The sequence below is a fragment of the Humulus lupulus genome, chromosome 1, assembly GCF_963169125.1.
Source record: "Humulus lupulus chromosome 1, drHumLupu1.1, whole genome shotgun sequence".
NCBI lineage: Eukaryota > Viridiplantae > Streptophyta > Magnoliopsida > Rosales > Cannabaceae > Humulus > Humulus lupulus.
In genome coordinates, this window is record NC_084793.1 from 248,951,431 (window position 1) to 249,022,629 (window position 71,199).

At 35.6% G+C, this 71,199-nt stretch overlaps 7 protein-coding genes and 1 long non-coding RNA gene across 10 annotated transcripts in view; 2 read left to right on the forward strand and 6 right to left on the reverse strand.

The window, feature by feature from the left end:
• The window catches only part of LOC133805320 (uncharacterized), a 5,858-nt gene extending 3,310 nt beyond the window's left edge, over positions 1-2,548 (reverse strand). Inside the window, exons 1-2 of one of the 3 annotated variants that reach the window (XM_062243480.1) lie at positions 2,269-2,548; positions 2,108-2,178 (exon numbers count right to left, since the gene is read on the reverse strand). The gene's annotated coding sequence lies outside the window, so the exon portion shown is untranslated. Of the gene's footprint in view, positions 1-2,107 lie in introns of all 3 variants that reach the window. The other 2 variants (XM_062243461.1, XM_062243472.1) reach the window with 2 other exon arrangements.
• Positions 2,549-6,214: 3,666 nt separating this feature from the next.
• Positions 6,215-7,069, forward strand: LOC133805337 (uncharacterized). The gene has a single exon (XM_062243498.1). The coding sequence runs from the start codon at positions 6,316-6,318 to the stop codon at positions 6,868-6,870; it is 555 nt and encodes a 184-aa protein (XP_062099482.1). The 5' UTR covers positions 6,215-6,315; the 3' UTR covers positions 6,871-7,069.
• Positions 7,070-7,899: 830 nt separating this feature from the next.
• On the reverse strand, positions 7,900-12,177 carry LOC133805329 (BTB/POZ domain-containing protein DOT3). Its single transcript, XM_062243488.1, has 6 exons — positions 11,782-12,177; positions 11,558-11,627; positions 10,002-10,912; positions 9,612-9,879; positions 9,368-9,496; positions 7,900-8,486 (listed from the first exon to the last, which is right to left on the reverse strand). The coding sequence occupies exons 1-6, from the start codon at positions 11,922-11,924 to the stop codon at positions 8,106-8,108; spliced, it is 1,902 nt and encodes a 633-aa protein (XP_062099472.1). The 5' UTR covers positions 11,925-12,177; the 3' UTR covers positions 7,900-8,105.
• Positions 12,178-36,853: 24,676 nt separating this feature from the next.
• Positions 36,854-37,624, reverse strand: LOC133805344 (ubiquitin carboxyl-terminal hydrolase 9-like). Its single transcript, XM_062243506.1, has 2 exons — positions 37,537-37,624; positions 36,854-37,172 (listed from the first exon to the last, which is right to left on the reverse strand). Exons 1-2 carry the CDS (start codon positions 37,608-37,610, stop codon positions 36,887-36,889), a joined length of 360 nt encoding a protein of 119 aa, XP_062099490.1. The 5' UTR covers positions 37,611-37,624; the 3' UTR covers positions 36,854-36,886.
• A 3,425-nt stretch (positions 37,625-41,049) lies between these two features.
• On the forward strand, positions 41,050-42,735 carry LOC133832168 (conserved oligomeric Golgi complex subunit 7-like). The gene is made up of 5 exons (XM_062262548.1): positions 41,050-41,067; positions 41,225-41,502; positions 41,607-41,752; positions 41,901-42,099; positions 42,255-42,735. The coding sequence occupies exons 1-5, from the start codon at positions 41,050-41,052 to the stop codon at positions 42,682-42,684; spliced, it is 1,071 nt and encodes a 356-aa protein (XP_062118532.1). The 3' UTR covers positions 42,685-42,735.
• Positions 42,736-47,780: 5,045 nt separating this feature from the next.
• LOC133805353 (probable alpha-mannosidase At5g13980) lies at positions 47,781-50,066 on the reverse strand. Its single transcript, XM_062243516.1, has 7 exons — positions 49,990-50,066; positions 49,430-49,542; positions 49,226-49,310; positions 48,766-48,858; positions 48,216-48,286; positions 48,000-48,128; positions 47,781-47,913 (listed from the first exon to the last, which is right to left on the reverse strand). Exons 2-6 carry the CDS (start codon positions 49,522-49,524, stop codon positions 48,026-48,028), a joined length of 447 nt encoding a protein of 148 aa, XP_062099500.1. The 5' UTR covers positions 49,525-49,542; positions 49,990-50,066; the 3' UTR covers positions 47,781-47,913; positions 48,000-48,025.
• A 520-nt stretch (positions 50,067-50,586) lies between these two features.
• LOC133831139 (uncharacterized) lies at positions 50,587-52,243 on the reverse strand. Its single transcript, XR_009892411.1, has 4 exons — positions 52,058-52,243; positions 51,726-51,956; positions 51,433-51,518; positions 50,587-51,304 (listed from the first exon to the last, which is right to left on the reverse strand). It is a non-coding gene; the product is annotated as an uncharacterized LOC133831139 (long non-coding RNA).
• A 281-nt stretch (positions 52,244-52,524) lies between these two features.
• On the reverse strand, positions 52,525-54,326 carry LOC133831140 (isopentenyl-diphosphate Delta-isomerase I, chloroplastic-like). Its single transcript, XM_062261342.1, has 3 exons — positions 53,807-54,326; positions 52,933-52,988; positions 52,525-52,661 (listed from the first exon to the last, which is right to left on the reverse strand). Exons 1-3 carry the CDS (start codon positions 53,866-53,868, stop codon positions 52,540-52,542), a joined length of 240 nt encoding a protein of 79 aa, XP_062117326.1. The 5' UTR covers positions 53,869-54,326; the 3' UTR covers positions 52,525-52,539.
• Positions 54,327-71,199: the final 16,873 nt, after the last annotated feature.

Here is a 71,199-nt window from a genome sequence, read left to right on the forward strand (position 1 = left end):
TAAAAGAGAACCGAGTCTCCACACTAAGATCTAGCCAATAAATATCCTCAACAATGGTAACTATCGTGTTACCTAGGGCATCGCTACATATTCAAGAGTGTAATCCAATTTACACGGTTTTACGGAGACTTCTATGTTAATCAGTGGTGCTGGTGAGCAGCTGCCCCTAGGGTGTTCAACCTCACTCAATCTTGGCAACCCCTAGTATCTCTAGGCACTCTCACGGAATGGCCAATATTCACGGCTGCTATCCGGGAATAACTTATCAGAGCACTTGCTCGGATTCTAACCGTCCAATGATTAAGTAAGCATGAGGGCCCCTAGGTCCCATTTATCTTGGCGCCCCTAGGTTTAACCAGCTTATCCTCATCTCATGGCCACTCGTCGCGGTAATGAACCGGACATAAATAAAATCAAGCAGTGTGACGGGGATCAACCGTCTAGGATATGACGGACTTCTACCGTTCATATTTTCTAAATCAGCACCCACTAGACTAACGTCTCTAAGCAACTTTCTATGACAGCCTATATATATGCATATATCCCTATACTAACATACAAGAGAATAATCATTTCATGTTGCAGCCATACAATATAAGTTGACTTACTTGGAGTCCTTAGCGCTCAGCAGGTTTTCACCCTCCAACGTTCAGTCCAGTTACGCTTAGCCAATACTGTAGTTATCCATACAGTATACTCGGATTAATTATGGCACTCATAATTCATTATTATTATTTTGGGCAGTTTGGTCATTTTAATAAAAGTCATTTGTAAGGATTTATAATCCTTATTTGGTTTTAAACCTATTAAGGAAAGTCATACAAAATATTCGAGACTAAACCCTAAGTCTCGGGGAGACCTATCCTAAGGTCTCGATACCTAGGCTCGGGTATCACAATGGTATTTCCCACAATCCGCTAAAAATCTTATTCTTTCAAGGTATCGCTATTAACCCGCACTTTCGACTAGTCGGTTAAAATATGTAAGATTTTAACTGGTATTATATCCAGAAAATACAAATAAATTCCTTAATTATTTTTAAAGAAAATAAACTCTTTAAATTTTCCTTTTATTTTTCTTAAGGTTTTAATATCTAAAAACCGTTTTAAGAAAATTGCCTAATTTGTCTTAATTAGGAAAACCGTTATAAATTTCTCATCTTGACTAATTAATTTTCCAAAAGCAATTAATCAATTTTACTTACTAGGAAAAATAATTCATTTAAACTCAAAGAGGTAATTTTAGTGAAAATATGATTTCAAGACTTACCAATTTATATCTTGAAATAAACAAAATTTTACTTTTTACCTTATGTTCCAAAATCTCATTTTTACACTAAGTGTGAAAAACTTAATTTTCACATTTTTAACTACATACTTCGTTAGTTCATAACTTGAAATTTACTTACCCAATTGTTACCAAAATTTCCCAATTCCATTTTTGTTATGCCATTTAGGTCTTTGTAAAATCTTAGGTCAAAATGAGCATTTTTGATTGGTGAAATCATTTTCCAACAATGAGGTAAAAATGACCTTATTTTCAAGTCCTTATTTTTTCCCAAACTTTGACAGTTAATAACTTTCAAACCGTTCAATATTTTCTTACCAAATTTTACAGTGGAATAATAGGTTATGCCAGTAATATGTCCACAAAATTTTAGAAAAAACTGGGTTCATTTGCCCTATACAGTGGCTGTCCAAACTTGGTTCCGAAAATAAGAATACGAAAAAACAGTTTTTTACCTAAACTTTGAAATAGCATAACTTACTCATTTCTAAACATTTTTTAGTGTTTCAAAGGCTCAATTTTATGTACTCAATCTCAACAACATCACAGTACAATTTAATTTTACAAAAACAATATACAGTGGCTGCTTGACCCTTTGGAAGTCACAGCTCAAAACATGTTTTATTTTAGGGTATCCTACAAAACCCTTGGGGGTTTTGGTTCCCATTTTCAAAAATCAATACACATGCATCATAAAAATTATTAAACAACTACCATAACCTTATTACATCACCAACAAGAAACTTTAAGCATTAGATATACAAAATAATGCTTAAAACTAAAAACCCTACAACAAAATCATCAAAAGTAAACTTTTTACCTCTTTGGTGTTCTTGCTTAAGGTTTGGACCTTCCTATAAGCTTTGACTCCTTCAAAACCTTTCAAAAACCCTAACAAACTTCCCCCAACAACATAGTCAATTAGCTATTTGAAACTCTATGCTTAAAACTTTACAAAAGCCTAGATTAGTGAAAGTTTACCTTAGGGAAAATACTTCCTAGACCAAGACTTAGCCTCAAAGTTTCCTTGGTGTTCTTGGGCTTGAAAAATGGAGAGAACACTTTGAGAGGTCTTCAAAAAAGATGATAGTGAATGAGAGATGGAGAGTGATCGGTTCTTAGTGTGGGAATTGCTCACAATACTCTTCAAAATATCACAAGGTACTTGAGTGCTTTTCTACCCACTTGCCCACTTGACCTCTTAATTAAATGGCATTTAAATTTTATAAAATTTGGGTTCACACCACTCTAAAACACCACATGGCCGGCCACCCTTTGCCATATATGATCATTTCATTTTTATTTTATTTTTATTTTTTTAATAAAGGTTTCATAAGAAGAAAAGTCCAAATTGGCTTTTGACACCTTTTTTCACTCTTATTAAGTTTTAATCACCAAACTTAACATTAATTAATTAAATTAAATGTCTCTCACATTTAATTTAATTAATCACATAGTAAAATTTAACCTAAGTTCCATTCATGGAATAAAATTCCCCATTTCGGCAAAATTAGGCATTTAACACAAAATGCCTTAAAATTTCCATTTTCTTTTAGGTTTATTATTTTTGACCAAACTTTAACTTTTATGAATGTATTTTATGCCCAAAATATAATTGCCATGATTTTTCGTTTTATTTTTCGAGATTTTTACCCGATCAGGGTTTTTGTGTCGGTCCAGGACCGAAAGTCTTATCTTGACTTTTAAAATCACAAAATTCATATTTTGGATTGCAATAACTCATGGAATACTTACAAACAAAATATAATATTATTTAAAATAATATTCTTAACCCGGGGGAAAAAATCCCGACCCGAGTCGTTTAAAGGTACCCAAAAACGTAGGACGTTACAAGAAGGCTCCCCCATCAGTGAGAATTGGAGCTCTCCCGGACTGTACGCAACGATCACTTTTAACCTAGGGTCGAGGGGGATCGGCCTGGGCCCTGAATTAGATTTTGGATAAAGAGCCTCTCGAAGGGTTCTCCTATTCTTTTCTATGACCTCGACGATTTGGCGGCGATAGTGAGCTCGGGTTTCCTCCTGTTCGCGCGCGAGATCGTATTCACGAATCAGACGTTGATTCCGAGCAAACAACGACTCTGGGCTCGGGGATTTTGGCGAATACGGAATTGCCAGCAACGACCCCCACCGTCTTTCCAGATTTTGTGACATCTAGCGAGAAAGAAAAAATGGTGAGGGCCATGCATGCAAGAACTCAAGATTTACGAGCTTGACAAGACAAACTTGGAGAGTGCTCGGGTATGAAACGAGCTCGATACTAAAAGCCCGGTTAAGAGTTGGAACGTGTATTCTACAAAGAAAAGGAGGGGAGTGGATAAATTTTTTTGAAATCCCGAAATATCAGGGAAAAAGGGTGACGGTTATTTAGAAATGGTAATCTTGGGTATCGTGCGTTCTTTAAAACCAAGATTTTGTACCCGATATCTTGGTGTGCAAGATATGTCTTTTAAATTTTGAAAACCCAGAATAAAGAGACCTTGTCCTACATCAAAACTGGATTTGGAACCAGTGATTTAAACCTAAGCGTGGAGACTTAAAAGTGAAAGCCTATTGGTCAGAACTTCCTAGCGTATCATACTAAGAAAATAAACTGGTGCATTCCCAGAAATAAAAGAACTACACAAACAGAAACCAGCATAAAGGAAAACAAAAAGATCATCAGATACTTACATAATGATGGCGATTGCAGAGAAATCGTTGATTGAAGGAGAGGCTACAGGTATGACCTTACGGTCTCGAGCAAACTGGTGGTCCTTTGTTTCTTCGGCTGGGAGAACATGCACAAGCAAAAAGTTCTCTGGGATGGTTTCTGGTTTTGCCTATTTTCTTCTTTCTTCTGATGAGTGTAAAATAAGAGGAAGGCGATGACTGGGGTCTTATATATAGATGGTAAAAAAGGATTAATCTGAGCCATTGACCAGAATCCTTATAAAATCCAACGGACAGGGATTGATGACATGATGGTACCGGAAAGGTGGCAGGTGAACGATCGTGGGCGGATTTCGAAGGTACTCGAGTACCTTGAATGAGCAATGCCCAACTGACACGTGTCCATTTTCAAGTGTATGACGGTGCGGTTCCCGAAGAAAGTAGTTCAAAAGTTTCCTTCTCATGGGATTCGAACAAATACTTTTGAGGGGGCAAAATGTTACACCCAGATTTCGAGCCTTAAGAATTGTGATCTCGAAAGCTGGATTCGTAAGGAATGGACTCATAATGTCTAGAACGTGTCCGCAACCTAGGCACCGAGCCTGCAAAGCAGAGACAACTTCGAAGATGGTAGCCTCGAAACCATTACAAGCTCGAAAGACAGATATCAAAGCACGTCTGTTCTCAGATGGCCTCGGATCAAGGGCTCCGAGCCTGAAATAAGTATGAGCTCGAAGTAGCGTGATCTCCGGGAGATGTCATAGCTCGAAAGTCAATAAGAGACCTAGGTGGGAACAGAACTGACAATGTAGATTGATAACTTGGGATATTCCAGTGAGTCATTTTGGAGAGACGCGGTCTGCATTGATTGTTGTAAATCCCCTATAATAAAGGGATATTTATTATGCAGTTATACGCCCCCTGATCTTCAGGGGACGTTTCCTTGTATATAGGATTACAAGCTTTTAACGCCATTAAATTTATTTGCATATAAAGAATAACTTCCCGAAATATGTGGGATAGTATTCTTAAATCTCCTCTATAAATAGAGTGGTCATGCACCATTGTAAATGACCGAATTTTGGTGATCTTGAGAGAAACTCTGGAGAATTCATTCTTAAAGAATTTTCAGAAATCATCTTAAGTTTTAATAACAAAGACTCGTGGACTAGGCAGAGTTAACTGCTGAACCATGTAAAAAATCTCATTTGTTTGATCATATTTTTCTTGGCCATAACCAATTATTGTTTTTTGTGCTCTTATTTCACTGTTGAAGAAAAACGGCGTCAACATTTTCATATGAGTTTTTTTTCTTCCAAATCTCACTAAGTAACCAGTTACAATTCAGTTGATATTTTGATAATGATACATTACTTAAAAAAATATAAATTATTTTTATAGTTGTAACTAGTTACTACAACACAACTTAAATAATAAATCTGATTTTTATAGTTATAACCGATTACCACACATCATTAAAAAAAATGGACAGTGGCATACAATTATTATCACAAAAAAATTCAAAATTGTTTTGATAGTGGTAACCAGTTACTGTGGATAAAATGTTAATTGAAGAAGATAATGGCGTCACCTCCACCTATAATGGAACTATACCTCATTTGATTGGGGAGATTTCGTCATTGCAAGTGATATTCCATCACGATTGTGTTATCTCAATGCCCTGCAAATCATGGACCTTGTTGGGAATAAATTAACAAGAGGGATTCCACGTTGGTTTTGGCTTCTCCCCAGTATTACAGAATATCCGAGAAAGCATATCAGATTGCGAGTGAAATTATGGATTTCGAAAAATTCAGGAGCGAGGAAATGATTTTGGCATCCATTACCAGAGAAATATTTTATCAAATATAAATAATAAAAATTAACACAAATAGATTAAAATTATTAAAATAATCTCAAAATATATAAAAATAGGTACTAAAAAAGTATAAAAGATAAAATATGATATACAAATAAAGTTTTACAAATATATGGGGAAAAAACTCCCATAAAAATGTAAACAAAAAAAATATGCCATAAAAAACTTAAAAAAAAAAACTGCCATATTTTTCAAAATTTATAAAAAAATCCCATATTTAGTGTAATTTCCTCTTTTTTTTTTTTTTAATTTTCTTTAATTTCGTGGTGAAAAAACCTACTTCCCAACCCCTCTTGATCGAAAGGCCCATCACACAAGGAAAGTGGGTTTGATTTAGGATCGTCCGGCCCATTCGATTTCCAATTCATTAGGGAAAACAAAGCTTGTGTTCCGTCTTCCTTGTACTCCCGCAGAGAGGCTCAGCTCAACTCAGAGAGCAATCTGGATTCTGAACAGAGAGGACGAAGACGAAGAAAAATGGGAAGCAGACTCGGAAGAAGAGTAGTTCACTTCGCTAACCTTCCCATCAAGCTTCTCATGCCCACTACTTTCAACAACATCAGAGAAATCGCTCTCAAGACCATTCCTTCCGCTTCCAAGATCGAAATCAAGCGCGTTCTCGAATCCCTCTACGGATTCGAGGTCGAGAAAGTCCAAACCCTAAACATGGAGGGAAAGAAGAAGAAGCGTGGTGGCTTGTTGATCGCGAAGCCCGACTACAAGAAGGCCTACGTTACTCTCAAGAACCCGCTTTCTATCTCGCCGGACCTTTACCCGATTCGGATTATCGAGGAGGAGAAGCGGCAGATGAGTAAGCAGTCGAAATCCAGTGTGGTAGAGGAAGGAGAGACCAAGAGGCATTGGCTTGATGGGAAGGAGGACCAAACTCAGACTCAGACTCAGAGATACAGGCTCGGGAGGTTTAGGCCCGAGAGGGTTAGGCCCGAAAGGGCTTCTTCCGTCAGTCGCGGAGAGAGTGAGGCTAAGTTCCCATGGAGCAGCATGAGGTCTTCTGGTGCTGGCGCTAGGTAGTTTTTTTTTCTTTCTTTTTTATGGAAATTTAAAGAAACGGTTCTTATAGTTTTCAGAGGTTCTGAAGTCGTTTATGTTATCTGAGTTGAGATAATGAATTATTGCTATGTAATAACCTTTCTTGGTGGATTTTTGTTTTGTAAGAACACAGAGCATTTGTTGGCTCTTTATGAATGATAGTTTTCCTTGATTGATTTTATGCAAATTTGTTATTGTTTTTACTCAGAAAACTTTATGCTTAGTACTATTAACTTGGAATGTTGAAGAAGTTGGGAGTGGAAGGAAGTTACACGAATTGCAAAAGGTAGAGAAAAGACATTTTGTGTGCTTTTTTAATCAATGTTATTTGTGGTGCTGGGGATCCTTTCTGATTGGGAATTCGTAGTTGTTATTATATTTAGTTTATGGATATTCTACTCTTTCTTTTTTCGTTTAATCTAAACATTTAGATATAGATTACTTTGTGTGTGATTGTGAAGAGTGGCCATTGAAAACTTACCAGAATTGTGACAAGAGTGAAGAAATAAAGGCAGAGGGTGTGTTGGATTTTGGGTAGAGAGATTGAGAGAGTATGTCCCGTTTATTGATAGTATTTGTTCTTAATTTTAAGAACAAGTAAAGGGTTTGAATATTTTTAAGTTACTGTTTGTTAAAATGACTTAAGATTATGAAACATTTTATTGTATTAAATTTATTTTCTTTGATTTGAACAATGAGAAATAGGAAATTGATGGAATGTGAAACGTTAAAGTCATAAACCACTTTTATAGATTCATTCAAAGGCCAAACACTCAAAAATAGTTTCTAAAAAAAGTTTCAAAATAGCAAACGGGCTCTTTGTGTGTAATGTTGGAAGTTATTACTTATTAGTGAATTAGTCTCTCCCCAATTATTTCCACTCTCATTCGATCATGGCGAGGAGCAAGTATTTGCCAACAACTATAGTCTATTTATTGTGGTAAATTCTTGTGTCTTGTTTCTTTATTTTTATTTTTATTCTAGTATACCTAGGAGTTGTGCTTTTCTCAGTAATTGTAATATGTTGATATCATACATTGTGCTTCCATTGAAATACTACATTCAGTCAAGGCGAATTCCATATCAGCTTATACTCAAACAACAAAAAAATTTGAAAATTGGTTTGATCAAACTAACCAAATAAGTAAACACAATATATGAACGTTTATCTTGAAGACTGGCCTTTGTACTGCAAAGATATTTGATGTTCAGATAATTTATGCAATGGATGATCTACGCTTAGAGCTGATTTTGTAGCGCATTGAATTAGTTCTTTGTTTTCCTTCCTCCGGCTCATCTCCACTCTCGTCGCCTTCAATTTTTGTATGAAAAGAATTCTTGATCTTTCGCCAACCAAAGCTCCAACGAGGTGCATGTATTGGCTTGTTGCCTACCTTATCATACTCTTGTTGCAGCTCAGAGTAGTCACTCTGCAGCTCTGACATCTTCCTTTTTATATTCTCAAGCTCTACTTTAAGGGTCTTGATTTCCATGTCTGTTGTGGGCTGGTTTCCATCTTGTTCAGAGATATTGTCACTTGGTGCTGGATCTTTTTCTTGTATTGTTGTCCTCATTTTTACTTGTTCAGAGAAAAGAACCTGCACATGTTTCTTCCTGTGGTGAGAAATGCATTTTAGTGGACAACAGATGGGTTATCACCAGGAAATTGGCTTTGTTTCTGGTGTTTACATCTTCTGGGAAGTAACATAATTCGTGAACTCTGCTTTTTTTTTTTATTTACAATGGGTCTGCCTATTTGACGAATTTCTTTCCCATATGCATTTTGTTCTCTGCATTCCATGTCTCTAAGGATTGGCTTACGATGCTATCTATGCAGTTCAAGGGAATTTCCTGAGGTATCTGCATTTTTCTTTTCATTTTTTTTTAAATTTTTTATGTTATTGTGACTATCATCATAGTTTCTGGAGATTCATTTCATAGTTATTTTAGTATTTTTTTTCCTTGAATATTTTATACAATGTTTATAGTGCTCAAGTGCTCTGATTTTTGTCACAATAGGCATTGAGTGCGTGTTTAAAAAGGAGGTAATGTTGGATTTCATTTTCTGGTAGGTGATGAACATTAATATTACAATTTCCCTGATATAGGTTTGTAATGGATATTATTCAATAATTATTGGATTGTGGCACTGATTTATTTGCTATTATCACCAGGAGAATTCCTTGTTTTTCCTGTGCTCTTTTAATGGATCTATATAACATTAACGATTGCTTTTTGTTGTACTCTCTATTCTATTAGGGATTGTAGCTGGTTGCTGAATCTTAAGCTCTATTCTCAGTGTAAGTAGTATAAGAGAGACTAGGTTTGCTATTGCCATGTTTATTACTAATTTCCATATGCTTCAAAACAGTTGCCATCATGAGAAGCTTTGTCAAAATTATGGTAGACTCTCAAGGGACACAGATGCTGATATAATTGAGAAGGGGGATATTATATGTTACTTTTTGGAAAAGCTTACCTGGACAATGGTTCTGAGAGGCAAGCGGTCATTTTGTGCTGCGTGGGTGCATGCATCAAGTGACAGTTTGTTGCAGTTCATTATTTTGCATAGCCTTCTTCTGTCATGCTCAGGTAGTAAAGGGTGAGTCTGGAAAGAAGATTATACTTTGTTAAGTTTCGAAATATATTTTGTGAAAATTCTCTTTGCCGAAACTTCCCTTAGTAAAAAACAGAAGCTGTGATAACTAGAAGGTAGAAATAACCTTGAGGTAGATGTCAATGGCTCTATAAAGGCCATCATGACATGCTCGCGCGTTTTCTGGAAGTAGTTCGGCTAGAACTTGAAACTTGGTTATTGAGAGATTTGGGTCTCGGGCAATCTCTGCTAGGTAGTTGTCCAACAACTTACTTACATTGATATTCTCTGTCCTCTGTAGATGTAGGTTTAACTGTGTCTGTTCTTGCATCAAGAAATATTCCACAACTCGTTGTACCAGATCAGTGTCATACATAGTGTGCTCTTGAGAAGAACTGTTTCAATTAACATTATTATTAACAAGGGGCGCAAAGGGGGGAGTTGATCATTGTCATGCAACCTCCTCAAATTTTCAAATTTTGGAGTATCAAGTCAATTAGAGAAGGTAAATACTTACTTCATTACTGATGTCTGATCTGCATTTTTGTATCTAGGAATAAGAAGATCGTTTGCGTTGGCGTCTTCCAACAGCATCCCCACTCTTTTTTCAAGCTCAGAAATTAAAGCTGGTGTTACAGAGTACACATTGGCCATCTTTAACATCTGCAGCAAGAACTTACAGGAAACAGCTTCATGTTGAGGTGGAAGTAAGCTAACTAGGTTTTCAATAATCATTTTTTGCTTCTTGCCATGTGCAATACCCTCTTCCTCTTCCCCTTCTTCTTTACTCCGGCTCAAAATACTGAACTGCAGATCACTCTTTCCATGCCCATATCCTCTTAGTCCTTCTAATTCCTCATCCATTCCTGGCAACCATCGACGTGAATAGTGCATGATACACTTGCCTATGATCTCAGGGCTTGAACCTTTTGCCTTGATTGTCGTCATAATCCTCATAAAATGATCGATTCTTAGGATAGCAATCTCATCAAACCACCAGCCTTCTATGTTACTTGAATTTGCCGTTGTGTTTTCTCTTGATGCCTTCCAAGCAATTGAATCACAGCATCTTCTAACAATTTGGAGATTCTCAACCCATGGAGATAGATCTTCACAAGATTTTATTACAGTAATGGTATCTTTCCATGAAGAAAGGACCACAAATGTGAGGAATGCTTCAGTCTTGGTAACTAGATTTCCATCATCAAGTTCCTCAGTCATGTCTAGGTACTCTGCGGCACATCTTAGTGGAGCTATGTTCTTAGAGCTAAAATCTATTGGGAAACCATAACAGAACTTCAGAATTGTTTCAAAGGTCTCTGATCCACCTGGGAAATTTTCTAGTTTGACTTTGCAGTTGAAACTTGAGTTTGGGTGCTGTTGAATATCTTCTCGACTGAAGTAGCCACATTTTGCTACCAATGGATACTGTTACACGTGAAGCCTTGTATTAGGAATTTTTTTTTTTTCATGAACTTAAGATAATATGTGAACTACCTATGTGCATTTAGTCAGCCTATGTATGATATGCTAGCTCACTGTTTTCATTAATTGTTTTGAAATAAATGTAAACCGCACTATTTATGAAAAGAAACTATAAAAGACTTGCCGCTAATTCCACCCTATGTCATCACTAAGTCATTATTGTTACTCAAATCTACATGAATCAGTATTATTAGTCTACATGAACCAAGAACATTATTATATATTATTTGATTGATATGCAACTTGTGGAAATCATCAATTTGAAAACTTTTGTGATCAGGGTTCTGCAGTTTCTGCAGCATAACAGGTTTGTAATGCAGAGTTAAGGTATTTATTTCATATTTTTTTTATTAGTACTTAGTACAAAATGTTGACCCAATTAAACAGTCTCTTAGGCTATATGACAATCTAAATGTTGACATCCTTTCCAAGTTTTCTGATTAGTATTGTTTATAAATCTTTTCTGTTCTTGGTTTTCACAGTTTAAAATTATTATGGCTTTGCTGGTACAATTTCGTATAACTTGTAGTGCTATAAAGAAGGCATTCTTGCTAACACTAAAGTAATGTATTGCCTTGTTCTAGTTACCTTATGAGCATTAAAGGTGGTTTCTTCAACTTGAATGGAGAAGTCTGTTGGGATCTGAGAAGTGATAAACCTGAAAGGGAACACAACAAAGCAGAATGATAATCTAGAGTGATGAGGTGCAGTAGAGAACACAAGAATTGCAGGTAAATTTTGCACTGTAAGGAATGAAACACAATCAGATGATAACTTAGTATGTTCTGTTTAATTGCAACTCTAAGCTGTACCAGGAGGGTTCCTTCCTTTCCAAGCTATCATTGATATTGGTGATGAACTTGGAGGGCAGGACTATTCTTTGCTCGTGAACTTGATCATTCTCGTCGAAATCTTTCCCCGAGCTTGGAGGATGAGTCAGAGACTTCTTCATCATGATTGCTCTCTTGCTGAAGGCATGTTTTGTTATGTCATTTTAAACCATTGACTAAATAGTTCAGGTGCAGACGGTAAGACACTCCGAACTCTTTTTTTGTCATGTCGTCTTAGATTTGAGCTGTCTTACCTAGTTGAGATAGATGACTACCTATGTTCTGGGGTGATAATAGAATGCTTGGTCTTCTACTCTTAAGTCATCTTTGTTTAAAGGAAAAACTAGTAATTATAATGCTACAAAATCCATTAGGATAAAGATTAGTTTAGTGGGGTATAGAGGTCTAAATAAATGTGTGAGAAGTGAGTGTGTGGCTAATATGGAAAAATATCCAAGAGAGGGTTGGTGGTAATGCTCATTTAATTTCATTCTTTTCTGATAAATCTAACTGCTGCATGATTTGAATGTCACACAGAGAATAACCAGATGAAATTATAGGTAGGGAACACCTTAATTAATGTGCATTATCAGCCACGTATGTAAGAATTGTACCATTGAATTGCGTGGTCATAAATGTAGATCTATGTTCATATATATCTTTTCATGAAGTTGCACATCAATTTCTGCTAAAGGAGAACAAGCATATGGGTTGATTTTTAACAAAGTTTGGTTTTAGGCCCTCAAGGACTGAGCCATGTTCTGTAAAGTTGTGCTGTTGTTTGGGTTAGATGAGTCGTTGAATGGCAATTTGCGAGTGTTTGAGTATTCGAACACAAAAACTATTAATGAACATATCAAATAATTATATTTGTACATGACTTGTCCACATGAAATAATAAGTAATAACACTATGTTTTAATTCATTAAACATGATTACTTATTAATTAATTAAAAAAAACACTTGTAAACCTCTCTAAATGTTATTTAAAACTTTATTCATAATGTTAAAATTTGTGTCATAAATGTATTGTTTCACGTGGACATGTTTTTATTGCATTGTTTAAACTTGTTGCACATATTATTTTTGGTTTAACTTAAAAATCCACTTATTTATTACATGTTGCATATGCATTAATCCGAAATTGACATAAATTAAACATATTATTTAAATTGATTTATTTCATATCATTTTCAAGAGGTATTATCTTGTCTTGTAAAAGTCAAACCCTATTCTTTACCATTCATTAAGCAGTGGGATCCAGCACTTTTATCTTCGATAATGATACTGATTGAACAGTTGGGCTCCAGCACCATAATCAACAATCATAATATTGATTGGTTTAGACGTACCAGTGCACATCTGACCGTACTAATTTTCTTTTACGTAACATGTGATGTTTCACTTTTTGCATAATCAAATTAAATAAAAGTAGTTTTTCTCAAATGCTTGAATCCGTACAACTTGTATGAACTATATCTATACTTATCCTTGCACACTATTTTGTTATGATAACTCTAAAAAGAATTGTAGTGTTAGATCCAAGAGAATCTATTATCTGAGTGGTAGTATATAAGGAATAATGTTTGCTTTAGAGCACTCCCAACACATTATTTGAGCACTTCTAACAGAGTTTCTATTTTTTAAAATACATTGCTAAAATTTTACTTTTTTTATTTTTTCTCAATCTTTTACATTATACATATAACAGTTTCTCTATAATTTCTCTTTATAACATTTAAATATTCTATTTTTATATATTGTTTATTTAAATAAAATGACGAGAATGAAAGGAGGTGAAAGAATGGGAGAATAGTAATAAAAATAATTAAATAAGTTTATAGAATGAATAGTATGTAACTAAATGTGGAGAATGATTTAGTTACTATAGCTTAGCTAAGAGCACTCACAATGAGTGATCTAAAATAACTAAATAAGTAAAATTATACAGAAAAAGTATTAAAATGAGTCTCAAATAAATGCTTTATCCTTCAAAAAAATTTGCCTTCATTTATATTACATAACTATATTTATAACACACTATTCATCTATGTAAATATATAATATTAATTTTTCGTATTCTCTCTTACATTATTCACAAATACATAAAATACACACAATATATATATATTCCACTCTTTTTCTTTTTCTTTCTCTTTTAATATATTTATATATATATAGTTACATACCTAATAAATGAGTTTTATTTATATTTTATAATATTATTATATTTCATTTTTATTTTTATTGTTATTGTTATTTTTATTTTTTATTTTATTTTATTTTAGTACAATTTTATATATACATTATATTTATATCTCTTTTATATAAAAAATGTGTAGATAATGAATTTTTTTGGTTTTAAGAGTTTGTAACTATAATATAATTATGTGATATGATATATGAGTTGATATTATAAATATTAAAAGATATAAGGATATTATTGATAGTTAAAGAAAATATTTAAAATGAATAGAAAATATTTAAAAATATTGTATTTAAATGATATAGAGAAAAAAATAGGGAAATTGATATATGGTATTATGTAAAAATTAGAGGTAAAATAGAAAAAAATATGTTTTGGAGAGAGATTTTAAATGATGGAGAAAAACATCATTAGGAGTGTTCTAAATGTCTTAGCTATCATTCATCATCTGCTAGAATGTTATTTTATGGATTTTGAGCTATATTTTACATATTTAATTATTATACATAATCTAATAACTATACATAATCCATTGGAGTGTTCTTAAGTCATTGAAAATGTACAAAGCAATAAATTAAGTTGAGGGATAAAATAAATTAGGTCCAAGCCGAGCGAACAAGGCCAAGCGAAAATGCTGAAAGAAATAGCCTTTGATCCATAGATGGGAATTTGCATCCGAGCTACAAACAGATAGAGGAACAATCCCATCCAAACAAGTAAAAGTACAAATCAAAGAGACCTTCCAATCAGATTCAAACGATAAAGCATCAACTAATCCCAAACCAAGTGACAACTAGCTTGGATAGGTGCATGAAATGATTTAGATCCCAGCGGGTTTATAACCAAAAGATAACATATGTGCAATAAAGTTTGGAATATTATTATTACAATGACACCTAACTTCGAAAGAGAGGGCATGAGTAAAGAGGACTCAAAGTAATGGGAGACAAAAATTCTTAACACTATGTTTAGTAACAAGGAAAAAGTGTTGGAAGGATGGAAAGTTTAAAAAGGATAGAAATAGCTATGGATGAAAATGATGTTGGATGGAATAAATTATTACTCTCTTCAATATTGTTTGTTGTTGAGAGGAAAGAAATAAGGATGGATTTAAAATTTAAATGTAAAATTACTTAATTATCTATTATATAATACATATTTGATTTTTATTGAAGTATATGTATGTAATTTTTTATAATTTTTTTTATCTCATCCTAGAATCTTTCATTTTTGGAAGGATTTATTTTGGAGGATTTGGAGGGAGACCTCTTTCCTCCATTTTTCTTTTCTCTCTCTTGCCAAACAAATAATTTTGGCTTTGTCCTTTTTCCCTCTATCCTTCTAAAATTCCCTCTAAGATTGAAGCTTCCCAAGAGAGAATACTCTTTTTTTTTTCTAAAAAAAAAATATTCTTTAGAAAATGAACAATTAGTGAATTTACCCCTCACTTTTATTAGTAGTATGTTTTTGCCCATCACTTTTGATTTATCTTCAAATGCCCTTTAAATAGTAAAATTAGTATTCTTTTACCCCCAACTAGTTTTTTAATATGAATTTGCTTAAAAAAATGATCTATTGTCAATTATAACCCAAATTGAGATAAATTTGTTTCATTTTTACCCTTAAATTTGAATTTTCTTATTAATTTAATTTTCAGTCTTTATTTAAATATTAAGATTAATTTTTAAAAATATATAAAATTAGTTAAGTAAATATCTATTGGCTTATGTTACAATAACGGAATAAAATTGATTCAAAACATAAAACACATCAAATTATTTATAATTTTATTAGTCATCATAAATGTAAATAATTTATCTTACATAATTAAATCAATAAATAACTAAATATAATTTTTTTTTCAATTCTTATTTTTATATGTTATTTACTCATAATTAATGTATACAATTGTTTGAACAAATAAATATTTTAACAAAGTTTCAGTTAATTTTATTAATAAATAAATAACAATAAAACCATAACAAAACTATATAAATTTTAGATTTTTAAAAAAAAAAATTCGAATCAATATTCCCAATTTTTATTTTTTACTTGTAGCTAATGGATACATTAATAACATTATTAAAAATAATTTGTCTTTATTAAACTTTTTCTAACTATTGAATCAGTTATATAATCCAACAAAAAAATCACAATCAACTTCTATAAATTATAGATAAAAGATTTTTTTTTTGTTTAATTTACATAATAATTGAATTAAAAAAATTAATTGTATGGTCAAATTTATAATAAAAATAAAATTATAGGATAAAACTCAAATAATTTTATCATGTATTATGATATTTGGTTATAGATAAAAAGTTTGAGAGGTAAATTTATATTTAGAGAATTAGTTAGGGGTAAAGAAGACTAATTTTTTCATTTAGGGACATTTGAAATTAATGTCAAAGTGAGAGGGCAAAAACATACTACTAACAAAAATTAGGGACAAATTGACTAATTTTTCTTAAAAAAATATTTTGACTGGGTAAGTGAATTCAAATATATTATATTAAATTCAGTCTCTAACATTTATTAGTTACCTTTATGTAGATGAGTGTGTAATTCTATTAAATAAAGAAAAGTTTTAATGGGCTTTAATTCCTAATACCTTATTCTTAAGATGTTGACAACGTTGCACATGCATGTTTGTCCAAATTTATTTGTTTTTGCACGTATTGTTGGTAGTATTAAGATATACAAATTAATTTTAAGTCAAAACCAAACCAGCCTTATTTGATTTTTCTCATTGATCAATGAAAAATAGAAGGCAGTGGACCTGGTACCCATTTTTTTATTTCTTTTTCTTTTTCACTCTTAAGGCACCACCATAAAATAACTTAGATGACTTTTGCAATAACATGTTATAATTTTTGTAAATAAGCACTTTTATCTTTGGTGAAGTCTCAAACACGTTTGATTCACCAAGTTTTATTTATTTTTTTTTTAAAAAAAAAAACTTTACAAAGAGTTTTAAAAATGAGCCTTTTCCTAAAATACCCTAATCCTTTTCTTCTTCTGATGTTTGAATATATTGATCAGCTAAGCCTGTATAACAATATATGTTAATGAAATCAAATTACCATGGTCTATATTAAAGGACATAACCGTTTTGTTCGTCTTTATTTATTTATTTTTTGTTCATTTATATAGATACAAATTACAAACGATGTAGCATTGGTAGGTGAAGAGCACAAACACTTGTTAAATTTTTCATTAACACACTGTTTTTACCATAAATGCATGCATATGTTATTAGAATGACAATAAGTTCATTAAGTGAAATCCAACATTAGTTATTTATGGGCCGTTTGGTACGAGGAGTTCACAGTTTTCATACTACTAGGAAAGTTGAAGAGGGTAATCTGATAGTCTGTAAACTTACATCATTGTGTTTGGTTATGCATTGTAATTTTATCTATGATTCCTAAGAATATTACTTTCTGTATTTGGTTGTGCATAAGAATCTGTTAAGTTTTCATATTTTCATAAAATTAATATAATAATATATTTTATCAAAATAATTTATAAACAATTTTACTCATAAAATATTTTTTAACAAAATTAAAAAAAATACATCTATTGAATACTAGAATCAAGTATAATTTTTAAAATTACAAAAATACCCTTGTTTTATTTTTAATAATATATCATTTGTTATTTTAAACTAAAGTAATGATATAAATACTTTACAAATCAATTTCTTTAAATAAACAAATATTATTTATCATTTTATAGTTTGATATATGTATATTTGTTTTTATATTATAAGCTTCAAAAATAAAACAAGTCATTAACTAAAAAATTATTGGTTTAAGATTTTTTTAAAAAAAAATAATAATAATAATTTTGAAGTGTTTCACATTCCTGAGTATCTGAAAACCACTTGTCAGATGAGTTTCACTTGAACCTAGAATCAGGAAAAGTTAAAACCCCTGGAGTACAGATTCTCAGGTTAGAAAAACTCAAACCCAGTACCAAACATGAGAAAGTGTTCAAATTCTCATTCCTGTGTCCAGACTCCTGCATACCAAAAGACTCGTTATTATGATAGAATCGATGGCAGTATTTGGTCTTCTTGTCCTCTTTCGATTACTTAAATTAAACATGGATGATGTGATTAGGAGAATATGAATTTGTTAGAATTATCGGTGTTGTTATTTGAAATTATTCCTCGTACTTTGTCCAAAGTATGATTTGTTTTTGTTATTTTCATTTGTATTCCCTTTGATTAATACTATGGTTGGTATAGAGGAAATAAATTAGGATGGAAGGAAAAAATAAGAAGGAAAGAAAATTTCTAAGATGGAAAAAAAAAAGCTTGTTTCCTCTATATTTGTTTGGTAGGGAGAAAAGAAAATTAAGTTATTTTATAATTACTTTTATACCCCTTTATTATTATTATTTAAAAATTAAATGAGCAATGATATATTAGTAATTTAATTTTCTTATTAGTTTGAAAAAAAATTCATTTATTTTTCTCTTTAATTTGTAGAGGAAATTATTTTGATGGGACCCACCTAATTTTTTCCGCTCACTTTTTCTTTCCTCTATCTTTTCTCTCATATCAAACATCTATTTTTTTTCTTTCTCTTCTCTCCACTTTTCTCTTTAAAATTTTCTTTCCACCCACTTTTCCTCCTTACCAAACATAGAGTAAGGCTAAGCAGGGACAAAGTCGGAAAATCTTTTTATGTATAAAAATTAGGGACTTTATTATTATTTTACGTTAAAATATATTTTTTAACTAATTTAATGTAAAAAAAAGTACAAAGTGAATAAAAAATTAGGAGGTTCTTGAGCCCTAACTTATTGGTTGGCTTCGGCTATGATGCTAAGCATTGACAGAACCATACAAAGTTGGAGGGCAATAACTTTCTCAAAAATTTGAAAAGTAATAATAATAATAATAATAATAATTATATATTAAATAAATTATATAAAAATAATATATTTTTTTGTTTCAATATTTGGTCAATCTCCCTTTACTTGGCCCTGTAATAGATTGTCAGTTATGCTACTAGAATGTTATGAGAAATTTGAGAAATGATGCACTAAATTGGGTCCTATAACAAAATTATTCTAGCCTATGTGAACATAACCCTTTTATGCTAGCATTCCCAATGTTTCCTAAAATGCCCCTAACATATGAAAGACCCTTTCATTTCTGAATTTGTCTTCTCTCTCTCTCTCTCTTTCACGTCCAAGCTCACCCTCACCCAAGTTCCCCCTTCTTCTAATTCCAAGATCTAAATAAAAAAATCAAGGCAGCCACCAAGATTGAATCAATCCTGTCGAGCTTTTGAGGTTGTGTTTTGAGGAAGATTGAATCCTATCAAGGCAAAACAACACTTTGGGTTTCAGATCTAGAGGGAAAAAAATTATGGGTAAGTATATTTTTTGTAAAGTAGTGATTAAACTTGTTTATTTACATTGCTTTAACTATTTCGAACATATCTGTGTCTGCATTTTGGATTTTTTTTACTATTTCATGGTCGGATTAGAACTGAGTTTTTATGGGTTTTTTTCTAGGTTCTTTTTCTGGCTCGACGAGTTTTGATGAGACTCGACATGCCTCGATGGTCCTCAACATGCCTCGATGTAGGTTAGAAATGGACCACCTCAATTAGCCTCGATGGACCTCGATAGGGACCCGAAGTGTCCTATAGATGACCACCTCGACTAACCTTGATGGTCCTCGATGACCTTGACATGTAGACAAAATTTCCCATACTTGGCCACCTCGATTAGACTCGATGGTCCTCGATGGACCTCGATTTGATTCAATTCATGGCCACCTCGATGAGGCACGATGGTCCTCAATGGACCTCGACAAGTTGACCTCAACAGAACTCGATTAAAATCGATGGAACTTTATTTTTTGTAGTTTTTTTATGTTATTAAATTTTGACCTTTTTTTTTGTTTTTTTGTCTATATAGATTTGTCTGTTTCTATATTTGTTGCATACATTAAAATCGATGGAACTTGATATTTTTGCAGTTTTTGTTATGTTATTAAATTTTGACCTTTTTTTTTGTTTTTTTTTTGTCAATACAGATTTGACTGTTTCTATAATTGTTGCATACAATGGTGTTTGGGAACTGGAATATAAGGATTGGATTTTCTGGGATGCTGAAAATCAAGTTCTCCCTTTGGAGAAGAGTGTGACGTACGAGCAACTGGTTGAAATTTCGTATGATGAGCTTAAAGTGGATAAATGTGTGTACAACTTGAAACTTGAGGTCCCGTACACATGCCTCTCACAACCCTTCAGACCTATAGTTATGAAAAATGATAGGCATGTTCATGCATTCATGGGATTAGCATCGAATTTTGTTAAGAAGATGATTCCTCTATACGTAACATTGGTTAAGAAGGATTGTTTAGGAAGTGCTTTGGCCTCTCCCACTGTTAATAAAGAAGTTCGATTTGAAGAGAATATTTCTCCCCCATGTCATGGTTTTAGGGGAACTCAAAGTGAGGTTGGGATATTTGTTCCAGAGACAAATCCAGACGTTATTGTCCATGATGATATCCCTGTTAGAGGTCCGCCACATGTTCCTGACACAGCAGAGTACGAACCCTATGGCTACGATCCTTATGTCAATGACGATCTGGTTGCTGATGCAGCAGAAGTTGATGGGCCAAATATTAGGGTAGATTTGCCAACGCAGAGTTCATAAGTTATGATAGTTGAGGAGCGTAGAAGAGAAGATCGACAAACACTTGGGACCAACAATAGTCGTCCAGGTCCAGGTAGAGTTGAAGATAGAAATATATGGAGTTCTCCTTTGGAATTAGGTGAATGTCGTAGAACTTGGAGTGCTCCCATGTTTACCAAAGAAGATATCGAGGCCTCACATCAAAATCATCATTCCTCAACCGACACATCTTCAGGAGCATTGCACCTTGGCAAGTTCTTTCAGAATAAGCTTCAAATGAAAACCAAGGCGCCCATCTTTGCGATGAAGAATAATTTTGAGTTTATGGTGAAGAAATCTGGTACTAATGTGTGGTACATAACCTGCAAGGATCCTGATTGTGGTTGAAGATTGAGGGGAAAGAAAAAAACGCGGTCTGAAATGTTTGGGATTACAGTCTACAACGATGTACACACTTGCTCACATGAAATATGAGAGAAGGACCACCGTCAAGCAGCACCATGGGCTGTTGACCACCTAATCAAGAAGAAATTTGCTACCGATGGTACTCGGTACATGGAAAACAACATAAGGGAGGACATGAAGCACCATTTTGGGGTCGAAATGAGCTATGATAAGGCATGGAGATGCAGAGAAAAGACACTTGTGTATGTTAGAGGCACATGTGAGGATTCATACTCCAAGTTACTTTAATACTTGTGTCAGTTGGAGCAGAAGAATCCAAGTACTATTACTGATTTTGTAGCAAAAGATGGTTCTTTCTTGTATTGCTTCTTTTCCCTTGGTGTTTCTAGGAGGGGATTCAAGTATTGTCGTCCTGTCATTTGTGTGGACGTCACATTCTTGAAGAACAAGTATGGTGGCCACATGCTCTGTGCTGTTGCGTTGGATGCAAACAACCATTTGTTTCCAATTGCGTTTGGACTGGTGGATAGTGAGAACCATAACTCTTGGACTTATTTCATGAGAAAATTGAAGGAAGCCATAGGGGATGTTGACAACCTAGCTTTTTTTTTATAGGACATGCATGAAAGCATTACTCATGCTTTGGAGGTTCTGTTCCCAGATGCCTACCACGGTGCTTGTTACCATCACATCTGTATGAATGTGGTGGCAAAATTCAAAACCGACCACTGTCAAGACATCATGGGGTGTGCAATGTACGCGTATCGAAAGACAGAATTTCACAAGTTCTTTGAAAATATTAAGGTAATTGATCCTCCCATTACTCAATATCTTAAGGGAATTGGTTTTGAAAGGTGGACTGGCACTAATTTTCCTAGAAATCGATACAATATCACGACGGGCAACTACTCAGAAAGCTTTAATAATAAAACCAAGGAGGCAAGGAGCTTTCCAGTTTCCATTTTTCTTGAATTCATACGATTCACTCTACAGATGTGGTTTGCTGATAGACGTGAAAAAGCAGCAAAAGCAACAAGTGTGTTAGCACCTATAATGGAGGCAGGTTTGAAGCAAATGGGTGTGAAAGCAAATTTCCTAGATGTCCAAGTCCTTGGTCATCATGAATTTCTCGTGGTTGATGGTGATGGTGAGGTGAACTTGGCCACAAAATCATGCTCATGTTGCATGTTCCAAACCATTGGGATACCGTGTGTCCATGCATTTGCTGCAGCCAGAAAAATGAGCGTAAACATCTACTCATTGTGTTCCTCTTACTATAGAATCGAGTCATGGAGGGACACTTATAATGAAACTATTTACCCTGTTGGTAACGAGGATGAATGGGTAATCCCTAATCACATTAGAGATATGGTTGTCAGCGTCCTTGTTGAGAAAAATACTGTAGGAAGGCCGAAGAAGAAGAAATTAGGTAGGCCGAAGAACAACCGCTATCCTTCTAGTGGGGAAAAGGTCGTCCAACCACATAAGTGTAGCAGATGTGGTGGTATTGGGCACAATAGGAAGTCATGTAATGCCAGGCTTTAAACATTGTCCTATCACTGTGTTGTTGACTACTTAATTACTTGTCTATCATCACATTATCATGTTATGCTAACTTCTGGTGTATGAATTGATGTCACTAGGAAATTGCTGTTATAATAATGTAATTGATTTTGCTGTGTTTATTTCATAAACCTGTCTGCCTCGACAGGCCTCAATGGGCCTCAACAACACCTCATCACTGAATACTGTCGAGGTAGCATTGAGGCCGCTATGTTCATAGCTTGGTTTGGACCCACCGAGGCATGTCGAGGTCCATCGAGGCCTATCAAGACAGATTTATTTTAACATTTTGAGGGTCCTTAGATGGTGTTGTCGAGGCCCATCGAGGCAGCTTGTTTGACATATCGATTTTTGTCGAGGCAGACATGTTTATGTGATTTTAGTTGTATTTTTTAATACTTGTCAAAATTTTGGGTCGAGCCTAATCGATTTCTATCGAGGTCGACCGAGGTAGAAAATTAGTGATATTTTTTTTGAGTTCTATCAAGGTATGTACAAAAAAATAATGTTCACCTATTGAACCATATACAAAACTAACCATATCCAAGTCTATATAACATGTGTACCAAGAAAAGAGAAAATAAATAGCATCACAGTGCCAATGTTTGAAAGGATAGGTCCACACACCATTTGGTTCTGAAAAGTTGCATGTTCGCATCAGTAACGGTATTGAGGGGTAGCCTGGCAATCAAATGCTCGATACGTATGATGACAAATATACCACAATCCCCACTGCATATAATTGAGTTTGTGTCAATTATAAATAACTTTTGTATAATTAAATTCAATTAACATATTTCAAAAACCACTAATAAATAGGGGAATACCTTGTCCTAGACTGAGGCACCTCCTTAGGGCCAAGACGACAGTACTGGATTGGCTTTTGTTTCTAGCCAGGTTGCAACTGGAGCTCCTCCTGGTCGTCAAACAAGCCAGACTTGTACCACAATGAAGGCAACAATAAGCACCAAGGCTTAATGATTTCTGCCAACAGAGACTGACTAAGCACGGTATGGTTGGAATCATAAATGTTAATGCACCACAATGGAATGGACACTTCAATGGTGACCCAATGCTATGCTTGTGGAATGCAAGGAAAAATATACTTCATCAACAGCTGCCCAAGATACAATGTATTGATCTGGGTCGCCCTTCAACAGTTTAAGCACAACGTCATCCCATGTATACTTCTCACCAATCTCCTTGAAATTATTCCAAGGACCTAGGAACACCTGGGGGAAGGTGGTGTTCATGATAGCAGCATCCTGCAGAAATGCGACGTGATAAAAGTTGTGTCAACGGCATAGCATGTGCAGAGCGACTTCAATATGCTGAAAAAACATGTAAATTCGTTAGTACCATCAATATGTTTTAGGATTGAATATAAAACATAATTGTAATTTACATATAGAATCCCAAAGCCAAATCCAAATGGTGTTCAATTGCAAGAATCATGCCACGTTGTGCGTCCCAGTATGGACAAATCGATCCCTCTTGTTGTCAATCTTCCCGATTAGCCACTTATGGAAACTCTTCTCTTGCTGCTAGTCACACTTCCTCAAAGGGTCCGTAACTAGTGTCTGATTGTATGATATTGGCCTCTTCGTAGGGTCGGTGAAGTCATCATAATGCTTAGGCTTGCATTTCTTCCTAATAACTTCAATGCCAGCTGCCTCCTCAGGATGTAACACTCGTACACTAGGACTATCAACATCACTGGCAACAATAGATGTCTGGGTCTATGGAGTGGAAGGTGGATCATCGGGCTCGTAGTCATGAGGCACAATATCTGACTCTGTATCTGAGTGTGGGTGGGTGGGTCGACTCTGTTCCCTGGATCGATTAGAGACCACTGAAATTAACAGCGCCAACTGATCCATGATCGAAGTTTGATTCTTAAGTAAAGTTTCCTGGCCCTCCTCAACTCTTTGGAGCCTCTGCACAAATTGCGCATAATCAGACTGACCCTCCTCAATCCTCTGGAGCCTCTGCATCAACTGCTCATAATCAGGATGGGCAACCTGACTAGAAGAAGGTGCAACGGTCTGTGTAGTGCCCTCCTCAACCCTCAGGACATCCTCATAAAAAATAGAAGCTGCCTTTGCAACCTCCGCTGGCTTCTCTACCTCCTTCTCGGGCTCTACTTCCTCCACTGCAGTCTCAGCCTCCACTTCAACTAATCCCAACTCAGGGAATAACTGACCATCAATGTTTGGGAGGCTATTGTACTGTCTACCTCACTGGGACGTGGCTTCAACATGGAAAATACCACCAACTGCATTAACAAATAAAATATGTCAGAAATACTCAATCAAGTAAATCGTCAATACATTAATTTGTCACATTAAGAAGATAAAGTTTAACTTACTTGAGTCTTGCTGAACAACAGAACCAACTGAGCTGTGGAAGGAAATATATTGATCTTCGTACACCAACTAAGCACCCTGGCAATCTAGTTCCCACTCTTTTCACCATATTTCCTCCCAATATCTGGCATGGCCTCAAAAGCCCAATACTGAAGTGCGAGGGCATAGCCATACAAATTGTACTTGGACTCCTTCTGTTGTTTCCCTGAACCCTCTTTCTTATTTTCCTCGTAGTGTTTCAATTGTTTCTTCATGTCTTTCTGAACTCCTTTAATCAACTTCTTAAAGGACAACTTCCCCCACAAATACTTGAAAAAGTAATGAAGATCCTCAACTAGCTTCAGTGAATCACCCCGTATGCTGGTTGTCTTCTCAGGGGCATACAACACCCCCTCTATCAAGTAGCATAATCCTAGCTTAAATGCATCTTCTAGGTTTTTCGAGGCCTTCAGAGCATCTTCCAACTAACCGAAACTAACATTCGCTTCACCATTAAAATATTCCTAGATGATCCGATCATTTGAAATATGCTCTTTCAACTCATCTAGGGACGGTGTGTTTCCAAAATTTAGGCCGGTAACTAGGCCAAACTCCACAATACCAAATCTACATAGAGAGTTGCTCACGTAGAACTGACCCTCTTCAAGCTTCTTGCTTTCCACCTCACGCAACATCAATTGGTGTAGTAGAATCCTAGAAAAACTAAAGGCCTTTGCCTTAAAGAATTGTCCCAATGGGCATGCCTTTTCCCGTTCAATCAGCCTATGCCTTTGAAACTGCTCTATAAGGGTATCCAAGTAAGCACTACCCCTATAAGTAACACGAGCATGAAATTTCTTCTCCAACGATACAATATGGTCAGGCATCTGAAACAAAAAAAATTTGTTAATAATACATTTTTAAGCAATCTGGTAACCATCGAGGCCCATCAAGGCATATCGAGGTAATACATGTTCAAAGCAATACTATTTTTATCGAGGCACATCGAGATGTGTCAAGGCATATCGAGGTACAATTAAATTCAATTATTTTTTAAAGCAATCTGGAACATCATCGAGGCCTGTTGAGATAACATCTACATTTATGTACAATCGAGCTGTATCGAGACCTGTTGAGGTCTATCGAGGCACATTCAAATTCTGCACCTAAATAAGCCTATCGAGACCTGTCGAGGTCTATCGAGACACTCAAAATCCTACAAATTTCCAATTTGTTCACTTTATATCAAGGTGATTAGAGGTGAAAAGTACAACTTTATTGATCTTAAATGTCAAAATAAATTAAGTTTTGATTATTATTTTCATTTAATTAATATGATATATTTTATGAATGAAAATATTTGATTATAATTTAATTTATTGTTATTTTGTAAGAATTAAAGATGCATTTTGTCATAAAGGAAAGAAAGAAGAAAGAAATAAATAAAGTTGAAGAAAGGAGGAAAAGTTGGCATTTTTGCAAAAATTGAAGCCCAGAAATTCGGCCTAAAGCACCCTAGGCCCGCAGCTTTCCCTTCTCTCCAGCGCGCCACTTGTCGCGCTCCTCGCATGCCAGGCGTCCCAGCAGCCATCTTTGACCCAGCCTTTGACCCATGTTAGCCTCCTTGCTTCCTTCAACGTGAACGCCCATCAGCCTCAGCCTCCTTCAATATAACACTCCCAACATAATCATCAAAATCCAGCAACTCATCAGCCACGCAGGCCCACTCCTTCCAGCAGCATCTTCACGCCCAAGGATCCCAGTAGGCCCAACAACCACAGACCCAGCCTTTGGCCCAAACCGAAGCAAGCCCAACGCCCTGCCTACGTGGCACATTTTTATTGACCGGGAGTGGGTCAAAACCCACTTCTGCCACAGCCACCTTCAACCCATATTTTGTGGATATTGGGCCTTGCAAAATTACCATTTTGAGCTTTAATGCTCATCTTTTTTGGTGCTTTAGAAAAAGGGCATTTGACCATACACCAAAATAACTAGGTTAATATTTATAATAAGATTTGATTTTTCAAAATCATATTTTATTATTAATATTTCAGATTTATTTTGTAAACCCCAAATTGTTGTTTAATTTCTTTTTAGTCCTTTTCTCCATCTATAAATAGGGACACTTTCTTCACATTTTCTATGTAATTTTTAGGTAGCAAAACTCTACCAAATTTTAGTTTCATTTCTCATATTTTTTCTCTAGAATTTCATGAGAATGTCTAGCATAATAGGCTAACCTTCTTAGGAAGGTTAGGATGATCCTATATGCACTATGACTTTGTTTGATATTTTTGATTCACCATGTACTTAAAGTTTATATATTTGAGTGATTTATTTTCTTTCATCTCTATTTCTTCATCTTGTTATCTATATTTATGTTTACTAATAGTATATAGATTTTGTCAAGCACTTTCTATGTATTATCAAATTAGTGAAAATAATATAGATAATATCTTTATCATTTTCTCCATCTCATCCATATATATTTACTTTTGCTCAAATCTATATAGAATTAGTCATGCTCTTTCTATGTATTTTATAAATAGTAAAAGTAATATTTGTGTTAGGTTTTATGTCCAATCTTTTATTGCATTATTGCCAATGGTATAATGTCATTTTTAGATTTCTCATAAGATTTATCTCATCTTTCTATGGTAAAGAATAATAATCACTTGAATACATTTTTGTGAAATATATTTGTGCTTCAATGTTAAATCTTCCAAATGAATAGTTGGGATGTGAACTATCTATTTGTGTAATTTTTTGTGAATCAAAGATCCAAATAAATAAGTATGCATATTGATGATTCTTGATCCTTCCTACTTGTTACCTATTGTTACATCACACTTTAATCTATCTTTATTTCTAATCTTTAAATCTAAAAAGCAACAAAAATATCACTTGTTCTATTTTCTTCATATTATTTATCTCTAACATTTATTTATTGATTAACTTGTTTCTTTACCTCCTTGTGGAATCGACTGCCCATCTATACTACAACTACCGCTAAATGGAAGTCACGTTTGGGCGTTAAACACAAGGCCCATCGAGGCCTGTCTAGCTAACCTCTACATTTATGTACAATCGAGTTGCATCGAGACCTTTCGAGGTCTGTCGAGACACATTCAAATTCTACACACCTAAATAAGCCTATAGAGACCTGTCAAGGTCTACCAAGGCCCATCACGACCTATTGAGTGACTAAGAATCGAGGCATGTCGATTTCTATCGAGGTGGGTCCAAAAACTTGAAAAAAAAAACCCAAATTTCGTTATTTCCCAGTCTTGATCTATCCTATGAACAAAAATCAACAAAAAAACCAGGCACATACACATATTGCACATTAAAAAGGAAATCCCTCACCTTCGCCTTCTTTGGGGTTATTTCCTCAAAGCTTGGTCCGTTTGCTCAATGTTCTTCTCCTTTGCCTTCTCAGATCGTTAACTCCGACGATATCTGAGCCACAGATGCTTGGTCGTGGTTGTAGAAGACAATGTTTCTCCAATTTGCTTGGGTTCTAAAGGATTAAATTGGGTTTGAGGATTTTTTTTCCTTCGGGACCGAGAGAGTGAGAGAGAGAATAGAGAGAGATCGAGAGAATAGAGAGAGAAAGAGTGTGGGAAACAAATGCCAATGATATTTTAGGAATTAAGGGAAACAATATCACCAAAATGACATGTGTAGAGTGGGTAGAATATTTTTGACATAGGACCCATTTAATCCATAAATACCCAAATTTCCCAATGTTATTTCTCGTTCTTAGGACTATTTGAAAAGTCTCGTGTTTTGAAATAATTTCTAAGTTTTTATTTTTGCTTGATAATTTGTGTTCCTAAAAAAATTGTGTGGCTCATCATTGTGTATTTGTTTGATTATAATTGTGGTTTGAGACTATCACCATGTATTGTATCCCAAGGTTCAACTTCAATCTATCAATCCTAAATAATAGACTTACTTATCTACCACAATATTTATGGGAGAAGGTGTGTAGTTATACGTAATCCTCAAAGTGATTCTCAACATAACATAATACAAGAAATAGAGCAAAGATACCGGCTATATAGTCTTCAGTAGGTATTGGCCCGTCCTCTACATGGTGATGGTACAAGGAAAGCATTGTTATCTTAATAAATTTGGAGATCTTCTTTATCATTTTTCTAGTTTATTATTGTCTTTTTTTTTCTTTCTGATTAATACGAAAGTGGGACATGTATACTAATAAAGTTGGGTTTAGCCTCTTTTTTTTTAGAAGTTGATGCTTTGGAGTCCAATCAAACTTGGACTATTAAAATACAGGCGCATATGAGAGGTAGAAAGATTCAAAGCTCAACTTGTTAACAAAGACTACACTCAGATCCAGGAATCGATTACTCAAACACTTTTGCCTATGTTGCCAAATTTACAACACTAAAACTCATTCTTGCTCTGGCTGCCATCAACAATTAGACCCTTCACCTAATAGACATCAACAATGCCTTCCTCCATGAAGATGTCTACATGAAACTATCTCATGAATACAAGCCACTGGAAGAGTTTCCTCCAAATGTTGTTTGTAAACTACAAAAGAGCCTAAATGGGCTCAAACAAGCCTTCAGAAAATGGATCACTAAACTCAGTATAGCTTTCATTGTTGATGGTTTTGTCTAATCTCCTTTTGATCATTCTTTATTCATCAGAAATGTCTCAGGTGTTTTCTTAGTCATCCTAATATATGTTGGTGGCATAGTTATTGCAAGCAATAATAAACATGCAGTGACTCAATTTAAAACTAACTTAGACAACATGTTTAAACTAAAAGGTCTAGGCCAACTTCAGTTTTTTCTTGGACTAGAAATATGGCATTTGACAAATGGCATATTTGTATCTCAAAGACCTTTTATCTAAGCAGGGTATTTAGGAGTTAAATCAGCCTCCACTCCCATAGAACCTAATATAAATCTAAGCAAAGATCAATGAGGATTCCTATTAGACCCTACATCTTACCGCAACATAAAGCTTATTTACCTCACAATCACTCAGCCAAATATTTGTTATGCAATCAATGACTCAGTCAATTTCTTGTTGAACCTTGACTTCCACACTTACAAGTTGCACAACGAATAATAAAATAATTAAATGGTACACTTGGACAAGGCATTTTCTTCCCTTTAAAATTAGATCATCATCTCAAAAATTATGTAGAAACCAACTTCCAAAATGCAAACCTTCAGCTCAAGATCTTGGTTTATGCATATTGGGATGCATATTGGGGGAGCTGCATTGACATTAGGTAATCCGTATATGGTTATTGTATCTTCCTTGGTAACATTCTTATCTCTTGGAAGTTGAAAAAGTAACAAACTATTTCGAAATCTTCAGCAGAAGTTGAATATCAGGTAATGGCTAATGTCACTTGTGAAATCACTTGGTTTCTTGTACTTCTAAAAGACTTTGGCATCAAACAGGACAAGCCAGCTCTCCTCTATTGCAACAACAATGCATTTATTCACATCTCAGAAAACCTTGTGTTTCATTAGCATACCAACCCCATGAAAATTGATTGACATATTGTTCGAGAAAAAGTCAACAATGGTGCTAATAAACTTATCCATGTCAGTTTAAAGAACAACATAGTTGATGCTCTTACAAAAGCCTTATTCTCCACTTATTTTCAAGATCTTATCTCCAAGATGGGTGCAATCAATATTTACACTCCTTGAGGAGGAGTATTAGACATTAGGATAGGATTTAGTTAATTAGCATTTTACTGATGATATTTTAGTTAATTGTTTTTAATCTTGGTAACTTTCGGCTACCCTTGTATCTTAGGTTGCCTATATACTGTAACTTCTTCTTCTTCTTCTTGTTTCATTCATTCAGATCATTCAAATGGCATTCTTTATTTTTCATGCTCTTTCTTGTAATAGTATGGATATTCTACTTTTTATCAACTTTTTTGTTGTATAAGTTAGAATCCTCTAATTAGTAAGAGATTTCTTTTTATTATTAACAAAAAGTTGTGCATAACATATATCTTTAGTATTAAATTTTTTTAGCAAAAACTAAATCTTTGGATCCAGTTAAGGTTTTCATTTTTGTTTTTAAAATTGTGTTTTCAAAAATAAGAATGGAAAACAATTTTTGTTGTTTTAAAAAATCAAGAGGTGTTTGTTTAATATTTTCTAAAATGATTTTTTTTTGTCTTTATTTTGGTAAAAAAATTCTTAAATGAAAAGTTAATGAATATATTTATAAAGAGAATACTATTTTAAAAGTTAGTAATAAATAATATGATAAAGTGAGTCAGAAAGTAAGGAGAAAAAAATTGAGAAAATAAAGTTGTGAAAGAGAAAATAAGAAGAGAGGAAATGATGAAAGAAAAAAAATAAGGAGATAGAAATTGAGGAGAAAATAAATGGCAAGAGAAAAAATAATATGAAAGAATGACGATTAAAAAAAGTGTTATGAGCCCTAAAAAAAAATGATGGGAGAGAAAGTTAAAAAAATTGAAAACTACATAAAATAACCTTTTCCTGTTTGTAATTTAAAAAAAAAAAATTAATTTACGAAAACAATATCAAATACTATTATTTGTGTTCAAAAAATAATTTTTAATTAAAAAGCCAATACCCTCTTTTATATATATGCTTTTGTTCTCGTCAGGAGGAACCGACATTTGTGACCTCAATTTTTATTTATAATAATAATAATAATAAGATATTTTAAATAAAAGAGAGAAAGTCCAAGATAAGAACTTGCGGCCTCACTAAATTTTAGTTAAATGAGTACTGGTTCTTCTTAGTTCCGGGTAAATATTATTGATATTATTCTTGATATAATGCTTCAAATTTCTCATCCTAAAATTTGATTAAATTGAGTTTAGAATGTAATAGCATTTGGTATTATGTGTCCCTACTTTATATCACTGTTATGATTTGGTCCTTAAATTTTTAATTTTCTAACCATTAAGTTATTTATATACATTTTTTTTTTCTAAAAAAAGTTAGGGAAATTTGAGTATCTATGCTTAGTGTGGGGGCATAACTAAAGCTCTTGTATTATATACATAAAATTTTTATGTTGATGATCATACTCTTCCCAAAATACCCCCCTCATATTTCCCTTTCTCTCTCTCTCATCAGACCTCCCTCTCTCACCCTCTCACCATAAACCTGAGAAACACAACCCCCTCCCCCCATTGATGCAAATTGCAGACCCTCGAGAACCAATATTCGATTCGTTAAGAAAGTTTGGATTCCAATTTTGTAAGAACATGTTCCAACCATTCTTGCTACTGATTATCCAAAACAAAAGTCACTGGCCATATTATATTAAGTGACCTTAATGAGTGAATTAAAAATCCCAATAGACATAAACAGTAGTTCATGACTGTTCAGAATTTAGACTGATATACATATGATCATCATATTGATATAAATTAAATCTTTATGGTGAGCAATATGTTTTTAAAGAAATTAATTCACATCGACCCTGTAATATATAATCTAATTATATAAAACATTGTTGCAAAATTAATTAGTGTGTGCAAGTGTACACAATCGCTAACAAGTAATATACAAGTAAGTATTTCAATATCGTCTCCTTAGAGATTGAATAAGTAAATGTTACAATAATCAACACAAAAATTAGGAACGAAATCAGTTAAAAAGGATTTGATGAACTAAATTCAAGAAAGAAATAAAGAACTAAAATAGACAACAAAATTAAATCAAGACAATAGACAAGCGTTGAATAATATGATGGTCATAAGTTAGAGTTACTAAATCCCCAAAAATGTAACTCTAAGCAAAATGCTACAAAAAATGCTACAACAATTAGGATCTATCAACTAGGAAATTCAATAATTCACAAGCTTTTTCCAAAGTTTTATGGTAAGGTTCTCTAATTAATTAATTGACATATTTCTATGCTTAATTAATTTCAAGAACACCAACTCAAGGACAATTCCTTTTTTGTCATGCATGGTGATTATATATTCCTATACTATCACAATTCTAAATTTCAAAGATTAAGACATGCATTATCCAAGTTAGATGTCCAATAATATCAACCTTTTTAATAATTAATATTAAATATGTTGTCTGTGTTTTCTGCATACAACAACGTGACCTCAATGAGTCGTGTCGTTTAGTCCTCCTCAGAAACTAAAGCACAATATGTGGGTCTCGTTCTTATCACAATTGAAGAACATTCCCAGTGAGTTATCAACAAGAACCATTCCCCGAGAATCGGAAAGGGAAGTAGCCTTCCAAGTGGTTACATTGATCCAATGAAGCTCCTCGGGTCGTGATCAACATGTCAAATCCTAAAGACCCCTCTCCACGAAAGGAGAACTCTTCTGCCAGGTGTCGGTCAAAGAGGCACTTGGGTTCGCAAACACATGTCTGACACAATTAGTAGCTGCAGAGATCGTGCTATCGGTTCCGTACAAGCGACAAAGGGGATGTCCCAAGACGCCGTCTGACATGAGGATACGTGTAACTACCCTTCTGACAAGTTCCAAAAATCACATTTTCCAATAAAGCACTGGGTTTGATATCCACGTATTGGGCCTGTCGAATGAGAAATGGGGCCACAAGCCTATCTTATGGGAAAGAAATCATAATTTATGTGTAAACTAATCCCATTATGAGAATATGATTGTAACAAACTCCCATTAATGAGCTTAACCCCCTCACCCGCCTATAAATAGGGCTAGGGTATCACTTGTAAAAGGATCCCAACTTTAGTGCATGCTAAAAACACTGCCTAAATTTCTAGAGAACTTGAGCATTGCAAGTTCTTCATCCTCAATACAATTGACTCGTGGACTAGGGCTAATTAATAGCCCGATCCACGTAAAATCCTATGTTTGGTCTTTATTTTCTTTAAGCTTTATCTATTTACTTGTAGTTGATGAAAAAATTAGTCAACAAAACCAATTACTTACAATTGGTGATCAAGAAAAAACAAGCATAAACATTACAACCACTTGGATGAAAAAAGCTTCATTTACTAAAACTTTCTTGCATTACTTTCGCACAAATTGCAAATTAGGATTCATTAGTACATTAACTAAAATAGCTTAGCTCATGTTCAAAGTAAATTTAAAAATCATCATGATAATCATCTCAACTGTTGAGCCTATGATAATCAAAATTAAGGTTCCGAATACAAGAGAGAAAAGGGGAAAGAAATCAAGCCAAATATGGAAGTCCACTTGTAGACTTGATTTATCTTCTTCTTCTTCTTCTTCCTTGGATTCTCCTCCTCAAGCTTGAATTTTCTTCCTTTTCTTTTTCTTCATTTTTGGTGTTCTTTTCTATACAATGGCTGCTGCCAAGAATGGAATACATGTCACTTGGTGTCTGGTTGCCCCTTTGTAAAAGGCTAGGTGTAACGTCCTGAATCTGCTAATAAGGCTTAGTGCCTTGATTAGCATGCTAGGAGGGCAATGATTATATGATTAGAAATGCATGTTTAGGTGAATTAAATATGCATGTGGGCCCGTTTTTGTTAGTAAGGCCATATTTGTAATTTTGGCCCGTTGAGGGCGTGAATGTGGTTATGTGTGTGGGTGTTGTGATTGAGACCACAATATTGTGGAGATATAATTGAGATGTGTGGTTCGAGATGGTCCTAGGGAGAGGATTGGCAAAATAGTATCAACGGGGTCTAATACTCGGCTCGGTGTGAGCCTAGGGGTATTTTAGGAAACTTAGCGTATATTTGGGATTTATCGGGTAATGGGTAATTATTTGATGATTAATTGGGCACGTTGGGATTAGTTGGGAATCTATAGGACTACTTGAGGTTTAGCAGGAAAATGGTGGCAAAAGACGATTTTTCCCTTTGTGGTGTTAGAAAGGCTAATGATAAGTTAGGGGCATTTTGGTCTTTTGTATTAAGGGATAGACCCAGCCTTAGGAACTTTGTAGAAATAACCAAAAATAGAAGTAACACAACTCTCTCTCTCTCTCTCTCTACTCAGCACTCTCTCTCTCTCTCCCTTGGAGTACTTGGGAATTTCGGTGAAACTCTTGAGGAATTAGCTTGGGAATTTGTGGGTTGAAGCTAGGGATTGGGTTAGGAGCAAATCAAAGCTCGATTCACACAATTGAGGTAAAGATTTTATGTTGATCTTGTTGAGTTTTCTCTTGTGGTTTAGAGGTTATCATGGGATTGAACCTTGAGTCTAATTTTGAGTTTTAGTGAGATTATGGAATATTTTTTGGGATATTAATACTGCTGATGTTGCTTTGATATGAATTCTAGGTCTAGGTTTTGAATTTGGTGAATTTTAGAGGATTTGGCTCGTAGAAATGCATGAAAGATTTCTGGGTTTTGGGTTTGAGTCACAGCCCTGTTCTTCAGGTGCTGCGGCCCGTGTGTGCGAGAAGGCTTGGGAGGTCCTTGATGTTGCCCAGGCGCTGTGACATAGGTAGGGTGTGCCGCGACCCGTGTTCCCCAGAAGAGAGCCCCAAGGCTCTCTTACTTGTAGCGCGCCGCGACCCTAAAGGGCTGGGTCTCGGATCAAATAGGGAATAATGGCCAATATGGGGTTTTAAGCTCGGGAACCCAAATTTAAGAGCTCGGGAAGGATCCTACTTCCCGGTTTAGTAGGATTCGAGGTCCCATAGGCTAGAATATTATTCCGAAGGTTTTAATTGGTTTAGGGCTTGATGGATAATTATTATTATTGCGTTGTGACTAGGTTTTACCGCCAAGGCTCAGGTTTAGGGGATTGTGCTCGGGATCGCACTAGGAAGTCAGCTTGGGACACAGGCAAGAAAACTATTTGTGCCCGTAGAGCAAGGCTATCCCGATTATTTGTGTTTAATGTTGTGTGTGAATATTTGTAGTTGTTATGCTATGTTTGCATTATTATGATTGATCGGCAAAGGCCGGGATCGGGGAAGGCCGGGAATGACGATAAGCATGCTGAATGCAAGTCGAACGACAACAAGCATGCTAAATGCAGGCCGCCATGGCATTGCCATCTAGGGTGTTGTGCTCACCTGTTCGGTGAAGACTGCGAACCCAGTGCCTTGTAAAGCACTTGGGTCGGCATAGGTCGTTATGTGAATAGTCTGTTATCTGTTTAAAGTTGTGCATTTACTAGATTGAATTGTAATATGCTATGTGTTGAGTTTTCTTGTTGGGCCTTGGCTCATGGGTGCTCTATGGTGCAGGTAAGGGCAAAGGAAAGGGCAACCAAGCATGAGTCACTACAAGAAAAAATGCTTTTAATAACACCAAAAATGTGTTATCAAAACCTACGATAACACTTTCTGATGTGTTAAGACAGACTATGTTATCGTAGGTCAGGGTACTTTACATAACACTTTATCAGTGTTATACAGATGTGTTATTGTACTGTCAACGATAACACAATTTCTGTGCTATTTTAATATATAGATAAGTGTTGAATTATGTTATTTATAGTCGATACTATAACACATTTTTGTGTTATACTACACTTTAGTATAACACATTTTTTGTGTTATACTATACTTTAGTATAACACATTTTTTGTGTTATACTACACTTTAGTATAACACATTATTTGTGTTATATAATGAAGTTTCCATAACATAATTCTTTGCATAAAATGTGTTATTGTAATATATATTATAACTCAATTTTCGTATTATTATTATATTTAGATATATTTAAATTCTCATTATATATTTTATTTATATTACACTAATTTATTCTATTATATTTTAATTTTTTTATATAATTAAATTTAACTTTCTAATATATACTAGCATCATCAAATGAACTTGATTTTCAAATAACAAAAAGTAATAACATTCTACATTGAATTAACAATCCACAATTTAGTTTAAAACATGCAACACTGTCATCAACAACAAAATATTCTTTAAGTATTCTAGGAATCTAAAATTTACTACTTTCAACACAGAAATAACGCTTCGCTGGATTTTTCCTCTACTTCTGCATCATCCATTGATAGGTTCTTAGAATTGTAGCTGTTTGATGGTTCTTCAATAACCTCTTTTTCAAATCCATTTTCCTTACCATTCTGGAGCTTAACTGAAGGACGTGTTCTCTTCAAAGGTGACAACAATCTAGTAACAGCGGCTTCAACATTGGCTCCACATATTGGCTCTTTTAAATAAGTAACAAAAGGGGTACCGATAAGCTTTCCCTGACAACCCTTAACACTGTCTGACGGGCACCTGAAAAATCCAACTATCTAAGTTAGGAAATCCAGCAGAAGTCTAACAAGCAGTCTGCGTAGATGATCCAAGACATAAAATGACTAGGATACAAAAAATTAAAACACATATTTCTCAAAAGCAGATAATATAGCCAGTATTATCCAGTCAACACTTGACTTGGAGCGCTTGAACTTTATTCATACGGACTTCAGCTTCTTAATGAACAAGTAGCCAATAATTATTTTAATTGATACTATAATCCCCTTCTGAAATTACTTAGTTAAAGCTATTTTTCAATAGATGGATTGGCAACACCAGTTTGTACATCACATGTTTACTAGTGATATTTACCAATTACATAAGGATAGGGATGCAAGCTTACTTTTCATGTGGTTGATGAATTATTTCAACTCTGGATCTTCCCACGACGTTTTTAGAAAGACTATAAGTGGTCATCCTCCTTAATTGGAGCCAATAGCTCTAAGGGGTTTTCCAAATATCGAAAAATCTTATGTTCATAAACCTGGCAATCGAAATTACAGTTACTCAACCACTAGAACTAAAATTAAGGGAATAAATAAAATAAATTGTAGCAGATATCAATGGAAACCAAATTTACCTCTGCTAGCAGAAGAATCTCATCAGCATTCAAGCAACAAGCAACAAGCATTACTTAGTTGTTCACTAAGATCTTTACAACAACCTTGCTTTAGCAAACTAACAGTGTATAGCATAGGAAGACCACTTCCATCGCCGTTAAACACAGTCACGGTTATTTGCCGAGTTGCAGTTGAAGGTAGCGGCAACGACAAATACATGAAGGGATCAAAAGTGATTGAAATCTTTCCACATGCTGGGCAAACCAGTGTCGACTTATATTGACCCTGACCATTAACATATAAACATTGTAAGAGAAGAAAATACTTTTGTACCAGTACAGGAAAAAATAAATGCTTATGGTTCAAGGAAAGAAGAAATATAGCTTTCAAGAAAGAAGACTTTAATTCCCACTCACCTGGCAAACATCCACTATCAATGAGTCATTCCAGGCCCTGTGATTTTGCAAATGATGAAGATCCAATGCCTACATCAATCTGCAAAATAGACAGTTAAGCTGTCATTTTCTACAATTTAGTATCCCATAGAGAAAAAAAAAGAGGTTTGCAAATTATCATATTACTTCAGTAGCCAAAGGGCAAAAGTAAATGTTTCTGTAAAACTGAAAACTTAACTTCTCTTTATTTAGTGTAACAATAAAAATAATTAAAGAAATAAATAATAATTAACGTGACATCTAGGTAAGTAAGATGTTTGACAAAAGAAAGTATTAAAAAAAGAAATACCTTGAACTATTAAAAAAGAAAGTAATCACTATAGATTACTTGGACAAAAGAAAGATGAAACAATTAAAATATTATCTATTATTAAAAACAGTCAACAATATTCAAAAGAACTCATTAGCCTAAAAAATTATAGAGGTATGTTGACTTACAAGACCTAGTCTTGGATACTTGCCTAAAATATGCCAAAAAGGTACCTAACATAGTGACATGGTGTGCTCAAAATATAATGATGTATTATTATGGCCAATTTACAGTTAAAGAGGGTGACACAATTCAATATAAGCAATCACTTGTCACGGTTGTTTCAGACATTGTGAAAGGTAAAATCAGGCTTGATGGCTATGAAGGAATGGAAATAATGGCCAAAAAAAATTCCAATAATGTAAACCAGAAAATAAGATGTAATGCTCTGTTTTGTCTTTAGAAAACATAGCCCCCCAAAAAAACTCAGCAATGAAGGCTGGAAATAGACAAAAATCAGCAACAAAGACTTTGAAGAAACTAACCTAGAATAGAGCCAAGCTCTGACACATGACTCATTCAGATCTCCCTAAGTGTCTCTGTCTAATTGTAAATACACGATATGTGTGCATGCTATCACTACAATAATTATGCCCATATATTACATTAAAATATAGCATATTTTAATAAGTGTTATTGCCGCATGGTAATAGAAAAAGACAGGGAAAATGGGCGGTAAATGAAATACACAGGCGCCAAATGAAACACAAAAGCAATAATCCCTAATTACTCTACACGCCTCCTCTGTTTCTCTCTCACACTCAGTAACTCTCTCTCTCTCTCTCGCTCGTTCAATCTTTCTTTCTTTCTCTCTGTTTGTTGCAGGTGTGTAACAAGGTGATGGGGCTTGGGGCTTCGGTCGTGTGACAGGGAGGCTCGACTCTTGGGTCTACGGCATGGCTCGACTCGTGGGTCTACCACGGAGATTGACTTGCAGAGCAATGGTCCAGCAGGCTGTACAGGGAGGAGCTCCAGCTGCTTATGCCCAAGAAATGGAGAGGCTAACTGCTAAAGAATCCCTTCTTCTTGCTGTGAGTCTCAAGTTTTAAGAATTTGTGTATTGTAGTTGATAAGACCTAGCATTTGAGCTTTGAATTTGGAATTATTTATTTATTCAGTTTAAGGATTCTGGGGGTTTTTCCAAGCTTCAATTTTTATGGGATTTTTACTTGTTCAAGCTAATAAGGTCGCCATTCTTGGAGGGTCGGTGGGATTTTTTTCAGGGCTGATGTCTTCCACGCAGTAGTTGAGGTGAGTCTTTCTTTGATTTTTGTGATCTGGGTTTGCTTTGTTTTTGCGTTTTATGTGTCTGGGTTCTTCATGTTTTTGTGATTTTTTTGATCTGGGTTTTCAGCTATTATGGAATTCGTTTCCAATTTCTCATCGAATCGTTGTGTTATTGATTTGCATTGCACGACCTGTTTGTTAATTTCAATTCCGTATGTGTAATTTTTCTTCTTTGCGTTTTGAGTTGCTCCTTTTCTGTTTTGGTGTGTGATTGCTCTAATATGGAAATTTTAACGAGGTGAATGTAGATATTAGTTTTTTTTTTTGGATATTTGAGAACTACGATTGTGTAGTTTGTGCTACCTTTTGAGCTCAATCTCTTGGCAATGAGTTCATAGATTTTTGGAATAAATTACAAGAAGGCAGGGCACCCTTTTGGTTAAAACATCTCGTTTTTACCTTTTCTGCTTAAAAATAAATGTAGATATTATGAATAGATTATTGCTAATGTGAACAATGGAATTACGTTGAGTTATATGCATGGATATACACACACATAGCTGAAATAGTTGCCTAAATATATATATATTCTGCTTTGCACCTAAATATATATATATATTCTGCTTTGCAATATGTTGTAGAGCATTACTATAAATTATAGTAGCAGGTTCACATTGATATACCCACGTTTCAGTACATTTACTAATGTAATTGGTTTATATAATTTACATGGGTAGACAGCTGTTGCCGGCTTAGCTTTGTTTATATGGTTTGAGATTTTAGCTTCTCACTTGATACATATGTATAACAATACTCTTCTCTTCAAACAATTGGTTTTAATATGCAGGCTGAAGGATCATCAGCTGAATCTATAGCTGCTCTGGCCAAAGTTGATACTGTTAAGCAGAGAATGGAAGCTGCTTATGAGACATTGCAGGTGGGTATTTGATCATAGAAGTTATAATCAGTGCAGTATTGGAAAATGTTGATGTTGCATTTGATTTACTCATTGATGGATCAACAGGATGCTGCTAGGTTAACTCAATTAAGTTCAACTATGGAAGATGTTTTTGCCAGTGGTGTTCTTCCAAGGGCTGCAGAAACCTTAGCTAACATGAGGCATTGCTTGTCTGCTGTTGGGGAGGTAATATTTTTCTATAAATTGTTTTAACATTATACTTTACTTTTGATATTTATAAATTTTGATGATTTTAACTTAATATTTTATTTTTCGTTTTGCTCATTTTAGGTTGCTGAATTTGCTAATGTGAGAAAGCAACTCGAGGTCCTAAAGGATAGGATAGATGCAATGGTGCAGCCACGTTTAACAGGATGCACTATCTAGCCGGAAGGTCACCAAATTTCTTACAGCACTTGTTTTGCCTATGGCTTGCTTTCTGTTCAATTTATCTCTTATTAATTCCTTTTAGTACATACCATATGCAACTTGAATAACTTACATCTATTATCATCCAGCAGATAAACATTGCTCAAAATTTGCGGGGTATTCTCATTCGAATTGGAAGATTCAAATCACTGGAGCTACATTACACAAAAGTTCACCTAAAGCCCATAAAGCAGCTCTGGGAAGATTTCGATTCAAAACAACGTGCTATTAAGCTTAAAAATGAGAAGACTGAAGCTAAAAGGCTGTCAAGCCATGAGTTTCAATCAAGTTCTTCGACAATTTCATTCGCAAGTTGGTTGCCAAGCTTCTATGATGAGTTGATTCTTTATCTTGAGCAAGAGTGGAAGTGGTAAATTCTTCTGACTATATTTTTTTTAAGCACCGAGGAACATCTTGTTGATACAAAGAAGCTATCACTGAATTTAAGCACTGAGCTTAGACTGTCATCTACAGGTGTATGGTTGCTTTTCCTGAGGATTATAAAACTCTTGTACCAAAGCTACTGATCGAGACAATGGAAACTATTGGAGCAAGCTTTATTTCACGTATCAACCTTTCAATTGGAGAAGTTGTTCCTGAAACAAGAGCTTTGGGAAAAGGTTTGTACGGACTTGTTTTTATGGTGCTTTTAAATTTTGTAGGCATTTAATATTATATGATATCTTTCAATTGGACAAGCTTTAAGTCATGCAATTTTACTTTTGGCAATTTATAAATTATCCTATCAATGTGTTTCTTTTTATTCAGGTTTATTAGATATTATGTCTGGTGACATGCTAAAGGGAATTAAGATTCAGAGGAAACATTTGGAGGCATTGATTGAGTTACACAACGTGACACAGACTTTTGCTAGAAATATTCAGCATTCCTTTTCAGATTCTGATCTTCGAGTTCTAATGGATACACTGAAGGTAGTGTACTCTCCCTTTGAATCATTTAAACAAAGGTAAGCAATCATAAACTTTTTTGCACTTCCACATTCTTCTAAAATATCTAGGTTTTTTTTTTGAAAACTTTTTTCTGTTATTTTTTCTTTGTTATATACTAGATTCTGTAAATGCTATGTTCATTTTTTGATTAATGATTGAATATGTATATAAGGTATGGACAGATGGAGCGGGCCATCCTTTCTTCTGAAATTGCTGGGGTGGATCTCAGGGGAGCTGTTACTCGTGGTGTGGGTGCCCAGGGGATTGAACTCAGTGAAACAGTTCGCAGAATGGAGGAATCTATTCCCCATATCATTGTACTTCTTGAGGCAGCTGTAGAAAGGTGTATCAACTTTACTGGTGGTTCTGAGGCAGATGAACTAATTCTTGCTCTTGATGACATAATGTTTCAATATATCTCTGCTTTACAAGAGACACTAAGATCATTAAGAGTGGTCTGTGGAGTAGACCATGATGGTGTTGGTTCAAAGAAAGAGATGGGATCAGACAAGAGAGATGGCAACACTGCACGATTGATTTCAAATGAGGAGGAATGGTCCATTGTTCAAGGGGCTTTGCAGATCCTCACAGTTTCAGACTGATGTGTTGTAAATCATTAAAGCAGAAAGGCAGAAAGAGACCATGGCTTCTCTTTCTCCTTCTCACCTCACAGCTATCCCACAACGCATCTCAAAACCCTCCATTTCCCACTGTAAGTAAATCTCTCTCTTTCTCTCTGTATATATAATATATATACGTATATATATGACACTACTAGTACCCTTATGATGAACTAGTATGATAAATAACTTAAACCCTTAATTTCATTGCTAAATTTTTCCTTAGTATATGTAAGATTTCTATGAATTTTAGAAGCTGCAATCCATCACGTAATAGTTTGTTTACACCTCATGGTTATTTTCTATAGCATTATTCTAGTAATTTAGTTGTTTTCCATATGGTTATATTCCAGTGGCATTGTATTAGCTATTATAAATTCATTGTTACTTTTTATATTTATTTTTTCATCTTGAATTCTTTGCTTCGCATAGAATTGGAACCATATGTTTGAAATTTAGAGTACTTGGCCACTTGCTGTTCTATGAACACTGTTAACTCCATATATGCTAGCTAATTAAGAAGTGAATTTTTCTCTTATCTCTGGTTTTGTTGCTTTTTGAGTGTAATATATTATTTTTATCCAGTACTCTATTCAATTTCCATGTACGTAACAATTTCCATGAACAAAGTGTAGTCACAGTTTTCTTTTCCTTTTATTGAGAAAAAAAAAAAATCAATAAAAGCCAAGTATTATATATGGTAATATGCATTTGGATGCATGTTATATGGTAATATGCATCTAGCTATACATGATATGTTTCTTGAATTTTGTTTGTCTTGTTCATGCAGCTTCTAATTGATGGTAACTTATTATTTTAATAACATAATTGCTAGTGCCTTTTGTGTGTTTATAATTTGTTTTTGTTTGCATATTGTAATGTGGTCCTGACAATAAAGTTAAGTTCTTTTGGGGGTTTTGTAGTGAAGGGTCACTACTACATGTGGAAGAAACTAAATGAAATTATGAGATTTGGGTTTGGCAATTATGAAATTGTTTAAATTTTAGTCGATTGTCATGATAATTAAAGCTTGAATCTTTGGAAATAAAACTAGAAAATAGTATACTCAAATGGGTTATGAACCATGTTGAAAATGAAAAGAATTTCTGACTCTTTTGCTGTTGGGCAAGTGATTTTCGACTTCTGATTTTTGGCACTTTTCGTAGTTGCAGGTTCATTGGCTGGTTCCCTCTTGTGCTTTCTCAATGTAATTTCTCTTCTCTACAAAATTATTGAAATACCATAGCCATTATTCAATTCATTTTAGTTATATTTAAGTATAAGTTATAGTGATGAACATAAGTGTATTTGGTACTATATATAGTACATGAATACTCAGACTAAATTAAATCTTTGTAGGGTTGCATTTATATTGTTGATGCATATAAAGTTTACTGGAGTAGCTGTGTTAAAGGGATTCACGCTAGACAAATGGTTCTGCGACTAGTTGAAGCAATTGGTAACTTTTCAACAATTCTTTCCTTCTCTCAATTTGTATGCAATTATGTACTAAAACACACACACACACACACACTATTACAACTCCCAAGACTTGTTACAACTGATTATTACAGAGCTAAAAAACAATGTAATTGCGCCACTCTATTGATCCAAATGGTTTATTTGAGGACTGATATTTGAACAGAAAACTGTCTCATTCCCTTGTTTTCTGGTCTTATCTTTTTCTCATTACGAGCTTCTTTTGCTAATAATGTAATCCAATGACACAGATGTTTATCTTGCTGGGACTGTCATGTTGATCTTTGGCATGGGCTTATACGGATTGTTTGTCTTTGACTTAATTACTTGTGTTAATACAGGGTTGCCTACAAAATAATCAGACAACTCTGGAATGGACTCTTTTTCCTTGGATACATATTTGAAACCAAGTATGCCTCTCTTTCCGTCCACATATTAAAAGAGGTTTATTAGTCACTCCACTGGGACTACATTCATACTGTTAACTCTTTTTTCTGGACTTTTCTTTGAACTTTCTTTGTTTCATGTACAAACCTTGTTGTTTCTTTTTCATAGTTTAGATAGCAAGAGAGTAAATAAAAGGTTGTGCTTTTTATGATTGTTGTAGTTTAATTTGATGAATGTGTATATATGTCTATTTGCTAACTCAGGTAGCTGGAATTTATAGTGGTTATCTCTTGTTTATTTCTCTGAATTGGTATATTTTTTGAGTTATTTTATTTTGTTTCTTAGTCATTGAGTTGTTATAATATATGGCTTGAGTGTATTCTAGTTTCTTGTTTGGCCTTTTATTTTCTTGAGTTATTTGATTCCTTCTAGCTTTTCCTTTATTCTGAAGTTGTTTAGAGAGAAATATAAGGGAATTATTTTCTAAGTAGTTGCAAAGAGCAACAATAGAGGAATATGCTTGCTCTTATAAACTCTAGTTAAGATTAAGTTGCATTGATTTGTATTTCCTTGTTTTAATATCAGTAAAGGACATATAGCTGTTTTTTTTATTATTTGAAAAAAAAAACTTTGTTTGATTATGTTTGTAATGTATCAAGCCTTTGCTTTGCTTTATGAAGAAAGTTATGAAACACTTTATGTCTTCATTGCTCCCTACTATCTGAAAAACTATAATGTCTTAATGGCAGCAAGTTGTTTGACAAGTTTGATTTTATTTGCACTGTATTCTCTTTTCTTATTTATAGCTTTGGTAAGTTATAGTTTATATGATAGTTATGGGATTGGATTTGCATTCACTTGTTATATTATTTATTTATTTTATTTTTCATCTTGCAGATGTTCCCAAGCTATGTTTGAATCTTCATTTTGTTTTCTATTATGCTTATTTATATTTTGATATTTCTTTGCTAGTTGATTTTCTGGCAATTCAGGAACTTGTTACTGCTTGGGTTGTCATCTTGGCTTGCCTTGTCCATGGGTTTGTTACAGTCTTAGTTGCTAGTGAAGCTCATGCAATAACTCTGGCTGTTGAGGGTTTGTTAGGAGTTGTGTTTACAGTGGCTGCATTAACAGATGAAGCAATGGATGTTGGTGATGTATTTTTTTTTTGCTATAAGAGTTCTCTGATATGTCTACAAATTAGTTTATGAATTTTGACCTATATCTAATTTGTTCATGAAATTGTTTAAAATCATGCTTTAAAGTTTAATTAAGTGCTTGTTCTCTTTGTTTAATTAACCCTGTTCAATCCCCAAATAACATCCAGCCATTTACTACAATTAAGAGTTGTTTAAGTTCTTGGCACAATGTTCCAGTGATATTTCTTTATAAGTCTGTAAAAATTATAGTATAGCATTCATTCATTACCTGGGCTAAATACATGTTAGTTTGGATTCCAAGTGGGTTAATGAAGTCTTTTACAGGTCTTTGTTAATTTTTAAGCATCTCCATTTTTTTTTGTCTTTAGCACATATAATCATTAAGCTGTGCAAAATAGCTAGTGGTATGAGGTTCATCTCATCTGATGTTCATGCATATCTATGTAATAATCTATTTAGTTTTAAGGGAAATAATATGTGTCTAATGTCCATATGTGCTGTTTTAGGTTCAGATCACTTCCAGGACTTGTCAACCAGACCCAAAGGGATATCATTGAATGTGAGAATTTTGTCTTCCGGACAAGTGCACAAAGGATGATGAATTGAAGGATGGAGCAAGTTTCATGCATGGTTTACTTTTGTGTATCTTGTAATGTTTTTGTTTTTCATTTTTGAAGTAAAAAATGTTCAAGAAACTTTATTATGTTATGCTTTCAAACTTAAGTTAGAACTAAGATCTCATGAAGTAGACACATTCATGGTTTGAATTAGTTATTGTTTAATGTAATACTTATGGTTTATCAATATATTGAGAGTTACATTTTATGATTAATTTTGAATTTTTTTAATCAAAATACAATAATGAAAATCTTTTAATTAAAAAAAAACCATATAAGTATACTTATCAAAATAAAATTTAAAATTTTATTACTATATGTTATGATTTAAAAACATATTATAAGCGTAAAAAATCGTTATGGTTTATATAATATAACAAACTAAAAATGTTATCAAAATAATCAAATGTAACAGTTGAAAAGTGTTATGAAAAAAGTACAAGATTAAACTTCAAATTTATAACCAAAAACTCTATCTAAATGTTATTATTTGAATATTATAGCACCTAAAAATGTGTTATTGAATAGTTTAAGATAACACCGAACATAACATTCAAAAACTGTTATAGAAAAGACTGGACTTTGAATAACAGGGGCTATGTTAGCATTTTCAGAAGTGCTGTCAATAGTCCCGGTTAGCAGTTTTTAAGTGTGATGAATACTGTTTTTTCTTGTAGTGTAGATCTTGTTAGGCTAATTCTAGTTAAAACCTGGTTCATGTCAACAACAGCTGCATATCTTCCAACTAACAGTGAAAATATACTAATCAATTTAATTGATGAAGAACAGAGAAATAACAGTCTTTACAGCACAAAAACTACAAAAAATCATGATTAAAATGCAATGCAATAAATCCAATATGTTAATAATACTCTGGAACTTTGACTCTTTTATCTATGAAAGAGAGCTAAGTAAAACCTCCAATTATAGCACCTAGAATCTTAATCAACAAGAATGTGCAGATTTTTTTATAAAATAAACAGGGCTTATAATCAATAACCAAAACAGAGTGTTAGTGGCACCACACATATGAGAACATAGTTTATAAGCAAGAAAGTTTCATGCACCTTTAAACAAAAATACAAATTTCAAGCCATGCTAAGTCAAGGTAATTTCAGCAGCAAAAAAAATTGTCAAGCTAATTAATAAGTACTATTATAGCTAATATAATATATACAATATAAGCAATACATGCCAATAGAAATATCTTGATTGCATAGATACAAAAACAGCATTAAATAATCTAAAAGGTTAAGTTGATATACAATAAGGTAGTATGTACTACTTAACAATACCAAACAATGTAATTAAAGTTCCTATTAACTGCTACGTTAAGTTAACAATTTTGACTAATTCTATATAAATATATCTTGCATTATACACAAAGCCATGTCCTAAAGAAGTTACCTTCCCTTTTTCACTTTGTCAGATACAGCTCTATAAGCATACTTCCACCAAGAACGAGGATCAGATTTCACGGAAACATGTGGACGAAAATGCACATATTTTAAGCGTTGATTAAAGGCAGAAAAGTTATCAGCTAGTTTTAACATATCCTTGTATCCATCCTGCAACAACAAGATACTAAAAATTTTCAAGGCCAATCAAAACATGCCTCCAAGTATCCAATCACAGTTGAATTATGAAATTAAACCTTTGATAAACAGAGAATGACATCATCTAGAATATACTTTGCATTTCCTGTAATTGGTTCCAGAATATAAGTGTGCTGTTTGACAATTCTATCAGCAGGTTTGCCTTCTTCAGTGCCATATCTAAAAACCTGAAGCAAATAAATGATCAAAGTTTCATAGTTTGAACATGCCCTCAACATATGTAACTGCAAGAATAAACTAAATATTGGTTCTACCTGGACCCACTCAGAAGGAAGCTAAGAGTTTCTCCAAGGTCACATCTGCTGCAAATGGGTGACCAGGATTGCTAGAGAATAGGAAATTAAAATTCAGACAGAAAATAAGAATGTTAAGATTCCAAAATATAAAATTTAACTTGCTATTACACACCTTTCACTGTCCTCGTATCTGATATGAATATTTGAAATTGAGAGTTTCAAATTTCCAACTATAGTGTTGATAAGGGAACCCAACCATGATTGATTCTTCAAATAAAAATATATACATATTAATACAGTTATAATCATAATTGACAACCAAATATATGTATAAACATATGTATGGTTCAAAAAGATCAAAAGGTAAATCCTAGAAAAGAATAACATCACAGCATTTGAATACTACAACCAAAACTTGATACAATATTTGTTATCAAAGATTCAAAAATAGCACATAAGACACTTAAGAACCAAATACTAGTTACAAAGACCCATTACCAATTAGAAATAATATGAGCATCCTATGCAAACATAAGTGCTAAAGTCCAAAGATAAGAAAATTAAGAACCTCATTTCTGAAAGCCTGGCCAATTTGAGCAGCAGCAAAAGGAAGCTTGTTCCCATTGTAATAGTACAAGTCTTTGAAGTTAACAAATATGCCCTGTGCAGTTTCTGGCCGCATGAACCTACAACAAAGGAGATTTAATTACATATCATTACTGACCAAACAGGAGTCTTAATAAAAAAGAATCGCTAAGAATAATTAGTACCAAAATGTAACGTGCTCACCCAGGGCTCAAGCCAGATTAGAATCAGACCTTGCAAAATGGGTCTAATATAAGAAATAACAACTAAATCAAACAGAAAATAATAGCTTAAAAAATATCATATTTTCTTTGGTCGTCTTGATTGTAAATATCCGTATGGAACCTGAGTCTATTAGTTCTCCCTATGTCATTTGAAAATTTGTTCATAGACACCATTATCAACTCAACTATAAATAGAGGTTGGAAAAATGGTATACTTACAGTTAAACCCTCGCATTTATCATGAAGACAAACTGTTTCATTCAACACCTCACCAACTCCTCTTGAATCATCATGAAGTAATCTCCTACAAAAACAAAGCAGCTTGTTCGAAGTCATGAGGAAGCAATCCTAGCTGATTAAATCAAATGCATTAAACCAGGGAATAATAATTAATCTTGGAAAAAAATCAAAGAGAATAGAAACCTGTGGAGCATAAGCTCTATCTGACCATCCACTAAACTGGATCCCCCAACTGAACGGTCAACCAACACTGACAGTTCTGAGATACTGTCTTGCATGTATATTCCAAGATTAATCTGAAAAATAATAACAAAAGGCAAGAAAGCAGTCAGAAATATAATACATAGAGAATGCTGAACATGAGAAAAACAAAAACAAAGCATATGTTTTTGGATTTCCTCTCAAAAACTGAATTGAGACAGTTGAACTAAGTACATGCTCAATAATTGATGCTTACTATAAAAACTGTAAAATGGAATGGAGGTAAGATCAATGCAGCTTGAGAATAAATTGAATCAATACCATAACATATCTATATGAGTCGTATGTTTCAATGCGTCAAGAAACAGAAGCACACAGGATAATAACTTCATGTATGCTTCCATGAGATGGAATAAAGACTTGAAAATAAACCGCAAAGATCTTCAACTTCCATATATTTAACTGTACAATGATATATAAAGTAGCACAGTGTGTGATTCAAATATCTCTTATCAAATTTAAGTATTAGAGATTTAGAATACCCTCTTAATGAAGTCACGTCCGTTAGAATCTGTGTAGAATGTTCCATTAGTCTTTAAGGCTGTTGTAATTTGAGTAGTGATTTAAGAGTTGATGACCGTACAAGAGGAACTTTATTTTTTACAGCTGTCTTAATATCTGCAATAGACAACATCCATTACAGTTTGGGCAAAATCAAAATTACCACCTATCAAAGCGATTACAAACACTAAAATGCAAAGAAATTATGTCATCTAATCTCTAATAAAAAAAAAACTTAAACCAAAAACATAGTAAGGAATCCTATGACAATACTATATTCTGAATTAAAGAACTACAGCGTAGGATAAAGATATACTTGCCTTCCACAATGTTAGCTAGACTTAAGCACCCAGCTGTATGCATTGCCTGAAGACTTTGATTTAGTGCCTCAGTAGAGGCAGGTTTTTTCTCTTTCAATTTTTCCTTTATAAAAAAAAAATAAGAGAGATAGAGAGAGAGAGATAAATCAAAGGAGTTAGATAAATGCAATAAACCAATATCCCTTCTTCAATCTTTATTAAATTATTTCTAAGAAAAATCTGAGATAAGCCAGATCAAAATATATATTAAAAGTAAAATTGAATAAAAAAATCACTTTATATACAAATCAAAGCTACGATCAACATCATTTGAACTTCTAAAAAAGAATCTACTCGTATGACTAAGTGCACTTTTATTAATAAGAAAAATGAATGTACAAGTCAAAATCCAAAAAAAAAATACCACCATGCTCAGTTGTAAGTAACTGGCAAAAAGTAAATGAACACTTGAACAGCTTGGTTACATTCAAACAGTCTGTTTGCATTTTAAGTTGATATAATATTATTTTTTTAGCTAGCAAAAAATGAACATACCAGCAAAACTGGCAATAGGAAGCGTGAACTTGAAGAGAAATTAGTTCTTAAACCTCGAGCAAGATTGCCAATAGCTTGAATTGCCTCGACTGCTACAGCGATATTAACATCTGTTATGAGCTATACAGAAAAAGAATTAAATGATTTTTATTCATCAACTCAAAAAGCAAGTATAAACTTATAACAGAAGTAAGAATATAAAGCATGAAGTTAAAACTTAATGGAGCAGATTGAACACTTAACTATGCAATATTAAAAAGATCCTTGGCAATAGATAGAGGTATAAACGATGCAAACGAAATACCCAAAAATAAAAAGACAATGTACATTTTTTTAGTGTCCGACAGATTTATGAGAAATCACCGGGTGCTATTCTTTTTGTTGAAGCAAGCTTGGTTAGCTCTGCAACAACCTCTTTCCGTTCTGACCACTTGGTTGCTTTCTGTGACATAAGGCACAAGATGTTAATAGCAGTACAGGAACATCAAAACCAAATATTCCTAAATTAAATCACTACAACCAAAAAACAAAAACTGAACTAGTTTGACGGAGAGAAGAAAGAAGACTGACCACTCCATCCCAAAATCCAGACTTCTCCAAAGGAGCCAATATATCAACAGGATCAACGAGCTCATACTCATCTATTTCCTGAGGAGCTGAAATTAAAATATGTTAAACTATGCATAAACAGGAGAGCTAAATAACCAACATCTCTGCAGTAAAAAAACTAATAAAATATAACACTAAAGTGTCAAACTCCTACAATGGTAATCACTTGTTAACCGCTGATAGAACACCTACTTGTCGTCATTTAATATCAACCAAGAAAAAGAATAATCTAATAGACTATGTGTATTACACACCATCAGATGTAGATTCCTCATATGGGCCAGCACCCACAACTTCAGATACAACCTCCTTTTCTGGCTCCTTGTCTTGCTCAGACCTGAATACATCAATACCAACTAGGTTAAGAAAAATAAAAACAGCAAGCAGATCAAACAGCTAATGAAAAAAATGAATTTTCACCTTATTTTGCGACATGGCCTAGCTGCCCCTGTTACATTTACAAGCTCGGCTTCCAATTCTTTTTTCTTCAAAAAATAAAAAATAATAAATAAGTCATTACTTCCAAGGATCAGGGAGCAACAAAAAATTCCATACGCAAAGCTGTACATGTAAGAAGTTATCATACCATTGTATCCCTCATTTTCTCAAATAATATTGATTTTACAGGGTCCTTTCCAATCCATCGACAAAGCTCAAGAGTAAGTCCTTTAGAAGATGCACGAACATTTTGATCTTGATGGTCAAATAGCTCAGGCAACATCTTTAATATCCTCTTTGGAGGCACAACTTTTGCTCCAAACTCACTATCAAACCAAACATGCAGATTAGATAAAGAAGTACAAGAAACATTTCCCACAAAGAAAATATATGTAGACATGGTCATGAGTGCATGAAATTTCAGGAATATAGAAAACTAAAATGGGAAATAGAATATGACACAATTATTCAATTTATGCCCTCCTTATAGATCTAGATCTTGACTTGGTTCTTCACATGACACTTATTACTATAAATGTAAGCACCTAGGAGGGCAGTTCAAACAGTCAGGTCTGTTGTTTGCTCCCACAAGATCTAAGGTTCGGGTACCTAATTGGCAAATCATATAGCTTAATGTCCCTCAAATATTGTAAGAAATACCTGAAGAAGCAACTCGTATTTCGAGTTGAACAAAAACACACTGAAAGCCCTGTGCAGCAAATTTTCCTTTTCAATCTTTTCCATCAAGTGACCTACAAGGTACAAAAGCATTAGCAAACCACAGAGGTCTAGCTGATCCAACAGAATGAACATGATCTATATACAAAGTATATGATTTGAAAATGTAGTAGAATGCCCAAAACATGAATAAACAGTTCATTTCCATAACGTGAAGGTATCCAAAATCAAAAGAGGGTATAAGATTTAGGAAGGATAGAAAGCCTTGGAGTATGCAAAATGCAAAGTACCATAAAGACATGACATAATACCCAAAAAGAATTGTGCAGATCAAATTTTACTTACAATTATATTTTGTATCATGACCAACAACCCGGTCATTCTCATCCACTAGAATGCATCTATAGAAAGTTCACATGAAGAAACATAATCAGCTTCGGTACAACACAAAGAAAGATATGTAGATCTAAACGCAAAATTTGCATTCAGATTTTGAATGTTCTCCAATCTCAAAACCACATGAATATTTGGATCAATATAGACCTCAACTCATTTGATTATAGTTAATACTCAATTAAAGTATCACCTCAGTCACTGAATTTTCATTTCTTACCAAAAACAAACAACAAAGAAATGAAACCCAAGTTTTCATTTTCTCATACTTTGAACAGCCAAAGAGAGCAAGAAAAGGAATATTATAATATCAAGAACAATAAGAGATCAAAGCAATGAAAAAAAAATCCAATAATTCACTTTTCTGTCCAAAAAAAAAAAACACAATACATATCTGTAGATATAAGATTTAAAATCAATATCTTGATGCTTTCTAACCACAACAATTGTTCAGTTCGGTTGGCTGAAATTTTAAAGGGGATACTGATAATAGCAATGTTGTAGCACCAAAAAAAATTAAGCAAACACAACATAAACAAATCATGTTAATGAAGCAAGATTAAGGAAGAAAATTAAGTCCCATGATATATATACTTCGTTACCTCAACAGTGAAAAGAAGAAGAAGAAGAAGAACATCAAACAAACAAAGTACAATAATTGAAATAAAACAATGAAGAACAAAAAATTAATAAACCCACGAAGTATATAACACAAAAAATCAATAATACAATTTTTCTTATTCAAAATCCAAGCAACCAAACAAAGCACACCAGAAGACAAACAAAAAAGAAGAAGAAATGGGAAAAAGGGTAATCAGAAACACACTCGTCCTCAAACATAAGGCGTCTCTGGACAGCGTCCATTCCAGCATCGGCAGAGTCTCCCATGGTGGGATTGGAAGCTTTAGAAGAAAGAGAGACCCTAGCAACGAGAGGAGAAAGGGGCTTTGGAATGGAAGAAGGGATTCAGAGAAAAGGGTTACGAGCAAAGCTAGAAGAAGAGGTAAAGAAATGGGCTCTGGGGGCAAAGTAGAGCTTGGCACTGGTATTTAGAAGGTGGGACATTGTCGCACTCGCATGTGATCTCCGCCATTGTTGAATCGTGTAATATTATTATTATATATTAATATTAATCTTTCACCCACCAACAGAACGAGAGAGAGAGAGATCTTTACCTGCACCAACGAGTCTCCGAGTCCACGTCGTCGAGCCTCCGGCAGTCCCGCTGAGCCTCTGTCAGCCCCGTCAACCTCCACCGTGGTTGAAGCCTCGTCTATCCCCTCGCCGTCGTAGTTGAGGGAGCAGGAGAGAGAGAGAGAAGGAGAGGGATCAGGGAAGAGTGAGTGAGGAGACCGGGTTAGAGACAGGGTTTTTAGATTAGAGGAAAAAAATGAGAGCTTTGGGTTTAGGTCTAGAGAATAGAATGGGAAGAGAGGGAAAAGGAAAGTATAACAATTTTCTAACCCGCCTTTTTTTTAACTATTTATTATTTACCGCTTTTATTTTTACATTAGATAGTATAACGCTTTTTTAATAAAGTTATATTTATGTGTTATGGAATGGGGTATTTGGTGTAGTGAGTTGGAGGGCATGGAGCGACGCGTACATGTTCGGCCTACCTGGCCGCCACGGCCGAGGGTTGTTTTGAGTCACACATTATGGACATTTGATTTTGTCACTTAGGTCGACGATACCTTAACTTTTGAATTGTAAATACATTTTGAAACAATATTTGGGATCCCAATGTATCACTTTTATAACTTTAATGGATGTCAAAACCTTTTATACTTAATTTTCATTAAATGAGTCTTTATCCCAATTTAATCACACTTTTCAGTCTAAAACCTCGATTAGCGAGCTAATGACACATTTTAAAATCACATGGTAATGAATTTAGGGTGGTAAGGCGTTACAACTTGGTATTAAAGCGTGCCAATGTTATGGTTCCTGGAGATTGAGCGAACATGTAAGCTCGCTGCCAGAGACAAGCTCGACTTAGGGTTAGTCAGTATTAAGTGAATTACCTGTTTAATTGCTTGTCTGAATTGCCCTATTTGTCTGATTATTATAAATAGAGCATGATGAGTGTATATAATGCTAGGGCACGATCCCTTTGATTGTTATATGTTTATGCTATGTGCGCATTGTGTTGATTTGATGTTTATGGTTGATTGATTGGACTAGGAGGTGGTTTTTGGATGTTGTTATCGTGCCTGATGTGTGGCGTCATTGATTGTAGGCATATTGAAGTTATGCCTCGGCGATTGATTAGATTCCGCGACAATATGGCCGAAGATGAGAACCAGGGTCAGGACCTTCCACCTGCCCAACAGAATTGGCAACAAATGTTTGTAGAAATGCAAGCTAGACTTCAATGAAATGAAGTTGAACTCCGAGAACTAAGGCAGCAGGCCCCTCCTTGGGGTGTTGGGTTACAAATTCCACAGGGTGCGGTACCAGTGCCAGCCCAGCCTGTGATAGAGAATAGGTGAGAGCCTTTGTATGAAAGATTCAGAAAGAAACACCCTCCCACCTTTGAGGGCAGTTCAGACCCCCTGCAGGCAGAGTAGTGGATGAATATGATTTCTTCCATATTGGACTTTATGAGGGTGGAAGGAAATGAGAGGGTGGCTTGTGCCGACTACATGTTGAGGGATGACACCCGCATTTGGTGGGAAGTCGTGTCCCAGAGGAGGGATGTGCCTACTATTGCCTGGGATGAGTTCAGGGATGTTTTCAATGAGAAATACTACAGCGTTGCAGTTCGAGCTGCGAAGGTGGATGAGTTTACAAATCTGACTCATAACAGAATAACCGTCACAGAATATGCCTTAAAGTTTGATCGGTTGGAAAAGTTTGCACCGGACTTGGTGCCTACAGACATGGCACGGAGGGATCTTTTTGTACGGGGGCTGAATGTGATGATATTCTATGATGTTAAGATAACACTAGATCTGAGGACTACCAATTATGCTCAGGTAGTGGAGAAAGCCCTTACTGCTGAGGGGGCTGAAGATCAGATATATGGGGGAATGTAGAGTCAGAGCATGCTTCATTTGTGGGAGTGTCAGTCACTGAAGGAAGGAATGCCCACAAACTAGAAAGGAAGAACCCAAGAGGTGTGACAACCTCACTCCAGTTAGAGTGTTTACTTTGACCCAAACTGAGGCTGAGGCTAGTCCCTCGGTCGTGACAGGTCAGATTTCTAGTGCTGGTTCTTCATTTACTGCATCGATTGATTCAGGAGCTACTCGTTCATTTGTATCTGCTAGGTGATAGACCGTTTGTGTAGACCTTGTGATTTGTATGTTAGGGGATTCAGGACTTTGTTTCCAACTGGGGAATTAGTAGTCTCTAGGAGATGGGTTAGAGCATTATTGGTAGAGATAGACAGTAGAGAGTTGTCTGTGGATCTGATTGAACTGGTGATGGGTGACTTTTATATGATTCTGGGGATAGATTGGTTATCAATGTACATGGTGACGATAGATTGCAAGCGTCAGATGGTGACTTTTGAACCGGAAGGGGAGGAACCTTTGTGTTTGTGGGGACAATGAATGGACCACGAGTCCTATGATCTCTGCACTAAAGGCTAGAGACCTATTGCAAAAAGGTTGCATAGGATTCCTAGTGAACATAGTGGATACATCTAGGGTCATTTCAGTTGGACCGGGTGAGGCTAGGCTGGTATGTGAGTTCCTTGATGTATTTCCAGCAGGTTGCTAGGATTGCCACCACATCGAGAGATCAAGTTTTTCATAGAGTTGACATCAGGAGCAGAACCAGTATCGAGGACACCTTACCGAATGGCGCCAACAGAGTTAAAGGAACTGAAGATCCAGTTTCAGGAGTTACTGGATCTAGGATTCATCAGACCTAGTTTTTCACCATGGGGTGCTCTAGTACTGTTCGTCAAGAAGAAGGATGGACCTTAAGAATGTGCATCGACTACAGAGAGATGAATAAGTTGACTATTAAGAATAAGTATCCACTACCTAGGATCAACGACTTGTTTGATCAACTACAAGGGAAGACGATTTTCTCTAAGATCAACCTTTGGTCTGGCTACAATCAGTTAAGGATTAAAGAGGAGGACATACCAAAGACCGCATTCTGTACAAGGTATGGACATTATGAATTCCTGGTCATGTCCTTTGGATTAACTAACGCCCCAGCAGCCTTCATGAACTTGATGAATATGGTCTTCAGGGATTATTTGGATAATTTTGTGATCGTATTTATGGCCGACATACTAGTGTACTCTCAGTCAGAAACAGAGCATGAGCAGCATCTTTGTTTGGTACTACAACTACTGAGAGAGCATAGGCTATATGTGAAGTTTAGTAAATGTGAGTTCTGGTTACCCAAGGTAACATTTATGGGCCACATTGTGAGTAAGGAAGGGATTCTAGTGGATTCAGCCAAGAATGAGGCAGTGAGAGATTGGCCGAGACCGAGTAGTGTACTAGAGGTTAGAAGCTTCTTGGGATTAGCGGGGTACTATCAGCTGTTTGTTGAGGGATTCTCCAGAATAGCCACACCATTGACTGAGCTGACGCGTAAGAAGACTAAGTATGTCTGGACAGATAGATGCGAGAACAGTTTCGAAGCAGGGTTTGGGGTGTGTACTGATGCAAGTTAGGAAGGTGATAGCCTATGCATCTAGATAGCTAAAGAAGTATGAGCAAATGTATCCCACTCATGATTTGGAACTAGCAGTGGTTGTATTCGCACTGAAGGTATGGAGGCACTACCTGTATGGAGAGATGTGAGAAATATACACCTACCATAAAAGCTTAAAGTATTTCTTTACTCAGAAGGATCTGAATATACGCCAAAGGCATTGGCTGAAGTTAGTGAATGACTATGATTGTCAGATCTTGTATCATTTGGGAAATGCCAATGTGGTGGCTGACACACTGAGTAGGAGGGACCCAGGGTAGTTATTTAGTTCAAGAGAGATATCAGAAAAGTTAGCTGAAGAGATGACCAGAACATGAATTTAATTGGTAGTTGGTTAGCTAGCCAATATTAATCTTCAGTCCATGCTCCTTGAGAGGATTAGGGAAGCGCAGAAGGAGGATCCTCAGTTGAGGAAATACAGGGAGGATGTCTTAGCCAGAATGGCTAGAGACTTTTCTATTTCTGAGATTGATCTACTGAGGTATAAAGGTTAGATTTGCGTTTCGATGGAGTCTGGTATCAGACGATAGATTCTGGATGAGTCTCATACCACTCCCTATTCTTTACATCTAGGTACAAAAAAGATGTACCAATACTTGAGGACTCTGTACTGGTGGCCAGGGATGAAGAAGGACGTATTGGATTATGTGGCCAAGTGTTTGACTTGTCAACAGGTGAAGGCTAAACATCAAAGGCCAGCAGGGTTGCTGCAACCTTTAGGGATTCTAGAGTGGAAGTGGGAGGATATCACCATGGACTTCGTGGTTGGGTTGCTGAAGACAGTGGGGCAACATGATTATGTGTGGGTGATTATGGATAAGTACACCAAATCAGCCTACTTTTTGCCTTTTAGAACGACTTATCCGGCGGAGCAATACGTAGAGTTGTATGTAAAGAAGATTGTGCAACTCCATGAGGCTCCGAGGTCAATAGTGTCTAACAGGGACCCCAACTTCACCTCTAAGTTTTGGGAGAGCTTGTAGAAGACTATGGACATGCAATTGCGGTTCAGTACCGCCTATCATCCTTAGACGGATGGACAGTCTGTGAGGATGATTCAGATACTGGAGGATATGTTACGGGCATGTGTGCTTGACTTTGGGGGATCTTGGAGTATCTCCCTTTGATTGAGTTTTCTTATAATAACAACTATCAGACAACTATCAGAGTGGCTCCGTATGAAATTTTGTATAGGAGGAAGTGTTGATCGCCCATTCATTGGGATGAGACGGGTGAGAGGAAATATTTAGGTTCTGAGGCCGTTCAGAGGAATAACGAGGCAATTGAGAAGATTAGATCTCGGATGCTCGCCTCCCAAAGTAGACAGAAGAGTTACTCCGACTTGATACGTAGGGGTGTAGAGTTTCAATTTGGTATCATGTGTTTCTCAGAGATTCTCCTTTGAGAGGGGTGAAATGATTTGGAGTGAAAGGCAAGTTAAGTCCTAGGTTTGTTGGCCCCTTTGAGATTCTGGAACGGATTGGAGAGGTAGCTTATAAATTGGCTATGCCTCCAGCTTTATCAGGGGTTCACAACGTATTTCATGTGTCCATGCTCCGGAAGTGTGTATAAGATTCTACACATGTGTTGAGTTATGAAAACCGAGAGCTAGATCAAGATTTGTCTTATGAGGAGAAGCTGGTTCAGATCCTAGACTGGAATGATAAAGTCTTGTGGAACAAGACCATTTCCTTGGTGAAAGTGCTGTGGAGGAACAACAAGGTGGAAGAGGCAACTTGGGAGATTGAGTCTGATATGCGAGATCAATATCCCGAGTTATTCAGGAAAATTTAGAGGACGAAATTTCTGTAAGGAGGGGATAGTTGTAACGTCCCAAATATGCTAATAAGGCTTAGTGCCTTGATTAGCATGCCGGGAGGGCAATAAGTGATTTAATTGTGTTATTACGTTGTTAATGGTGATATGTGTTGGAAAAAAAATTCAGAGCACACAGCGAAATTAGCGTGGTGGGCCCATTAGTTTAAGCACAACAACAATAATTTTTTTTTATTAATCATATAAACAGTTTATATAACCAAGAAAACAATTCAGAAACATTAACATACAATATTATTAATCACGCAACAAATATATAAATATACAATATATTTATATATAACATATAAACACAAAAAAAATTCAAGAACATGTATAATTACCTCTTGAAGCCTATCAAGTGTCCTTGAGTTTTTTCATATATTTTTCGATCTTCCTATCCAAAGCTTTAAGCACTCAAATCACGATCTTCCGGAGTGTTCTCTACACCTCAAGATGTGTGTGGGCACACAGAGAACATGAGTTTGTATTTTTAGGAATCACAAGTATTTCTCAACACATGAGAACTTGGATTATGGTATGAGAATGGCTAGAATAAAGAAGAAGAAAGAAAGAGTTTTTGTCTAACAAAAATTCTAAGAACTTTTCTGAATTGTATCTCATATGTGTAGTATATTGTGTTCTTGTCTATATTATTTTCTCTTTATTCTACATCATATATATAAATATATTTCTATTACCTTATTATTCATAATAATAATAGTAATAGTATTATAATAATATCGTAATGATGATATGATTTGATTTAGGTAAATATCTAACTTACCAAATTTGAAAAAATATTTTCAAATTATTAAATAAATAAATAAAATAAAAACTACACTAATACAATATCAGTATATGTACTACATGCATGGCACAGTCTCTGGACTGTGTCATGCGTGACCCATTATTCCCTTTTCAGGGATTTTTCATTTTTCTTTTATTTAATTATTTAATTAAAATCAATCTCCCACAAAATAAGGGATTAATCTTTTTAAGGAAAAAGATGTCAACCATATTTTAAAATTTAAATTTTAAATTCAAAATTCAAAATGATGATCATAATTATCATCATCTTTTTAAAATTCAATAAATCAAAAAATATTTTTTGACTTACCAATTTTATTTTCTCTCACTCAAATAAAATAAATAATTAATTATTATATATATATGAAAATCAAAATTTACATATTTAAATTATTAAATATATTTTCGAAAAATTAATAATTAATTATTCAACCTCAATTATCATATAATTGTATACTTGACTCGAAGCATAAAATTCTTCTAAAAATTCCCAAATTACAGTTATACCCTTATATCAACTCTTACCTTGATATGGTGTTGATAGAGCCATCCTGGGGATCTATGGACCTATAATATCAAGCTCCAATAAATATTAGATTATTAATCAAAGCTCTTTGATTAAATAATCATATTTATTAATCTCATGATTACTCCACTATAAATATGAGATTGAACTCTTGATAATTATAGACATATATTTACTGAGTACTTTACTTAAGAATAAAGTGTCCATTGATATAGTCATTACATATAGTGTTAATCCTCTATTAATGGTTCATAATTAAAAGGGAATAAAATTACCGTTTTACCCTTTTAGCTATATCTTGTTCCTAGTGTACCGTGACTTTACTAGTGAAGGTTGTGTCATAACCAGTTTGCGACGTGAGCGATCATAACCTTTTCAGTTCCAAAAGCCAACCCAATAAGGAATCATTATTCAATCTATAAGAAGGTATAGATTCCATATTTGTTCAACTACGTCCCCAGCCATATATATCATTGAGTCCTCAAAAAAATTGTTCTTACCCTGATCATTCTGACAAACCTTAACGCATGAATCAAATGATCATATGACATATATAGGAGTTCATAGAAACCTCAGGATTAAGATCATCGTGTATATGATCATCGTTTGATGTGTTTGATTAATACTATGAAACAATGTTTAAAAAAGTATTAACAAATCACATCTGGTCCAATTCTACATACTTTTAGCATGCAAAGTACCTCCACTAAAGTATCCTACTACACTAGTAACCCGGATCTAGGTTACATGTATTCATAATTCTAGTGGACCGTACTAGCAGTAATTAATCTAAAGATTCCATAACTTTATTTTACTGCGAACTGTTTTAAGTTTATTATCTTAATCTTGATCCTCTAATACCAATATGAGATTAAGACCACGTATAAACTTTGAAATTTTATGATATTTACTTAATATTATCAATATAATATCGGACATAGTCTATATATATAATAATTCAATTCAATTATTTATTTCATTTAAAACATTTTTTCAACTACAATTGCTTTAAGGGCACTATTCTTAACAATATCTGTGTATCCATATGTGATTACTTGGAATAAATGATTAGAAATGCATGTTTAGGTGAATTAAATATGCATGTGGGCCCATTTTCGTTAGTAATGGCATATTTGTAATTTTGGCCTGTTGAGGGGGTGAATGTTGTTGACGCCGTTTTTCGTCAGCTTATAATAGAAGAGCATTAAACACAAAATTAGGAAAATCAATAAAAATACACAATATTTTACATGGTTCATCAGTTAAAATCTGCATAGTCCACGAGTCAATATTATTGAATGATTGAATTCTCTTAAAGCTTTTAGAAAGCAATTTTTGTAGAGTATTCCCAATACCGAAATCCAGGGCCCCTACAAATGAATTTCTCCAGTCTATTTATAGATTGGTTTACATAATATCTTCCCTCTTATTTCGGGAAGTTATAATTCAAATTTTAAATAAATACAAATAAATGCATTAATTACATAGTATCCCATGATAATTGAGTTTTATTATCAAATTACAACAAATTTCCAAGAAATAGGAATTTCCAAACAGTAACTGTATTCAAACTAGATTATCGACCTCGAACATATAACTTATATACTTTCGAGATCGACTAACATCACGAGCTCGTCATTTTGGTTAGCCTCATCCTGAGCAAGAAAATTTATCGAGATCATCCTCTTCGAGCTCACAATGCTCAGGCTCGAAGCTTCCTGACTGGTGTTCGATCCCCCATAAGAATAAACCAAGAAATTTATACAAGTGTTGAACCCTTGTATTTGTAGCTTTGAGCTTGACTTGTAACCTCGAAACATCTTCAAGATCGCATGTAATTCCGAGCTCACCAATTCCATCGTCGTCATCTTAATGCCGAGCAAAAGTCCCAAACCCAATATGCATAAATGTTGATGAAGTGGCACACTTGCTTATTTCGAGCTTACATTTTACAAGCCTGTATTTTGAGACCATAATTTCTATTTTCAAAATTTGGGTGTAACATTTTTCCCCGTCAAAAGTGTTGATTCGAATCCTATGAGAAGGAAGTTTTTGAGCTTCTACTTTCGAAAATCGTGCCACCTACCATACTCGAGTATGGACACGCGTCAGCTAAGGATTGCACACTCGGAGTACTTGAGTACTCCTTATCTCTACCCACATCTTTTTGTATCTCAACTTTCACTGCCATTGTCATATTCATACCCCATCTGTCGGATCAAATTCTAAATCAAACCAAAGGCCCAGATTTGTCCGACCTTTGACATCCCTTTGGGATATATATATATAAAATAAAAACCAAACTAGAACGAACTAGAGCCCTTTTTTTTTTTCTTTGCATGTTCTCCAAATCGAAGAAACAAATTAACTCCAGCACTTTCAACTTCGTGATGTCTTTCCTGCAACCGCTCCTTCAGTCAACGATCTCATTATATCCATAGAAAACTTTGCGTAAGTCTCTGTTTGATCCTCTTTCTTTGGTATATACATATTTTTTTACGTGTGTCCTCTATACTATGAGTATATTTACTGGTTTTTCACTAGTTTTATAAGGTTGTTTGATCGATGTTAGGCAAACTTCTGATCCAAATTATTGTAATGTAATCAAAATCATAGTATTAGACCCAAATTCTCTAGTATAAACATGTAAAAATGGGGGGGTTTTCTGGCCAAAAAGAGTTTCATGTAGCTTAAGAAATGGGGGTTTTAAAATGTACAAATCCCAAAAATATCACCTTTTTGGGTAGCCGCCCGCTTTTTTCCTGAAAATTCAGGATTCCTGGCATCAACCTCCCCACTCTTGTGTGATTACACGCTCAAAGCCCGAACTTTACAATAGTTCAAGGATCACATTCGAGTTTAGTCTTGCCCTTTCGAGGCTTCAGTCTCGATTGAGGAAATCTCATTATATCGAGCTTTCGAGCTTGAGTTATCAAAATTATACTTTCCTTATGATTTCCAATATACTGGGCCCTCACCCTTTTCTTTCTTTTTAGATGTAGCAGTACTCTGAGAATTAGTGGGGCCCGAGTTCGCTATCCCTTACCTCCCATCAACTCCCAGTCCTGAATCACCCTTCTCCCAAAATCAGTGACTGATACGCGATCACAAAGAAAGGTGTGAGCAAGAGGATATTCAAGACCGCTTTCGATGCCAAATAGATGAGGTCGAGGAGAAAACGAGAAAGATACTTCGAGCGGCGATTTATCCTGATCCAGACCCCGAGATCAGGCCTGTTCCATTAGATCCTAAGCTCAAAGTCACCGCCGCCTTCAAACCTGGTGTACTTTCATTCTCTCTGACGGAAGCCTCTTCAACACGTCCTTCCACCTCCCAAGATTTCTCAATCCCCACCTCGAAGGAGGGGTTCTTCGAGGCTGGGCACTATTGGAGCTCAGTCACATCTACCAGCCATATATTTGAGTTGCTGGCGTATCACGGCCTCAGGCTCTCTGGCACCCTGATGTGCTGGCCAGCAACCTCGAACGAACGGAGCTGCTTCGCCCCGGGAGATGGCAATCCCGACTTTAAAATCAAGCTCGCCGCTTGGAGTCACAAGAACATGACAGCGAGGGCCTTGCTACCCATGATTTCATATTTCAAGAACTTCTTGGATTTCGTCGGGCTCGTCCCATTCCAGCTCCAGGCCAACTCCTTCAGGGTTTTGTTAGCCCTCAGGTCGCTATACCACGAGCTGAAGTGGGATGGACCTTCACCACAAGAGATATTATATCTCTTTTGTCTCAAGAGCAACCCTTCTCGAGCTCATGGATGAGATGGATTTTACTACCTATCGAGCTATCTGGAGGAAAAGCGACTTTTCAAGGATATGCCAGATCACCCTTCGAATTTCAAGCTCGCATTTTTCTGGACAGACGACCTCGCTCCTTCCAGATTTTACTCCGTCCAACGCATCCGTAAGTATTCAACATACTTGTATTTTTTTCCCTTGAATAGCTAGGCTCGAAATATTCACATTTATTTGTTCTTGTAGCCAATTACCACCGCCCCACCCCGTCAGAAATGATGGTAGAACATAGGGCAACCATGCTTTAACTGCTTTATGGTCGAAGGTCCTTGTCCTAACTCCTTCACGAAGACCGACTCTGGGCTTGCAGCCTTTTAGAAGAAGGCCAGTCCATGGATGACTCGACATATCGCAAATATTTGAGGTGGGAACATGTGACCCTCCCTACCGACAGACTTCCCCCCAGGAGGAGATCTTCCAGCTCACAGCTTCACGCTCCTGCTTCCCGCCGACACGATCGGCCTGTCCTGGGCAACGAAGCTCATGATGAAGCCTCATCGAGCTCGGGTGATGGAGGTAAAGTTGTGCTTGATTCCTCCATGTGTACTCCTTCCTTGCTTAAGCACAAACCCAAGGTTATGGTCCTCACTAAGGACCCCAGGAATAATTTCTTAGTATGGTCATAGGTAGATCTTAGGGTTCGAGGTTCGATAGCAGGTTAGGGCAGATCAAACTATGTATATTTTAAATGAGGTTTAGGATGGGGTAGCCATTCAATATGGAACCAACATTTATAGAGACCTTTCGAGCCAATCTCCCACCTATAGAGATGGGAATCCCCTAGTGTCTTCAGAAGATGGGGGAATTCCCTAGTCCCCGAGCTCAAGCTCAGTCAAGAGTATCAGTTAGGTTTCTGTTATCCTTGAGTCTTATTTCCTTTAGTAACTTCTTGTTCGATCATTAAAGTATGATCTTTATGTTTTTCAGGTGATATGGACTCGGACTTAGACAACGTGCTCAACCAACCCATGGTCGCGAAGGCGAGAAAGCGCCAACGAGCGTTTCAAAGGGGAGGTTGCCCCTCCAAGATGCCAAAAAGGCCTGAGGTGGCTCCTCCAGCCTCGGTTACTTAGAATTCGGGTCGGGTTGCCGAACCCACTTCTGAGGTCGAAACGAATTCTGATATCGAGCCAGCGGTGCCTACCACCACCTTGCCTCCTCCTGTTGTCCAACCGGCCCAGCAAGCCCCTGCATCCCAGAAGAAACAAGCTACTGCGTGGGAACGTTTCTGGATGATTTCACCTCACGTTCTGGAGTTTGTGCTCGACAATGCAGCAGGGTTGCATGGAGTCAACCTGGGCTTGAACGTCCTGACCCGTGTGGGTCAAAGTCTCAGCAACCTCGGTGCCCTACAATGGGAGTTTCTAACCTCTTATCGCGATTCCAACACCATCTTTGACAAGGGTGGTGAGCTCATCTCCTCAATTAGTCATTCTTACCTTGACCCTCTTGTACTATACTAACCTATATTTTACCTTTAATAACTCGTGTTTATTTTTGTGTACATGCATTTGCCTCCTTTGTTCAGCACAACTTCATGCTGAACAACGAGGTGACCGTGAGCAGGGCACTTGCACAAGAAACCAGAGATGCCCAGCTGAAGCTTGTTAGCGAACTCAAAGCAGCGAAGCTGGAAGTGGCAGCAAGGGATGCGACCATTCTAAAGGTTTACGAGCTCGAGTCAAAGCTGGAGACTGCCTTGGAAAATGCCCAGAAGGTGTCTGACCTTGAATCGACGTTGGCGGTGACCTTAAAGAAGGTTGAGGCTAAGAATTCCAAGATCAAGGAGAAGGACTCCAAGACCAAGGAAATTCAAGATCTGAATGCCAAGTTGGAGGAGGAAAAGAAAGCGAACTTCAAGGTAATCGAAGGTGAGAAAGCCCGTCTCCTGGAGCAGTTCAAGTCCAAAAAGGATCGCATCATAGACATGGCGATGTATCGGATTTGGGTGAACAATCCCGACCTCAACACCAGCTTCTTAGCCAACCTGGAGGCCAAATTTGTCGCCAAGTGGCAGGCTCAGCTTGAGGAGGAGGAGGCCATGCTCGAGGCCAAGGAAGCAGTAGAGACCTCGGGGGCGACAGTTGGAGAAACATCCAAATCTTGAGGCCAAGATTTATGGGCTGCGACCCATTGCAATTTTTTGTAATTACTTTTATTATCTTGGTGCCCTTGGGGCAAAGACAATTTTATAGCTCGGTTTTGAGCTATCAATTTATAACAATATTAATTTTTACGCAAACAGTTTTCTACCTCGAAAATCTCTATGCACTTGATTTTTTCTTTTAGTTTTTTGCCTTAATATTATGCCTTATATTTCTAGATCGAAATATTTTGAGCCTGCCAATATTAAGGACTTGCTTCATATTTATTTATTTGTACAAATACATCTATTGGATTTAAGTTCGAATTTCAATGCATTCATGCAAAGTTTATTCAAAGTATCTATGTTCGACTTCGTTATTGTCAAGGTCGAACCTTACTTTTACCATATACCTGAAAGTACTTAATTGGCATGTAATTTTAGTAGTCTAGTTATATTTTGCTTTTCTAGTCACTTTTCCTCATCCTCGAGTATGTTCTCAAGGTTGCAAGGTCGACACTTATTTACAAAATTTTCCAGCCCCAGAGTTGACTTAGTATGCAGTTGGTTTATCTAGAATTCCAACTTTTTACTGTCGGTTAGGTTTTGTTGGTTTATTCCAAAATTATTTAGCTCGCGTGTTTGGTTTATAATCCATACACTCATAAATGTTAATAATCCAAACATTTTTATCTTGCGTGTTTGGTTAATAATCCCTACACTTATAAATTCTCATGTCGGGTTAATAATCCAGACATTACTTTTCTTTTTTCTTTATATTATATTTTTTCAAATCTATGGTATGATTGTATACCACTTATGCCCCCTTAATATCCTATGAATGTGATCGTAGGTTATTCAATTATGAGGGTTTGCAAAAAAAAAAAGTACAATACTAAAAGTAAAATATAACTTTTTGAACGAAATTAAGAAAAAAAGTCAAAAATCAAGCACTTGCTTGGTTACAATTAAAACATCATTCCTTCATTACTGATAATAAGGTCATAGATGTTCACCATTCCAAGCTCGCGGAACCAATTCTCCATTTAACCTCGCCAGCTTATACACTCCAGGTCGAATAATAGACTCGATCTGGTAAGGCTCTTCCCAGTTAGGCCCAAGTACCCCAGCAGACGGGTCTCGTGTAGCTAAGAATACGCACCTTAGCACCAGGTCTCCCAATCTGAATTTTCTATCTCTAACCCTCTTGTTAAAATACCTAGTAGCTCGTTACTGGTATGTGAAAATTTTTCAATTGGGCTTCATCTCGTCTTTCTTCAATGAGGTCTAGACTTTCTTCGAGCTGAGATTGGTTCGAGGCCTGATTGTACACATCGCATCGTATTGTTGGGATTTCGACTTCAATTGGTAACATGGCCTCGCATCCATAAGCTAGGGAGAAGGGAGTATGCCCCGTTGAAGTCCGTGTTGTGGTTCTATAAGCCCACAAGACTTGAGGCAACTCCTTAGGTCATTTCCCCTTCGCCTCTTCTAGCCTTTTCTTCATGGAGCTTTTTAAAGTCTTATTGACTGCTTCAACCTGGCCGTTTGACTGGGGATGGGCCACAGAGGAGAAACTTTTCGTATTTTTGCAGAAATGTGTAAATAGATCACTGTCGAACTGGGTCCCATTATCTGATACTATCTTTCTGGGCACCCATATCTGCAGATGATATTTTTTACTACGAAATCTAGGACTTTCTTCGAGGTAATAGTGGCCAAGGGCTCACTTTGGTCCATTTTGTAAAATAGTCAACTGCGACCACAACATAACTTACTCCACCTTTTCCAGTTGGCAAGGATCCTATGAGGTCAATTCCCCATATTGCGAATGGCCATGGGGAGATCATCATGGTGAGCTCGGTGGGTGGAGCTCATGGAATTGAGGAAAACCATTGACATTTATGACATCATTTGAAATTCTCTAACGAGTCCGCCTTGACTGTGGGCCAGTAGTACCCCTGCCTTATCACATTTTTTGATAAACTATGCCCCCCAGTGTGATCTCCACAAAACCCTTCATGGATTTCTTCCAAAATATTTTTTTGCCTCGGGTGGAGTTACACATCTAAGTAATGGCATAGAGTACCCCCTTCTATACAACTTCCCTTCCACAATAGTGTATCTTGGAATTTGATACATCAGCTTTCTAACCTCGTTCCGGTCTGCTGGAAGACTGCCGGTTTCGAGGTAGTCAAATATCGGGGTAATCCAGGTTGGTTGTGAGTCAATCATGCATACTTCTGCTTCGTTAGGCTCATTAATACTCGGGGTTGATAGAAACTCTACTGGGACCACGTTCAGTGGATCAGCATCGTTAGTTGTGGCGAGCCTGTCCAAGTGTTGTTTTTTACTTTCTCTAGGTACGTAATCATGTTTATACCACGAGCTTGATACTCCCCTAGGACTTGGTTAACCACCAACTATGAGTTGCTATAGCAATGTATTGCCTTTGCTTTGATCTCGTTGGCTATTCGAAGTCCTGCTAGTAACGCCTCGTATTTAGCCTCGTTGTTTGACGCTTCAAAGCCAAACCTCAGAGCCGAGTGGAAGCGATTTCCTGTTGGGGTAATTAATATGATGCCTGCCCCCGATCCATTTTTGTTAGAAGATCTATCGACATAAAGTTTCCACAGCTCGCGGGTTGGGGTTACAACTTCGTCGTTGGAGATCCCAGTGCATTCGACAATAAAGTCTGCCAGAGCCTGTCCTTTGATCATTGTTCTTAGGTGATAAGTGATATCAAACTATCCGAGTTAGGTAACCCACTTCAACAGTCTTCTGGATGCTTTTGGTTTGGAAAAAACTTGTTGCAGTGGCTGGTCAGTTAACACATGAATAGGATGTGCTTAGAAGTAGAGTCAGAGCTTTCAAGATGAATGTATCAGGCTCAGAGCCAGTTTTTCCATTAATGGGTATCTCGATTTTTCCCTTAATAATCTTTTGCTGGCATAGTATACAGGTTTTTGTATTTTCTTATCCTCTTGTACTAGTACTGCACTAATGGCGTGCTCGATTGTAGCAAGGTATAAGTACAAAATCTCTCCTGTAATAGGTTTAGACAAGATCGGTGGTTCGACAATGTGTTTTTTAAGGTCTTGAAATTCTATTTACCAGCCTTCCATTTTATTCCCTATTTGTTCAAAAAAACATCTTATTTACCAGCCTTTGGTATGTGGCTCCAGCATTTTTAAGCCTGAAAGGCATGATGTTGTAACAATACAATCCTTTATCGATTACAAAGCTCGTATGTTCTTGGTCCGACGCATGCATGGAAATATGGTTATATCTAGAATAAGCATCCATGAATGACATGATGCCGTGACCTGCAGTGGCATCTGCGAGCTGATCTATCCGAGGTAAGGGGAAGTAGTCTTTAGGGCATGCCTTGTTAAGATCTGAATAGTCGATATAGGTTCGCCATTTTCCATTGGGTTTTGGGACCAACACTAGATTGGCGATCCAATCAGGATAAGATTCATCTCGTATGAATTGATTTTCTTTTAACCTATCGACCTCTTCTTTGAGGGCCTTCTTTCTGTCATCGTCCAGGAGCCTTTGTTTTTGCTGCTTCAGAGGGAAGCTCTTATCGATGTTTAGTGCATGGCTTATGACATTCAGACTAATTCCTACCATATCTGAGTGCGACCATGCGAACACATCCTGGTTTTTTTTCAAGAAGCAAATTAATTGCTATCTTGCCCTTTCAAAAAGGTTCTTACCCATTTTTACCACCTTCGTGGCATCCTTTTCATCAAGCTCCACTTCTTTGAGCTCCTCCAGTGGTTCGAGATCGACCATTTCTTATACTCTAGGGTCAAGCTCCTCTTCTATCTCGAAGACGGATCCGTCCATCTCCTGAATAACCACAAGTGTCTGGGCACTTGTTTGATTCTTTCCTCTCATGGAAATGCTGTAGCATTCCCTTCCTGCGAGCTGGTCTCCCTTCAACGTCCTGATGCCACTAGAAGTCAGGAACTTGATGGCCAGATGCCTGACAGACGATACTACCCCCAACCCAATCAGGGTAGCTCTTCCGAGCAGTATGTTGTAGGCCGACAGGGTATCCACCACCACGAAATCCATCATCTTGGTTACCGAGACTGGATAGTCTCCCAAGGTCACAGGGGGTTCGATGGATCCCGTACAGGAAATCCCTTCTCCTAAAAATCTGTACAATGTCGTTGTACATGCTTTCAAATCGCGAAGCATAAGTCCCATATTTTCTAGAGTGGCCTTGTAAAGGATATTCATAGAACTCTCGTTATTAATCAAGACCCTGCACACCCTCCTATTTGCAAGCTGAAGAGTGATGACCAGGGGGTCATTGTGAGGAAACTGGATGTGTGATGCGTCCTCTTTAGTAAACGTGATGGGTTGAGTTTCAAACCCTTGCTGCTTTGGAGCTCGTGGTTTGGGTTCGTAGGGAGAATCATCTCCAGTCTTTAGCTCGTTAACATATCTCTTTTGGGAGTTTCTGTCCGATCCTGGAAT

What these genes read in the sequence shown, in the direction of transcription:
- LOC133805337 (XM_062243498.1), top strand. Translation starts at nt 6,316, where the DNA reads ATGGGAAGCAGACTCGGAAGAAGAGTAGTTCACTTCGCTAACCTTCCC.
- LOC133832168 (XM_062262548.1), top strand. An exon ending in CTTGAGCAAGAGTGGAAGTG is followed by an intron (nt 41,503 to 41,606) that starts GTAAATTCTTCT and finishes TGTCATCTACAG; the next exon opens with GTGTATGGTTGCTTTTCCTG. An exon ending in AACAAGAGCTTTGGGAAAAG is followed by an intron (nt 41,753 to 41,900) that starts GTTTGTACGGAC and finishes CTTTTTATTCAG; the next exon opens with GTTTATTAGATATTATGTCT.
- LOC133805353 (XM_062243516.1), bottom strand. Translation starts at nt 49,524, where the DNA reads ATGCAAGACAGTATCTCAGAACTGTCAGTGTTGGTTGACCGTTCAGTT. An exon ending in ATAGAGCTTATGCTCCACAG is followed by an intron (nt 49,311 to 49,429) that starts GTTTCTATTCTC and finishes TTGTTTTTGTAG; the next exon opens with GAGATTACTTCATGATGATT. An exon ending in TTCCTTCTGAGTGGGTCCAG is followed by an intron (nt 48,129 to 48,215) that starts GTAGAACCAATA and finishes TATTTGCTTCAG; the next exon opens with GTTTTTAGATATGGCACTGA.
- LOC133831140 (XM_062261342.1), bottom strand. Translation starts at nt 53,868, where the DNA reads ATGGGAGACTCTGCCGATGCTGGAATGGACGCTGTCCAGAGACGCCTT. An exon ending in CGCCTTATGTTTGAGGACGA is followed by an intron (nt 52,989 to 53,806) that starts GTGTGTTTCTGA and finishes AACTTTCTATAG; the next exon opens with ATGCATTCTAGTGGATGAGA. An exon ending in TCATGATACAAAATATAATT is followed by an intron (nt 52,662 to 52,932) that starts GTAAGTAAAATT and finishes TGTACCTTGTAG; the next exon opens with GTCACTTGATGGAAAAGATT.
- LOC133805329 (XM_062243488.1), bottom strand. Translation starts at nt 11,924, where the DNA reads ATGATGAAGAAGTCTCTGACTCATCCTCCAAGCTCGGGGAAAGATTTC. An exon ending in GAAAGGAAGGAACCCTCCTG is followed by an intron (nt 11,628 to 11,781) that starts GTACAGCTTAGA and finishes GTTCCCTTTCAG; the next exon opens with GTTTATCACTTCTCAGATCC. An exon ending in GATCAGACATCAGTAATGAA is followed by an intron (nt 9,880 to 10,001) that starts GTAAGTATTTAC and finishes TAATTGAAACAG; the next exon opens with TTCTTCTCAAGAGCACACTA.
- LOC133805344 (XM_062243506.1), bottom strand. Translation starts at nt 37,610, where the DNA reads ATGACCACTTATAGTCTTTCTAAAAACGTCGTGGGAAGATCCAGAGTT. An exon ending in ATTCATCAACCACATGAAAA is followed by an intron (nt 37,173 to 37,536) that starts GTAAGCTTGCAT and finishes TGGATTTTTCAG; the next exon opens with GTGCCCGTCAGACAGTGTTA.